This window comes from Tachysurus vachellii, chromosome 5 (assembly GCF_030014155.1).
Source record: "Tachysurus vachellii isolate PV-2020 chromosome 5, HZAU_Pvac_v1, whole genome shotgun sequence".
Classification (NCBI taxonomy): domain Eukaryota; kingdom Metazoa; phylum Chordata; class Actinopteri; order Siluriformes; family Bagridae; genus Tachysurus; species Tachysurus vachellii.
In genome coordinates this window covers 5,949,252-6,011,539 of record NC_083464.1, presented here as the reverse complement: position 1 = coordinate 6,011,539, position 62,288 = coordinate 5,949,252, and the positions used below count along the sequence as shown (strand labels likewise).

The following is a 62,288-nucleotide window of genomic DNA, read 5'->3' as shown; positions in this document are numbered from 1 at the left end:
TATATACCTCACTGATATCTGGACTTATCATTACATTCCAGAACTTTAACTGTAATTATAAATGGATCTATCTATCAATCTATCTATCTATCTATCTATCTATCTATCTATCTATCTATCTATCTATCTTACTACATCTGTTAAATATAATTTTATGGTTATTTAGATTTTATGTAAAATATAGTTAAAATATTAAAGAGTAGCTTATTAAATACACTATATAATTGTTTTTTTTTTTCTCAAAAAGTGACATCACAGAGATATTTTAACGTGGCAGAGACAATAAGCAATTTCATTGCTATGCCTCGGAGAGACGACGGAGCTCACGAGGAAGTTAGAGCGTCGAAATATAACGCATCAGCAGCAAGGGAGTAATCAAACTGTCGTTTGGCTCTCAGCAGGCCCTGCTGTTCAGCTGTGTTAGCTGTAGTGTGTGATGGAGAGCAGAGAATAGCTGCAGAGAATAGCTGCTAGACCATTTGTGTGTGTGTGTGTGTGTGTGTGTGTGTGTGTGTGTGTGTATGGACACCATGAGGCTTGCTAGAAAGCAACCCGTGATAAACCAGGACAGCACTCAGGTGGAAGTTGTACTGGTATGGTTTCTTTATGTGCCTTGACTAATGTCATTCACTGTGTGTGTGTGTGTGTATGTGTGTGTGTTTGATATATATATATATATATATATATATATATATATATATATATATATATATATATATATATATATGTACTGTATATATATATATTGCATGTTGCTTGAGTCCTTGTCCAGTTTCATGTCATTCAGGTTATTTCTTAATAAATCGTACCTGTTTTGTTATCCCTGCATCTGGGATTTTACTCCGCGAGTCGTCCGTCCCACCGACAATCATCTCTAATACAGTATTTTCATTATAAACTCTGGACACTTTTAAAGGTCAGGAAATGGTGAAAGGATTATGACTAGATTATGAATGCTAAAACCATCTATAAATGACAATCATCTACAGATTGTTCACAACCTGTCTGGTGGCTGTCAGTAACCAAGCTATTAAGTAATTTATTATTTACTTCTAATGTTGATACCGCAAGTAAGAGAATTCGAAGTAGCTATGTTGTATTTTGCTTCATATTACTTTTTATCTGAATAAACTGTACACTACTAAGACAGGGATCATTGATTTGAGTCCCATGTGGGGTCAGTGGTCAGCAGAATGGTGCAGCTGATGCATGCTGGGCCTATAACCTAGAGGTCAACGACTGAATTATTGAAACCATTTTATGTTAATTATGTCTAGTATTATACCCACATTTCCCCTCAGGAACAATAAAGTAATTCTCTCTATCTTACTGTATATCAGCTGAATGTGGCTGATTGGACAACAAACTAGCTGTAATCTGCTTTTTGATCATATAAGGAATAATTTTATTATTTATTATTTAATTTTTCTTAGTAATACTTAAACAAGTGGCCTGGTTTATTTTTTTAGTGTAAAGATTAGACTACTGGGTATCGCTAGCCGTAATAAAAAGACCACCCCTTTATACAGCAAAGTATTTCAGCTGACCAAACCGAGTACCTATAAAATAAAATACTTTAAGAGAGATGCTAAATATATGGAAATAAATTTTGTAGTCCTATTCAAGAGGAAGACTCAGCAAGCACCCCCAGAGCCCTTGTGACCTAATGGCTAAGGCGCTGGTTTTCTGAGCCAAGGTTTATGAATTTGAGTCACGTGAGTGGGGCAGTAGAAGTGTGCCCAAGGGACTGATGGTTTGAAACAATCCTTTTCTAATTCTGGCATTTTTAGCCACTCGCTAAATTCTTGCAGCAGTCAGTCATCTGTTCCTCAACATGTCACCTAATATTAGTCTGAGAAAGTGTGTAAAAATTCTTATATAATGGTTGTAGCTCTGTAGTCTGTATCTAATATTTTCTCCTAGCCTCCTTCAGCTAATAACTTCACGGTAAGATAAATAAATGCACTATATTATTCCTTAAGGAACATTTAGTGAGTGGGTAAGTAACTTGTTGTGTTACGAACCCAGCATGCTTCTGATGCACCACTCCAGGTGGAGGATAAATCACACAATCCCTGGCTTCGGAGGCCATTGCCTTGTTCATTAGACCACTATATATGATTCTTATATATTACTTGATAATTTAAGAATTATTTATTATAGAAACTTTAAATCACAACTTGTACTAGTAAAAAAATGTAATTTTTATTTATTTTTAATTTTTCAATTTTTTTTAACTATAAATATTTAACAAAACTATTTGGTTGGTCATACGCATTATTATATAGTCATTACACCAGTAATTATCAAGTTATCCAGAAACAGGTTTATGGACATCATTAATGTGTCTGTGTTAAAAAGGCAGAAAAAAACATTAAAATTTATTAATATTTAAAGTTAAAAGAATACATTCGCCGCATCCGGAAGCACATTGAAAGCCTTGAATTCCCACTGCAGGAGCCAAGATGTAATTTGTCCCCTTGTTCCTGCTTAGTAGTGAGCTGGTGGAGTGGCCTAGTGGGATAAGTGTCATAATCTTTTAGCAGTGTATGCTTCAGTACGTAGCCGCCCATGCATACGGAGACAGAAACGACAGTAAAGCTACCCAAGAGGGAATACAATTCCACCCAGACAAAATTCCTGTCCCAAATGGATTATTTCAGCCTCGCTGGTCACATATTTGCTAGTTTCCCAACGATTCATCTTACTATTAATAATGTCAGGGAATTTTTAGGTCTTCCGAATAAGATAATGATAAATCGGAGCGCAGGCTCGGGCAGCACTGCTTATATTGGGCCGAAAAGTTCTGTCAGGCCTGATAAATCGGATTCCTGAAATAGTTTGTAAAGTGCTGAATTGATGTGGCGGGGTCGGCAAAGGGGGCGAATTAATGTCATGAAATGGGCCTTGCTACCTGGGCGCTGATGAAAGCCAGGGGAAAGTCTTTCATATAAATCGTCTGTGTGGGGAGATGGAGTAAATGGGAAGAGGGGGAGACACGGGGAGAGATAATGGTCAGCGAGGCATGGATCAGCCTGAGAGAGAGAGAGAGAGAGAGAGAGAGAGAGAGAGAGAGACTTCAGTTGTGACCATGAGCTGATCATTCATAATAGCAGTGCTGAGACCAGCCTGTAAGGAAGAAAAATGAAAACTATTAAAGGGCCCTGTGTGCAGTGTTGGCTTTGTTGTGTCAGCAATTATTATCCAGGAACACTGCTCTGATCCCAAGGCAGAAAAAGAGAAGAGAAAACTGAAAAAGAGCAGATGAATAAATAGAAATAAATAGAGTACTGTAGGCAAAAGTGCAGTTTAGCATGACAAGATTGTAAAACTATATGATCCACTGTTAGCAATACGATATCTGTTAACATTCTAGACAATCTAAAAGCAAACCATGTTCAAACTGTTAAAAATGTGTCAGGTGACCGTTAATAACCAACATTAACCAGCTTACCAGCTAATTTACTATTCACTGTATTCCAGTATTAAGGTGTAATTTCTATGAGGCGTCTAAAACATTCCAGTTGGGGTTAAAGTTATCTTTATCTATATAATGCTGAGCCATTAGTGATAGATTCATGGCTATAAATAAAAAAGTTTGACAAGTGTGTAAAAATATTATCTGATCTAATGGCTGCAGCTTTGTACTTGGTCTCTTGTCTGATGAGATGCCTTCAGCTAATAGATTTAGAGTAAAATAAATTTTTGTACTTTATTGTCCCTGAGGGGAAATTTTGAAAGTAAAAATAATTAAAATTTAATAGGAATTGCGTCAAGAATGATTCCACTGGGCCACTTTGCTAAGGACTCGCTCCTGTCTTAAGAGACCAGTGCCTTAGACATTAAGTTCAAGTCAAGAAGCTTTTATTGTCTTTTCATCCATATATAGCTGACGCAGTACGTAGTGAAATGAGACAACGTTTCCCCAGGACCATGATGCTACACATTAGGCCACTGGGGCACTGCCATGTTGGACTACAAAACTATAATCACTACATAATTGCATTTTTTATACAGATATCTATTTAAATTTTATTAGTGTTTGGTTTGATCTACTGAAATACTTTGGGATGCACTTATTTCTAGGGATTTCAGAACAGCGTAACAGATATTGCGTCATCGGGTAGGCGTGACCTAATTGATAATCTAACCCTAACCCTAACCCTAACCGTAGTTTTTGGTTGTTTATTTGTTTTCTAAAATAGCTTAACTGTAAGATAATAAAACATAATAGATATAAATTATAAAATCTACCTGTATGACTGTTTTGTCCTTCATTATCCATCGTAGGTACACTCTTTTTTTTGAAAGAGGGCATTTATCCAAGAGCTCCAGAAACGTCCACTTTACATTGTGGTAACGAAACCCCTGTAATTTAGTGAATGCCAAAATACTTTACTGGGTCTGCAACAGCCATGAAATATCAGCTTGTCTCTTTTGAAATGCATTCTCTGCAAATTGTAGTCAGTTTTATCCTCTCTGTAAATTTCCCTTCAGGATAATAAAGCACATCTATCTATCCTACTGTTAATTTATTATCTGTAGGCAGCTTGTCGGACAACAGACAGATACAGAGCTACAGGCATTAAATCAGATAAGGGAGAATTTGCACACACTTTCATAGATATTTCAGAATAAGTACCATATAAAAATACATTTTTTCAGAAAGCTATAATTACATGAAAACATTTTCATATTAAAACCAGGATTTTGAAGTGTTGAACTTTGGCTAATGTCTATTTTGGAAGACCTTTTGGAGTCGCCATTCTCCTGTTTCACAGGAACAAAAATGAGTTAAAAGACTATAGATGATCTTGGGCTATAACCTAGATCATCTAAAAAACCTAAAAGAAAAAAAAAAGAGTATATTTAATTCAATGAGATTTGTTTTTAGCATTTTAACAATAGACATTGTCTCAAAGCAGCTTTACAGGACATAAGAATGCAATCCAAAAGTTTAATATTATACGAAGATTGACATTATATAAAATTAAGATTAATATTTGACATATGTAAATGTGTTTGTATTTATACCTGATGACTGAGGTGACTTTGGTGAGGAAAAACTCCCTTAGATGGAAGAAGAAGAAACCTTGAGAGGAACCAGACACAAAAGTGAACCTCATCCTCATTTGGGTGACACTGGAGGGTGTGATTATAAACTGTTATAAACACCAGAGAGTGTTATTATGAATAATGTCCTTTCTACAGTCAGATACAGTCTGACAATTGTGTATTGATGAGAATGTCAAAGACCACATGAAGTTGGCATCTTCTCTTTGAATGTGCAAATCCTCATGTACTGTAGCAGATTCTAACTGGAGCTGGAACATCTCTAGATGCCACAGGATCCTTATAGGGTTGAGGCTTATGGATAATATGTTGGATACTATAATGGATAGATAATAAATCATGGCTTATTATCTACCTGATGCAGACCCAGTAATGTATTTCAGTTGACCAAACCAAACACTTTGCAGAAATGCTCATTTTATGGGGTGAAAAAACAATCCATTATTCAGTAAACTTTTTTCAGTCATACATAGCAGAGCCCCAGTGGCCTAATGTCTATAAGGCACAAACCTCCAAAGCCAGAGGCTGTCGGTTTGAGTCCCATCTTGGGTATGTGGCTAGCAGAGTGGTGTAGAGGGAGTGTGCTGGACCCATAACGTAAAGGTCACCGGTTTGTATCTATCCAGTTTCAATATTTTCCTTCACAATCAATAAAGTTCATCTGTCAATCTTACTGTAAAGTTACACTCAAAAACTACGCTTAATGAATTATGGTTCATTTTTTCTCGTTGCATATTTTATCATCTCTGCTACAATATTTTTTCTTTACAGTGGTTCAAGGTTAATCACCTGTCAGTATTAACAGAGTTTTTTAGTCATTTGGTGACAGAAACATTTTTATTTAACTAGAGAAAATCTAAGTCTGGTACCTAAAACAAAACATTACAACTTTAAAAGTTGATAGGCAATGAGGCAATGGTTGATTTGATAGTATTTTGCAGAAATAATCTGAAAATCTTTAAGGCATGACCTCAGATAAATAAATAAATCTTTAAAAACCTGCTTAGAAAAGTGCTTTATAGTCCGGAGTGCTTGTTTGTGTTTGGAGGTTCCTCTTGTCAGTCATTTTATAGACACTCCCCAAACGCCTTAAAATCTCGGTCCGAAGTCAGTTAGAGCCCAGTACAGCTTGATAATATTCGTGTAAGTAAAAGAATCACTCTATGACGTTTCTTGTCATGAAAAGACAAAAAACACAGTAAAACTGGAATAAATGCTGGCAAAGCTTTTTATTGCCAACAGTGAGTGACACGTGATAAAATATGTATCGTGGTAGCTATTTCTTATAGGTCCCATATGAAATATCCTAATAGCTTGCACCTGTGCCTCATTTTCACCCTGATTAGCACCATTACATAAATTCCTGTGTTTCGGCATCGCATCGTCAATTGCCATGTGAACCATTGTCTTGTATCCTGGTTCTTGAGTTCACAGTTTTAGATGGTGTTTTGTACTTCGTACATTAAAAATCTGCAGTCACGTTAAACTCCTGACAAAAAGAAAACTACTCCAGGTATGTCGAAGCTTTTGACTAGCAGTGTGTGTGTGTGGATTTTTAAACCAATATTTATAGTATAAGGGGGGCACGGTATCTTAGTGGTTAGCACGTTCGCCTCACACCTCGAGGGTTGGGGGTTCGATTCCCACCTCCGCCTTGTGTGTGTGGAGTTTGCATGTTCTCCCCGTGCCTCAGGGGTTTCCTCCAGGTACTCCGGTTTCCTCCCCCGGTCCAAAGACATGCATGGTAGGTTGATTGGCATCTGTGGAAAATTGTCCCTAGTGTGTGAGTGAATGAGAGTGTGTGTGTGTGTGCCCTGCGATAGGTTGGCACTCCGTCCAGGGTGTATCCTGCCTTGATGCCCGATGACGCCTGAGATAGGCACAGGCTCCCCGTGACCTGAGGTAGTTCGGGTAAGCGGTAGAAGATGAATGAATGAATGAATTTATAGTATAACTATTTTTAGTATAACTAGCATAAATAATATATATGTCTGACATTTGGTCTAGAAACTCACATTTCTGACCAAAAAAAAAAAAAGGAAAAGATGTCTATTAATTATTCAGAATATAAATTTCCCCAAATCTTTTAGCTAATTATGGTGGATCTCCAGATACGTTGTACTGTAAGTACTGACTGCTACAGAACTAGTTGCTAGTTAAATCTCTGCAAAGTTTACTGTGTAAGTTTAAGATCTTTTTCAAAAAAAAAAAAAAAATAACGACAAAAAATGCATCTGCAGCATCAATCTTTCCAACGTAAGTAACTTCCCAGAACATTTCCCACTACAGAATATTGTGCTCCTTCATGCTACATTAATAGCGATGCTATTTATTCTTAGCCTCATGTGGCTGTCAGGACTCCAGTGGTGCCCCAATGCATTATTTGCTTGTGCTATTTTTGCGATCTTATGAATTATCAGGTGACACATTAGCAATTTGCCTACATGTCACTCAACGTAACTGTATAAACTTTCAGCATTTTAGTACAAAATCTAAAATATACTCTATTTACACTCAGGTCCCAGGCTACCCCAAAAGTCTATTTGAAATACATAGACAGTTCATATAAATAGCTTTCCCTCTGTGTGGTTATAGCATTTAATACACACACACACAGAGACACACACGCACACACACACACACACACACACACACACGCATTATATATACTGTATATATATCAGCATATATGCTGAAGATGGTCCCAAGGTGTACAGCATGACTGTATGAGTCATAAATTTGGAATAATAATGAGAATTCTGTCATGCAAGTCACATTGAATTAAACCCATATGGAAGGAATGGGTCTGAAACAATTATTACAGTATATGTTTTTAATATTTAATGAATCGTTTCCTTATTGCACCTTAATTTAAAAAAAATGCTCATATGTAAAGCACTTTTGGGAGGAATACTGTACTGTATGAAGACTTGGCAACCTTTTTACAAATCCCTTTCCTACTAATATTCAGTAATAATAGTTAATAAGATGATACAGATAAGATCATGTAGGGATTGTTTTTCTGACCATATATATTTATATGTATGTTCTGCCACTATTGCATTTAGAGATACGATAATATTTCCAAAACACCATAATTTGAATATTATATTATGTATAATTTATGCTCTGTGACGGAGATATTTACATTTACATTTATTACATTTAACATACAGATGTTAGAGCATCTTTAATATAATTGGTCATGAACGTAATCTCTACATGATACAGACTCAAATATCTTAACATAGAAACAAAGTGAAGGTTTATAACAGACCAAATTTAAAAGCTATTTTTTTTATTGGACAACCAATCAGCGTCTTCAAATAATGTGTCAAACCTAGTAACAGGTTAGGCCCCGCCTCCTATCTAAGATAAAAGTTGTTGTATTTTCTTTGCTCAGAGCTGCTCTGAGATCGGTCCTGAATCACTCTTAAGATAAGATTCATAGTTAAATATTTTAAGCTAAATTAGAAGCTTTCTGAGATCATTCTTAGAATCTTTATGAATACAGGCCGTGGTCTTGGTCGTCAGGAGTGGATCCTGGTGTGGCTTTCTGCTTATCTAGCCAATACATATCAAAGTTTGCTATACTTTTCAGTTAGTTAACCCTTGTGCTATTGTCACTCTTTAGACCCAATGATATTGTTCTGTTATACTATAATAAAGACCTTGGTGGGATAAATCTAGAAAAATTTGAAATGGAAAAAAAATACAGGTGATGAACAAAAACAGAAGCACGAGAAAAGTCTCTGGCTCAAAAATGCATTTGCAAATGTAGATGATTTACAACATATGCAAAACACTGGATCGAACAAAGGCTTATGTTACCATGTTCCTATCTCACCAATAGGGCATTTCCAACTACTGAACGTCTTCTCACTGGATGTCTGTTGTTGATGTTGTTCTTTAGATTTTGCTAAGTGTCTGAACCAGCTCACAATATCACATCAACCACTAGTGCATGGTAAAAGTCCCTTAAATCACTTAATTCCCTCAATCTTTTGACTCATGTGCATATTAACCGAAGCTCTTCACCCGTATAACGATGTCATGCCTTGTCCTGCTGCCACATGATTGGCTGACTGAATAACTGGATAAATAAACAGCTGTTTGTTCCTACATACCTTACACCACGTTCAAGCCTTCTTTAGACGTTTTCCTCAACCGCTAAACAGGGAAACGTCACAGAACTCAACAAAACCATTCTGACATAAAATTACTGGACATTAGTCAGCCATTAGTCTAATTGTGGAGCTGGGTGCTGAAGTTGGTAATAGCCTACACTTTAAAGTATTGACTTATAAAACTCAGAGGTTAAAACAGCAGGTCATCAACCGTCACTAAGCAACAGTATGAGTAAATCTTGGCCTGTGCTTAGTTTTTTCTCACAGTGTGACACACTCTCAGTGTGATTTCTACGACACTCTAGTTACCACCTTGTGAAGTCCAGCTGATGATCCTGTTCCATGAGAATCATTAATCTCAGTGTATAACCTAATCATTCCTGCTGAAACGTCGTAATAGAGGGAGGCTGCTACTGAAGTTCGACTTGTCTTTTAATTTGTCACAATTTCCTCCTGCTCATGTTGCCTTATGACTCCCTAGGCAGCAAATGCTATGTTTTTTTTGTGGGGTTTTTTGGATCAGATCACATAAGAAACATCACCAGAACAAATAAGAAAGATCAGAACTGAACTGGATTTTTTTATTTATTAATATTCTTTGTAAAGTTCTAGAATATATTCTAAAAAAATTCTAAATATAATTTAAAAATAAATCCTAGCAAATACATATTATATATGCATAATTCATTCAAGACTGGTACTGTATTGAACTTTTTTGAATTGTAAATGTTTTATCTAAAAAAGGGAAAAAGAGGTATGTATGCATATAATTTGGTAGGATTTATTTTTAAATTATATTTATAGTTCATTCTTTATTAAATTTGCTATTTGTTATATATTATGTGTGATTTTTTTTTGTAAATTCCATTTTCTTTTCAAAACTGTTATTTTAAACAAGATCACTCAGGTATTAATATCAGAAAAAGAAAAGCACTATCAGCCATGCAAGATATATGCAAATGCAAAGTTTATTTAAAAAACAGTTAACAGAAAGTCAGGTCATAACCAGGAAATGGGATGAGTTCACACATTTACACATTTTGACAGAACAAAAAACAGGGTCGCACACAAACAATCAACAGGGAGTGAGGAATACAGGCTGAAATTACAGAAGGTCAAGTAAAAAACACAAAGAAGCAAACAAATCTCAGCCTACTTATACCTCCTTGATTGCTTGTGAACCTGAAACAGGTGATGAGGGTGGAACCAGTGATCAGAGAACCAGAGAAAATTGAATGCTGAGGAATCATGAGGCTGTAGTGATCTTTTGGTGTGTCTAAAATTCCCTTAAAGGTATTTTAAAATTCCTTAAAACTATTTTCAACGCAGGCATTTCGTGTATTATGGGAGAACTCGTAGAAATATAATCAAGAAATCCACTAAATAACTGAAACATGTCTCGGGTGTTAATAACAGTTTATAATCAAACCCTCCGGTGTCAGCCAAATGAGGATGAGGTTCACTTTTGTGTCTGGTTCCTCTCAAGGTTTCTTCCTCTTCCATCTAAGGGAGTTTTTCCTTGTCACAGTCACCTCAGTCACCTCAGGCTTGTTCATTAGGGATAAATACAAACACATTTAAATAGAAGTCTAACGTTAATATTGATCTTTTGTATTATATTAAACTTTGTCTAATAAACTTTTTGTACTATATGTCATGTTCTGTTATGCTGCTTTGAGACAATGTCTATTGTGCTATACAAATGAATAAATAAATTGAATTGAATTTTATTTTCATACATATGCAGAAACAAAAGCTTGAATTCCACAATGATTAAACAGCACCAAGGATGGTGTAATTCACTCTTTAGGCATTACTGAGTGTAAATTTCACTTCAGTGTCAAGACACTCAAAAAAATCCAGATTTCACAAATAGCAAAAACACATAGATCACAGATTGTACATTAAAGGCAGTACGCTGACTTTGAGCATTAAATGTAATGAAAACTAATCTATACAGAAACAGACATATTTATTAGGTGAACGATTCAGTTTTCTGTGAAGAAGTTGGGCATATTTACTTGACTTCTTTTTTTTCTTGCAGGAACTAAAGGACCACAGAGATGTAATCACGGCATCTCAGCATCAGACATGCTCCTGGAAGAGAATCAGCAAGACGGAAAAGAGTGATAAAGAAAGAAACAAAGAAAAAAAAATAGTTCGGTTGCTCAAGGCAAGACTAAAAATGAGTAATTTACAGTTGTAATCAGTGCCATACTTCTGCAGAGAGAGAACAAGAGAGAATGAGAGAGAGAATGAGAGAGAGAACGAGAGAGAGAACGAGAGAGAGAGAAAAACAGAGAGAGCAAGAAAAAGGGAGAGAGAGATGAAGCAGCAGAAAATAGAATTAAGCAAAAAAACCCGACAGTTTCAAGTTAAATGCCTTGAAGCTTCAGCAACAGGCAGAGGAAAGGAGTTAAAAATGAAGGATTGTGGAAAAGTTTTTTTGGAAACTGATAAGATAGAAGGAACAGGGTCTTTTTTCATAGTTTTCCTTAATGTCAAACCACTCTGGTGTTCCTGTTAAGTTAAAAATGAGCTTCAATAGCAGAAACATCAAAAATCCAGTCAGTGCTGTTTCAGGAAACATCACAGCTTTAATAATCTGAGAATTCTGCAAAGAGAAAAAGAAAAAATATATATTTATATATCGAGTTTTACAATGAAGTAAAAAGACAAGATTTTATATATATATTATTCTATATATTATTATAGAATTTATTTTTAAAAACTAAATACAATTAGAAATTTTTAAATAATTGATAAAGCTTGAAATTAGAACAAATGTCTATATATTATTTGGTTATTAAATAACTAAACATATATTTGGTTTGATAGAAATTAAACATTTATTTTTATATAATAAATGTCAGGATCTAGCCCAGACTTTGGCTATGTGCTTTTTGTTTGCCTTTCGTGTTCACGTGTCTTACCTGCCCTTGTCTCTTTCTTACCTTCAGACACCTGTCATGTTGGGCTTCCCTTGGCTTTGCCAACATAATCCTCATCTGGACTGGAGCAGTGGGTGTGTCCTCGAGTGGGGTACCCATTGTCAATCTTACTGTCTCTGGCCTCCTGCACCCAGTCCCTCCTCTGACCTCACTGATTCTCCTGACCTCAGCTCAGTGGCCTCAGTTTACCATGACATCAAGATGGTTTTCAATAAAGCACAGGCCTCCTCCTTACTTCCTCACCGACCATTCGATTGTGCAATCGATCCACTTCCCAGAACTTCTCCTCCTTGTGGTCGTCTATTCAGCCTCACTGGGCCGGAAAGGGAAGCCATCACTACATACATTCAGGAATCGCTGTCTGCCGGTCTTATTCACCCGTCCTCCTCCATGGCTGGAGCTGGTTGCTTTTTTGTGGGTAAAAAGGATGGTTCGCTGGGACCCTGCATTGACTATTTGGCACTTAATGCCATAACTAGCAAGAACCGTTACCCGCTGCATCTTATGTCTTGAGCCTTTGAACTGCTTCAGGGGGCCACTATCTTCCCCAAACTCGATCTCCGGAACCCCTATCATCTGGTGCGCATCAGGGAGGGCGATGAGTGAAAGACTGCTTTTAACACTCCCACTGGCCACTATGAATACCTGGTCATTCCGTTCGGCCTCACTAACACCAGTACGTCTTTGTTTATCTTGATGATATACTCATCTTTTCCCGCTCTCAGGAGTAACATCAAGTGCCATGCTGCAATGCTTGCTGGAGAATCATTTGTTTGTGAAGGCTGAGTAGTGCGAGGGGTTAGGGTTAGTGCCTTCTTGTGCCTTCTCTTGCCGTCTAACCCGGCAGAATGGAACTATTCAATTGGGGACCCGGAACTTCTGGCTGTAAAGCTTTCCCTTGAGGAGTGGCGTCAATGTCTGGAGGGGGCAAATCAACCTTTCATTGTTCGGACCGACAAATGCAACTTGGAATATCTCAGAACAGCCAAATACCTGTACGCACGCCAAACTCGCTGGGGCCTCTTCTTCGGTCGTTTTAACTTCATCTTGTCTTATCGCCCAGGTTCCAAGAATGGTAAAACCGATGCCCTCTCTTGCTTACACTCCCCAGACGAAGAAAACGTCCTTCCCACATTTGTGACTGTTCGGATCCTTCAACTGGACATTTGGAGGAGGGTCTGTCAGGCCACATCTGGGCAAGCCATTCCCAGCAATTGCCCTGAGAACAGACTTTTCGTCCCTAACAATCTATGCTCCAAGGTTCTCCAGGCGTGTCATTGCTCTCCTTTTGTTACCCCAATGTGTTCTGCACCTTGGCAACCATTCAACACCATTTCTGGTGGCCCACCCTCTGCCAGGACATCAGCCAGTTTGTGGGGGCATTGTTTCTGCCCAACACAAAAATTATCATACTCCACCTGCTGGGTTCCCCCATCCTCTTATTGTCCCTCGACGACCGTGGTCTCACATTGCCATGGTTTTTATTACTGGATTACCCCTCTTGGCTGGCCAGACCACCATCCTCTCTGTGATGGATTGTGTTTCTAATATGGTGCACATTATATCTTTGCCCAAGCTCCCTACAGAAAAGGAGACTGCTCTGCTTCTCCTCCAGCACGTCTTTTGACTGTATGGCTTGCCTAGGGACATTGTCTCTGATCAAGGGCCTCGGTTCACATCTGGATTTTGGCGAGAGTTTTGTCATCTACTGGGAGCCTCATTCAACCTGTCATCTGGATTCCACCCCCAGGCCAATGGTCAGGTTGAGCACTGTAATCAAGATTTGGAGGCAGGTCTTCGCATCTTATGTGCTGAGCAACCTGAGTCCTGGTCCGCCAAGTTGGTATGGGTGGAGTACGCCCACAACTCCTTGCCCTCCTCAGCCACAGGCATGTCTCCGTTCCAAGCCGCTTATGGCTACCAACCACCCCTTTTTACATCCCAAGAATTTGAGGTTTCTGTCTCCTCTGCTCTCGCCTTAGTCAAGTGTTGTCATCACACCTGGAGAAGAGCCCATGAGGTGTTTCTTAGGTCCTCTCAGAACTATGAGCCTGGCACCTAATTACCATGTCAGCCAAAAGGTTTGGCTATGCACCAAGGACCTTCCTTTCAAAGGGTCTTGCCAAGTAGCCGTCTGTCTCAAACCCATTCAGGCCTGTTCTTTGGTTCCCTCTGTCATGAGATGCTCGTAGGAGGGAGGGTACTGTCATAGTCTGCCCGCTCACTCAAGTTAGGAGCAGCCACTTCCAGGGCGGCAGCCATCTTGGCTGCGGCACTTCCGGATGGATACCATTTTATACTTCGCCACACTATTTAAGCATGCTGACTGCAGACACTCTTTGCCAGATTATCTGCTCATGTTATTATTGCTACCGCTCATGCATGCCTTTTTCCCCTTTAAGTTTCATTTTCATTTTTATGGATTACCCTACCGTGTTTGATTTTGGCAGGACGTGACGTCGGTTTGTGGATATCTTTTTGTTCTCTTTGGGTTTTTTTTCTGAAGTCTTTTTTTGGGATTTTTTTGTCAGCCACAGACTTTTTTTGAATTACCACTCAGATAACATCCGGATATCTCTGTTGGATTAAATCCCTCAGCATTTGGAGGACATCGCTCCACTTCCTGTTTTCCCGTGGAGGATGCTGCCTCACTACTTGTCCATGGGGGGGTGCGACATCACCCCACACCTGTTCCTGTGGAGGACGTCACTTCACTTCCTGTTTTCCCGTGGAGGATGCCGCCTCACTACTTTTCCGTGGGGGGTGTTGCAGACCCGTATGTTTGCCCTATTGATTTTTTTTAATTTATTTTGGGTTTTTTTTGCTCCAGGCAGAGGACCCCCCCCCCCCCCCCCCAACACCCAACCCCCACCCCCCTTTCTGGTTTTCTGGAATTGTGTCTGGCTTCGTCATGTCGGGGGTTGTCCCTTCTCCTCGGCTGTGGACATTGCTCGGCTCTTCTGTTCAGCTGTGGACGCCGCTCGGCCCTCTCTGTCTAATTGTCTTTAGTATTTAATACTTGTCTTTTGTTGACTTTTGTTTTGTCTTTGTTGTGTCTGTTTTTGGTTTTGTTTAATAAATCTGTTTTTTTGGCTATCCTGCATTTGGGTCTGTTTTTAATCCCGGTTTTCTGACAATAAATTAAGATAATAATTAAGATAATAAGATAAAAGATAATAATTATCTCCACTTGCTAAGATGCTTTTTAAAAAGCATTTTTTTCAGTTTAGGATTTTATAACAAATAAATGAATGAATAAATAAATATCTTAGCATGTATTAAAACATTTGGAAATATATATATATATATATATATATATATATATATATATATATATATATATATATGATACCCAAGATCAAATGGAAGAGTTTGGAATTTTAATGTTTTTTTAACTGTTAACTATGAAAATTGTTAAAAAGAAGATTTATTTGTTTAAATTATATCTATAGTTTATATTTTATTATATTTGCAGTATGAGTGATCTTAGGGTGAGTTATTTTACAACTTGTACAAAATTACTAGACAAATGTTAGACACCTTAGAAATCTTTACTTGATAAATTATTGCCTAAGTTGTAGTGCTGTATCATTTAATCCCAGACAACAAATAGAAAGTAAATTTAAATAATTTGCACGTTCTAAATGCATTGAAAAGCATAGTACATATTACAGCAGTACAGTCACAGAAAAATTGAGGTTTTGTTACCCAGAGTTCAGGATTCAGAGCCATCTGATGGAAACTAATGACTTTAAAATGTTAGTATTATAAATAATTGCTCAAATCACGTGGCTCTGTTGCAGATGCATCAGCTTTGATCTATAACAGTTTACATGCTAATGTAGCAAACACAAAGCGAAAAAAAAATAATGATAGATGATAGCTCTTTTTCTTGAAGGTGTTTGCAAAGTACAAAGGTGCAGTCAGGATTACGTCAGCGAGATCATGATCGCAGAGATTCGAGCTTTTCATTACCTGTCAAAATCCTTACAGTTTTATCGCTGCTAAACACACTTTTAAGGTTGCAGTGAAACCTTTAAAGAGTGCAATGTGCAATTTGAAATGCCTCATAAGATACTGGGATGAATTAAGCTTTGAAATGCTAAATGGGATGGAAAAAAAAAATAAAAAATTAGCCTGCAAAGCTAAGCATCTATTAATAATGACCAGAGTGAGTTCCACAAGGCAGGAAAAGAGCCGGACATCTTTAAGTGTTTAGCAGAAACGGTCACATGGGCAAACGGTGAAGCTTGTCTGTTTTTATCTGCTTTGCATCTCTCAAATGACTGATGGGTCTTATCTTCACAAAAACAGAAGTGTATACACATGTGAACACACACACACACACACACACACACGCCATTTGTCAAGCTATATGTCATGTTCAGCTCTCAGTTATCATCGTCACACAGCCAGGCCTCCTATCGCATCAGGTAGACTGGGTTAAATAAAGCAAGATGGCTTTCACTCCTTTTTCCCTCTCACCGTGAAGCCAACAGGTACGTGAGAACAGACGGGATTCAGATCAAAGTCTCAGACACAAACCGACTTTATGGTGCAGCCCCTTTAACACGATCTTCTTTATATGCAAATTTCTACACCTCCTGTTTCGGTAGTAACCAACGACAACAGTGTCCAGAGGGAATAATAATCATAGACAAAATAGTGACGGCACAGAAACTGAAAGCTGATTTATTCTTCCGCATTAACATCTATTTCTGTGCATGTCTGCGTCTTTGTGTTGCGGTGCCGAGAGGGGGATTGTGGGTAAACGTGGCATGTGTTAGTGTGCTTTTTGAAAGCTGACCAGTTTGTTACAAGGTGTACCTGAAAATAGTTTCATCAGATGATATAACATTTATTCTGTGTTTCTTGCTATTGTTTGACTGGTTCCACAATTTCTTATAGAACATGTTATGTTACCTATCTATCTATCTATCTATCTATCTATCTATCTATCTATCTATCTATCTATCTATCTATCTATCTATACATCTAGACATCTAGACATCATTGATATAATGAACACATTAATGTATGATAAATGTATTTACAGTAAACTCCAAGCATCATGTTAAAATGAATCTGTTGTGTACAGTATATGAAAGTAGTTCAGTATAAAGCCAGTTTAATCCTGCACAGTTCACCGATCTCACACATTTCATTTCTTCTGTCTGACTACAGCAACTCAATAAAAGTCCAAACTCGAGCATACGTCAATCCGAGCTTGATGGAAATGTGGATGTAAACAGTAATTAAAGTGAAGTGCTTTGATAGCAGAGTAGCTCAGACTCCCGAACACACACTCTTTGGAAATGCTTTCAGTGACATTCACTTGGTTGATGATTAGTCATGTGAGGTTTCTTTGCACGGCCCTTTGTGTGTATTTTCTTCTATTTATTAGCCCTCAGTGAAACACAACTTTTTGCAGCTGTGGTTCATGCAACAGCACCTCCTAGAGGACATGAACGAGTATGAATAGTTCACTCATAAATACAATAATATACTGGTGATGATGCTACTGATTATTTATTTATTTGTTTCTTTGTTTCTTTGTTTGTTTCACAAAAAGTATGATAAAGGTGGAGGGGTGTTTAAAAGTAGTTTAAAAGAAGTAAAAGAAGTTTAAAATTAATTTTATATTTTTGCACAATGAGGAGACCTGAGGAAATGGTGGCAAGAAAAACGTCCCTGATAAAATATGATGAAGAAACCTTAAGAGGAACCAGGCTCAGAAGACAACCTCTTCCTCATCATGGTGTGACACTGGAGAGCGGGATTAAAAATATTCATTTTCAATTCAATTCAATTCAATTCAAGTTTACTTGTATAGCGCTTTTTTACAATTGACATTGTCTCAAAGCAGCTTTTCAGAACATAAACATAGAACAAAAGGTTATTATAAAGAATAATATAAAGATTAATTTAAGATAAATTAAATAATATATAATGATCTTTCTACAACTATATGAAGTCAAGTGGAATTTTTGTAACAAAGAGCTTATGAGCAACTTATTAATCATTGTCTTTTCTAAGTTCACTATACATTTAATACTCCAACCTGATCCACAAAGAATAAGCAGTTAGAAACTTTGGGAGTTCAGGAGTAGCATATATTATAATTAGCTTCTTTAATTTCTGATAAAGGGGGGCACGGTGGCTTAGTGGTTAGCACGTTCGCCTCACACCTCCAGGGTCGGGGTTCGATTCCCGCCTCCACCTTGTGTGTGTGGAGTTTGCATGTTCTCCCCGAGCCTCGGGGGTTTCCTCCGGGTACTCCGGTTTCCTCCCCCGGTCCAAAGAAATGCATGGTAGGTTGATTGGCATCTCTGGAAAATTGTCCCGCGTGTGTGAATGAGAGTGTGTGTGTGTGTGTGTGTGTGCCCTGCGATGGGTTGGCACTCCGTCCAGGGTGTATCCTGCCTTGATGCCCCGATGACGCCTGAGATAGGCACAGGCTCCCCGTGACCCGAGGTAGTTCGGATAAGCGGTAGAAGATGAATGAATGAATGAATGAATGAATGAATTTCTGATAAATCCTGAAAAGATAAATTTGAATCTGTTCTACTAACTTCTTCCAGAGAGCATCAATTGAAATCACTTAAATCCAAGGACTTGAGTGATATTTCACATATATTAGTGTATGTCAATCTAATAGTGAAACCTAGACTCATTAAAACTTTTGTACCCATGGCTTCAGAAACACTGGAGAAAAAAGTTCAATATAGAATCCTTTCACGTTCAGGAAAAATCTGGAAATACACTGCATACTTTCAGTTAATAAAAATAAGATAAAATGAATCAAGGACTGTGAATAATTTTTTTCACATATGTTCATTGAAAAAGTTAAAGTTAGAACCCTAACCTTACCTTTCAAGTCTAGAAGTCTAGAAACCTTACAATTTCAGAACAGAAGATCACAACACACTTCTGAAAAATACTTTCTGAGAAACTTCAGAAAAGAATTATATTAGAACCTCAGATTTTCTGAGACACTTTTAGAAAAACCAACAAACAAACAACTACTTCTGGGGCTTTAAACCTTTAAACGACCATATAATAATAATAATAATAATAATAATAATAATAATAATAATAATAATAATAAGAAGAAGAAGAAGAAGAAGAAGAAGAATTGGCAGGAGAAGAAAAAGAAGGAGAAGAATGTCTTTCCTGTCTGAAAGAGATCTGAATAGATTCCCTTGAAGAACAAACAGTGACTAGAGCATGGAAAGGTTTTGGCCATCAGTCTGGTGTGTGTGTGTGTGTGTGTGTGTGTGTGTGTGTGTGTGTGTGTCTGAGAGAGAGAGTGAGAGAGAGAGAGAGAGAGAGAGAGAACCCCTTATTCAGGAGGATGTTTAAAACAAGGCTCAGGCTGTAATGGTTTGATGAATCCCAATGTGCTTATTGATTAATAAACACTCACAGGAGCCCATTTCACAGATGTACTGCCGCCGCCGCTGCCGCTCTCCACCGAAGCACTTTTCTTGGACAAATGTCTTTCGGCTTCAGCGCTCCAATCTCGAACCTGGTTGTTTTTATGTGCCAGTGTTTTGCGCCCCCTGCTTTTGTGTCTCTGCTTGATTACCTGTCCCTCTGCCGATGAATAATCATAAATCACTCTCTTAAAGGGCTTCTCTATAAATTTCATTACCAAAGACTGCCAAATGGAGGAGAATGTATATTCTGCAGGAGAACGCATTTTAGATGGTCGTTTTCATCTGTAGGCTATCAGCACAAGTGATCACGGCAGTAAAGAACTCTATATATCACCCAAGTGTATCATATATCTACTGTTATACGGTCCTTATGCAGACCCTGCTTATGGGGCTTTGGGATTAACCCTTTCCTCAGAATGTGGTGTGGAATAGCAGCTGAGAGGAAAAACACAACAAAATGATAGTTTAAATGATCGTTGTAGACCTGCTAACCTTTAGCAGAACATTTTAATATGTAAATGCAAAAATGAGTATGCTTCTCGTTTTCCCTGATAAACACTACAGATGAGATAATCAGCATGATTGACAGCTGTACAGGTGTCTTGAGTTCTCCGCTTGAAAGGCACTCAGATGCTCGCTTTCTGTCACAGATCTCTAGTGTATAATAAATTCTACCAACTGATTTCCAACTTAAATATCATGAATATCTGTGTGTGTGTGTGTGTGTGTGTGTGTGTGTGTGTGTGTGTGTGTGAAATTAGGAAAAAATAACTAAATACTATATAAGTATATATACTTGTCAGCGCAGACCAGTTTTCTTAATTTACATTGAGCTCTTTCAGCAATCATCATAGCAGTGTTTTAGCAGAACTTAAAGCCTGAAGAAAAAGCTGTATTATACGTATTTGACAGTTGTCACAGTTACACGGAATAATCCTCTGAAGTACATTACCCATCAGCCCCTGATGTTTCCTTGTCACACTCCCCAATCACCCTCAACCCGTGGTTATTTTTGCCAAATAAAAGTCTGCATTTGCATCGGAGAATCCATGACGTTCCCCAATTTTGCCAAATGACTGTACAAATTATGCTTGACTACAATATTTAGATGATGAATAAAGAGATCAATGCGATTGAATTTAGTAACTTTTTCTTTTTTAGTAACGATTTCTTTTTGTTTATCCGGAATGATTTGAGAAAGCATTGAATCAAACTCAGGGCTTAGAATTACGTTATATCTAAGTTTTAATCACTTAAATGTAACACTCAATATATTATATATGATGACATGCTTTCTATGGCTGGTCTGTTAAAGCTTACAGCTGCTAACGGGCTTGACATACAGTACCCTACCTCGGATACATAGAGCTGGAGGTGGAGGCAATGGGTATTACAGTTTTTTTCAGTCGCTAACAAGCGTTTGTCCAAACAGTTGTCACATTTTCAAAACTCTAAACACAATTAGCACAGCATCAGTCTTTTGTGGCCATACCATTCACACATTTCATGTCGTTTTCACACAATATGCAATCAGTAAACACATTTCCACAATGCTTACATTTCCTTAACAGACAAGTTATACCTCTCAACAAAATTATGGATTGTTTTTGTAGTATTCAAGAATGTTAACACACAACATCCCACAATAGCAACAACAATATTCCAAACCTTAGATACAGTATAAAAACCTCTGCTTCTGCAATGATATCAGTTCAAAAACAATATATCTCAGCTGATAATAAACAAACAATTGAATAATTGACACACAGCTGATTTATGTTGGGTGAATTGGGCCAACCACAGCTGATTCCAGTCTGGCTTAGACTCAGTGGCAGGGGTTATTTTTTTCTATTACTATAAAAAGAGGACTTTGAGGAGTGATGTTTTTGGAAACAGAAACAGAAAAAGACAAACACTGTAATGTTTGGACGTGGAAGAGGAAGAGCAAGGGGCCCAGGGAGAAGACCAGCTCCAGTGAGAGATGCAGGGCCAGGATGAGGTGCAGTAAGAGATGCAGTAGGAGGTGCAGTGAGAGGTGCAGTGAGAGGTGCAGTGAGAGGTGCAGGAACAGGAGCAGGCCCAAGGAGAGGGCAAGGTAGAGGTGTAAGAATGCGTGGTGGTGGCATTCCAAGGGCTGCAAGAACAGTAGTCAGTGATGAAATTCGTGCCACTATCATTGACCATGTAATCAACCACGGTCTCTCACTAAGAGAGGCTGGTGAAAGAGTGCAACCCAATTTGAGGCGGTCAATGGTTGCCGCCATTATTCACATCTTTCAACAAACCAACAGGTAAGTATTGCATTTTACATGGATTGTTTCTATTCTCACTTGACATGTCAATAAGGTCATACAGTAATGCATATGTTGATTTTTTTTCCCATCTAAAGAATGCAACGTCTTCCACCCTCTGGGGGAAGAGGAAAGCTCCTCAATAATGATCAAGAGCTTGCCATTGTAGAAATGGTTGTTGCAAAAATGCAATAAAACTGCATGAAATTAAAACTAGAATTGTGGAGGACCATGAGATATTTGGCAATATAGAAAGCATCAGCCTCACAACCATTACACGTACATTGTCCAAACACAGAGTGCGGATGAAGCAGCTCTACACTGTTCCCTTTGAGAGGAACAGTGAGAGAGTCAAGGAGCTACGACGACAATATGTCCAGGTATAGTGTATATTCAATTCAATGTCCAGTTCTATAAGCTTTGCACTTTGCAAGTAGGTAACCTACACAGTAATAGGTTACAATACAGTATGGTATACAGTAATGACATGATATACATAAACTTTGTTTCAGAGAGTTATGGAATTGAAGGCCAACCAGGCCCCTCATGAATTCATTTACATAGATGAGGCAGGATTCAATTTATCCAAAAGGCGTCGACGTGGACGAAATATAATTGGAAAAAGGGCCAGAGTTGATGTGCCAGGACAGAGAGGGGCAAACATTACCATGTGTGCAGCAATGGCAAATGCAGGATTACTCCTTCACAGATGTCAGGTTGGACCCTATAACACCGAGCGCCTCCTTGCCTTTCTCAATGATCTCCACAAGCGCCTGGTACCAGAGCAGGATCAGGAGGGTGAAAACATGAGGACCTTTGTAATTACCTGGGACAATGTTGCTTTCCATCATTCGCAAGCAATAACAGCATGGTTTGAAGTCCACCCAAGACTGGTAAGTCTCTTCCTTCCACCCTATTCACCTTTCCTCAACCAGTTCTTTTCTGCATGGAGGTGGAAGGTTTATGACCATCAGCCACATGACCAGATGTCCCTCCTTGAAGCCATGGATGCTGGCTGCAGGGACATCACAGTTCAAGATTGGCAAGGGTGGATCCGACATACCAAGCGGTTTTATCCCAGCTGCATCGCCTTGGATGATATCAGATGTGATGTTGACGAAAACATGTGGCCGAACCATGAAGATCGCAGGGATTAGATACATTAATTTTGTGCTATTTTTAGTTCCCCCCTTCTTATCTGGGCTTTTTGCTGTTTTGTTTTTTGTTTTTCAGAATGCTCTTATATATGATATTTTGTTCACTGTAAGCAATACTGTAAAACTTTTTCTGTTCTATTATATTGTGTTTCTACTGTACCTCCTTTAGTAAACAGTAAAGAAAAAAATAACTGTGGACATACAGTTCCCAACTAAGAAGTTTTGTGTAAAAGGTGGATTGCATGTTACCTGAAACATAAAAGTCTATGCAGTTTTTCTAATGTCAACAATAGCCAGTATTTTGAAACCTGGTGTACTTTGATTGACTGCATATACCTTGTGAAGTGAAAACAAGTGTTATTCTTTGACAGAATAATTTCATTTTGAGTCAGATTTCCAGTGTTTCGGTAAAGTTAGTGTGTGCAGAGAAAGATGTGTTCTGTTTTGAAATGGAGAGTTAGTATATATTTAACAAAATGTGTTTTTGAGAGGAAAATTATCAATTTGGCCAATTGTGTTCTGTAGGTGTAAGTCTGTGTTAAGAGTTTAGAAAAATTATCTTAAGTATAGGTAAGCGCTTGTTAGCGATTGAAAAAAACTGTAAGATGCCTGACTGTGGCTTTTTAGTGGTGAAAAACATTTCCAGCCCAGGGAATACAATCACCATCTGGTTACATATATATTCTACTGTATTTACCCTTTTACTGTGCTAAAGTCCTTGAGAGATTTCACACTGTACCTGGTTTACGTTAATACCTCCTGAATAGATCATGCTCGCTCTACAGAAATCAATCTGGTCATTAGAAACACATTTAAATTTTGTATTTTATTTAAAAAACTCAATATTATTATTAAGTATATGCTTTATTTCAACCAGAGGGCTGTTCACTTCACTTCTAGTTTCCGTTTTTTTTCCTTTTGCCATCCCAGGATTTTCTTTTTCCCCACTACCTTTAGTTTGCTCATTAGTGACCTACACCAGGACTTTAAATACTAATGTTTACTTTTTTTATAGCATTTTACAGGTAACACTGGTAGATTTGGTGTGTATTAATTCTTATTTAGATGGTACATATTTAATTTTAAAATATTATGTGAAATCTACCATAGTGTAAATATAAAATAAATTTAATTTCCTATACAGTGAATTCTTAATCATCCAATCTCACCTGGAGGACAGTGAAGTTTCCTTTTATATCTGGTTTTTATTCTCTTTTGATTTTCCTTTCTTATACCATCTCAGTGAGTTACCTTCTCATACCATCTCATCTCATTATCTCAATGGATTTTTCCTTCTTACCGATCTTGCCTTTGGCTTGCTCACCCAGATTTATTTAAAGCTGCTACTTTAAATAGTATTTGATAGGTAATTGGTATACATAGTGGACATATGTATTAAAAACGGTATGAAAACTATTTGAAAGCTTTTACTACATGCTGAATAAAATTAAATAAATAAATAAATAAATAATAATGCAGTATTTGCATGAATTCAATTATATATACAGTATACACACACACACACACACACACACACACACACATATATATATATATATATATATATATATATATATATATATATATATATATTATAATGTGTGTGTGCGCGTGTGTGTTTAAATCATCCATTGATCACAACACTTGTATATAATAAAACCAGCATGCAGTAAGACCAAGCTTTTACTACTTGCTAAATAAAAACAATTAACTAACAAACAAACAATCAAACAAACAAACAAACAAACAAAAAAAATAAATAAATAAATAAAAACACGCGCACACACACGTGTCATATATATAATATGTGTGTGTGCGTGTGTGTGTTAAAATATCCATTGAACACAATATATAAAATATATGTTTCACTTATATTTAAAATGACAAAATTTCTAGTCTATAACATCGGTTATCTATATTAACGTTTATATTCCATTACTGACTAACACCAATAAATGTGTCATATTTGCAGTATTACAGTTACGCTTATTAGACTTAACCAGTCATACAAAATGACAAATATAATCAGCTTGATATTCATATGTGTTCTGTTGCATTAAACTCACTCCCACTCATATGTAGGTGACTAAGTGGAAAAAGCAGTACCGCCTGATGCGAACCCTCCATGAAATATCACTGACAGAGACATTAATCACCATTTTTTGTGCCGCAGTCCGATATCTTCCTAATGCGGTTAGTTTATATTCATAATTCACTGTCTTATCCTCTGCTATTAGCTGCAGTTTGACCTTTGCGGTCCACACAAAGAATCTATGTTGCAGTCGGTCATCCTATTTGTCCCTTCACCACACTCCAGTGGGAAAGATAATTAGATTTCAAGCAAGGTGTGTGTGTGTGTGTGAGATAGTGTGTGTGTGTGAGAGAGAGAGAAAGAGTGTGTGAGAGATTGAAAGAGAGAGAGAGAAAGTGTGTGTGTGTATGTGTGTGTGTGTATGTTCATAAGGAACCATGCTTTTAACAATGAACCGGTCATTGCACTTTCACCTCCTATTTTCATCACTCGTCTTTATCTAATGCAAAATCAATACCCTGCTATCGGAGGAAGTTAAAGCCTCGTTAATGGTGATGAGGAGCTACTTAACAGGCCTCTAGCATGCTTTAGTGCTCTGTGAACAACTGCAGGTGTCTGATCATTATTTCTCCTCCCACGATGCTAAAGAGTGTCTTTTCTTACAGGCTCATGCTAAATCTTTAACACTGAAACGACTCGTGTTAGAAGAAAACAGAAAATTCTAATGTGTTTTTCAATTTCTTGTACAGGATTTGTAAAGTACAATTAAATTCAATTAACCTTTAGAGTCGTACATTGAGGCATATCATACAGGAAGTACTGAGAATTATTCATTAATTCTAGTTAAAGTAATAGAAAAGGCATATAGTGTGTATTTGTGTATAGTTTAGGATATTGTAAGCAGTGTTGGGCAATAACATGTTACTGTAACACAGTTACTTTTTACAGTAACTAATACTCTAACGTGGGGGCATGGTGGCTTAGTGGTTAGCACGTTTGCCTCACACCTCCAGGGATGGGGGTTCAATTCCCGCCTCTGCCTTGTGTGTGTGGAGTTTGCATGTTCTCCCCGTGCCTCGGGGGTTTCCTCCGGGTACTCCGGTTTAGTCCCCTGGTCCAAAGACATGCATGGTAGGTTGATTGGCATCTCTGGAATATTGTCCGTAGTGTGTGATTGCGTGTGTGAATGAGAGTGTGTGTGTGTGCCCTGTGATGGGTTGGCACTCCGTCCAGGGTGTATCCTGCCTTGATGCCCGATGACGCCTGAGATAGGCACAGGCTCCCCGTGACCCAAGGTAGTTCGGATAAACGGTAGAAAATGAGTGAGTGAGTGAGTGAGTGAGTGAGTGAGTGAGTGAGTAATACTCTAACACATTACTTTTTAAATTACCATATGGTGCGTTTGTCCGTTACTTTTTTAAATAAATTCATATGAATTCATTCATAGAAACTACACGCCTCGACGAAGCTAGAAGCTAACCCAATGTCGGTGGACACACTCGAAGTGAGTCAAGCCCCGCCAGCCAAACAACAGCGACTAGATTTTAACCGGACTGTTAGCCAGGGACAGATCAACAGACAGTTTTGTGTTTGTATAGACCATAACGCATAAAATCGCATTAATGGGAACATTAAAGAACGTTCTTTAAAAAAGTAACTAAAAAGTTACTTTTAACAGCAACGCGTTACTTTTTGGTGTAAGTAATCAACAAAGTAATTGAGTTACTTATTGAATGAAGTAACTAGTAACTGTAACTAGTTACTATTTCTTAGTAACTAGCACAACACTGCTTGTAAGTAACGTATCTTGTAGGGATGTGGTAGCTCCGTGGTTAAGGTGTTCGACTACTGATCGGAAGGTCATTGGTTCGAATCCCAGGTCCACAAAGTTGCCACTGCAGGGCCCCTGAGCAAGGCCCTTAACCCACAATTGCTCATGTGTATAAACTGAACTAAGACAATGTAAGTCACTCTGGATAAGAGTGTCTGCTAAATGCTGTAAATGTAATGTAAATGTATATACACAAATTTAGTAAAGTGCATTTACATAAAGTGCATCTTGAGCAACCTAGTGCAAAGAAGGCGAGATAAAACACAATACAAAACACTACAGGACAAATACACAAAATAGTGCTGGCTAGTGTGTGTACTGTATATTATACAGTAGAATATGCAAAAATATAGGGTTGTAAACACTGTGCGAAAATAGCGGCATTCTGAACAAAGAGGTTTCTTGTATACATATAAACATATATACACAAATTTAGTAAAATTGAAGAAGCCACATTATAAAAAAAATAAGTTATTCAATTGCTTTTCTTTAATTATTAAAGAAACAAGTTTAGTACATACTGGATATTTTCACTTACATGCAGGGGCGGTTCTAGGCCTTTTTTAGGGTGGCTCCAGCCCCCTGTCTGTGATCTCAGCCACCCTAAAACTATAAGTATAATTGTTTCTTTAAAAAAGAAAAAGATAAGTTAAAATGCAGGACATGGGAAAGAAAATTATTTATCAGTTTGATCCAAGAGCGATTTTTTTTACTTTGCTTTTACGCGCGTGCGTTGTAAGTCTTTTAAAAGTGTGTCTTCAGCTGTCTGCTTTATTAGAACGGAGAAGCACAGGGACGCACAGCATGCACACGCAGTCAGAGCTGGAGGCGTTTATCTATAACGTTAATCGGCGGAAAGCCGCAAAGACGCAACCAAAAAGCAGTGAAATGTCACTATTCTTATTACCAGAGTTTATAGCACAAACAAAATATTAATGCAAACAATCCATTCAATACTAAATAAAAATAACATTTATTGATTTGGTCTTTGTCTTGTGAATATTTTTTTTTTTATTAATGACTGCATTCATTGGACATTCATTTCGTAGAAAATGCACAAATACATGAACTGATCTGATTCAAGACTGACATCATTACATCATGCATAAAATTTTGGTGTCCACTTTTGGCATTTTAAATAATACCATAACTTTTGGCTTACTATGTAGTCATATAATATATAATATAAAACTCTTCTTGTTTTAAATTCTCACTGAGGGCTAAAACCCCTAAAGATGAAATCCTAGAACCGCCCCTGCTTACATGCCAGTTCACCAAAACCACAGAAGAATAAGAGGAGCGGTGTTGTATTTAAACCCTGGACATGAGTTTCTTCTGTCACATTGTTGAAGCTGACTCGAACATTTCCCTGTTTTTTTTGGTTTTTTTTTCCAGGCCGAACCTGGAGACAGAACATGATTTATACAGATGTCTGGTTAGAAATTCATCTCAAAGCCTTGCACTGTGCAGTTTTATCACTGTAACGTATAATTTATATACTGTATCACCGCTACGGCTCAGAGTTTGAGTGACAGAAGCAAACTCAACGCCTCTGTTCCAGCGTCTGCTGAGCGAGAGAGTGCAGATGGTTTTCCTCCTCCTCGGTGTGTGAGTGAGGTTCATGTTAATGTGTGTCTTTGTGTATGTAAGTGAGATTTATATTGACATCCCTCACGTGTGTGTATGTGTGTGTGCGTGTGCCTGTGTGTGTGAGGATGTTCTACTACCTACAAAGGATAATTTAATAATGTTAGATACTGATCAGAAATGGAAAGAAAACCGTGATAGAATTAGCATTAAAGAATTTTGGCCACTTTCTTTCTTTCTTTCTTTCTTTCTTTCTTTCTTTCTTTCTTTCTTTCTTTCTTTCTTTCTTTCTTTCTTTTTTTGCATATTTTAAAATATTTTTTGTGAGACCTGCATAACCCATCTGAGAAAAAAACAGACTCTTTTAACTTACTTTACAAATTTCTACCAATGATTCAATTGAATGATTTATTCAATTCAATTTTATTTGTATAGAATTTTTAACAATTCAGTACAATTTAATTTAATTTAATTTAATTTTATTTGTGAAGCGCTTTAAACATTTCACATTGTCTCAAAGCAGCTTAACTATACATAAGTGATACAATACAGTTTTTATGAACTAGCTGTTTATAAAAAAAAAAAAACGTCATTTGAAAGCAGCTTAAAATAAATTAACATTTTATTTATTTGTTTATTTATTTAACTGCTAGAGTTGAAATCGGGTCATTAAAGCCGATTTGAGGAAATCAAATCCTCGAAAATTGTTTCTATGATGTTAATTCCCAAATCCTATAAGCAGAAATTTCCCAAATTCAAAATTGTGAACTTTTAAAATAACATTAAATTTCAAATGTTAGTGTAACTTTTATATGTTATAGACCAAATTTTATGGTAGCTATGAATAACTTTCATTTCATTTTCTACCGCTTATCAGAACTACCTCGGGTCACGGGGAGCCTGTGCCTATCTCAGGCGTCATCGGGCATCAAGGCAGGATACACACTGGACGGAGTGCCAACCCATCACAGGGCACACACACACACACTCTCATTCACTAACACAATCACACGCTACGGACAATTTTCCAGAGATGCCAATCAACCTACCATGCATGTCTTTGGACCGGGGGAGGAAACCGGAGTACCCAGAGGAAACCCCCGAGGCACGGGGAGAACATGCAAACTCCACACACACAAGGCGGAGGCGGGAATCGAACCCCCAACCCTGGAGGTGTGAGGCGAACGTGCTAACCACTAAGCCACCGTGCCCCTATGAATAATTTTGAAATTAAAAATTCCAAATGATTATAACCTTTTATTTAGAGTGAGACTGATTTTATTACCTGATAAGGGATGTAAAATGATCTGAATATAATTCCTGTCTAATTCAATTCTTAACTGTGTTTTGAATTGACACAAATAAGATTGTGAGGCTTCTAGCAGAACAAAAAATTCTCCAGAATTCTCTTTTCACCAAAATGTTACCGTGCGTTTTTTCTGCTTATCTTCTCTTTGACTACATCTGTGATTTAACGTGTCTCTTGTCTGCACTCTGGCCTGAACCACATTCGACCAAATTTCACTTTTCATCTTGAGTAAGCGTTTTCCATCCAGCAGCGCACCTCTTTTAACCCAAACAAAGCCCTTGCCATCTGTCAGTGTCACTTTGACGACAAAGTGGCTATGATTAATTGAAAAACAATGAGGGGGCAAATGGGAGGGTCGGAGTAATCTTCGGTGCCGGTGTCCAGGGTCAGCCCCTCATTCCCTCAGCGTTTAGAATTAGCCTCGGAGATGTCAGATCACGGAGTGCATGTTCAGACCGTCTGTGTGCAGTTCCAAGCTTTCCTTATCCTCACCGTGTGCTGGGAATCAGTGGTAAAGAGAAGATGCTGCTGTGATGGGATTGGGCTAGACATCTCTCTCTCTCTCTCTCTCTCTCTCTCTCTCTCTCTCTCTCTCTCTCTGTGTGTGGGCTGAAGGCATTGTGACTGCCTGAGGCATTTATTTGCAATAATCAGAACTGGCATTCTTCCTAGTCTGACTCATTAAACCGGCTACTCACAGTCTTCAGAAATGTTTCTACATTTAAAATCGAATCGTTTTCTTAAAATATTAATAGACATAAAGGGCAGTTTGTAATGTTTAAAGTCTCTGTTGTTGATGTGAAATTAAAACATTAACAGACGTTCTTTTACATCATGACCTGTTTGAAACTCTTGGAAATCATCTTTATGTTCCAAGAAAAGGTGCGGTGCAAATAACCTACGTCTCAGCTGTAGGCAGAGATACCTTTCTGGTACCGGTTCCATGAATTAGCAACATCAAGTGCATGATAATATTTAAGATGGCATTTTATTTTTCTACAACTTTAATTACAATTTTTTTTCAGATATATTTTGTACAAATAAAAAAAGGCCTCAACCTTCTATTAACCTATAATATCTATATTATATAAAACCTATAATAATTATATATATATATATATATATATATATATATATATATATATATATATATATATATATATATATATATAAAGGTTTAACTGCATTTGCTAAATAAATAAATAAATAAATAAATAAATAAATAAATAAATAAATAAATACATAAAGCAGGGAATCCTTACTTTAAATTAGGGTTGCAAAATCCCTGGAATTTTCAAGGCTGGAAACTTTCCATGGGAATTAACGGGAATATATAGGAATTAACTGTTAATTTAAAAAAAAATGCAGAGTTGCCTATAACAAGGAACTTAAATGTAGTTAAAAAAAATGTTACAGCATAATTTTGTATAAAACAACAAGATTTAATGCAATTTAGGTTGACTTTGTACCCTGTATTCCTCGGTCACTCGCACACAGCACACTGCTTACTGGAGGGCCATTGAGGCCAAACCCCCTGCATGTACTTATATTCTTCCATAACATGCACAGTAACACTTTATTTTAGGGTCATTTAACTAGTTGCTTATTAGCATGATTATTAATAGAATTTTGGCTATTTATTAAGCACTTTGGCTATCTATTAATGTCTTATTCTGCATGACCTTATTCTACAATCTTAAGTGTACCCAATACCTAAACTTAATAACTACCTTACTAACTCTTAATAAGCAGTAAATTAGGAGCGTTACCACATGAGCGTTACCCCCCCCCCCACACACACACACACACACTCACTCCCCCCTGAAATAAAAAAAAAATCCATATATCACTTAAGGGGGGATTCACCTCCATTTTCCAGGCCTTGACTACCACAGAAGCAGAGACCTAATAAGCTTGAGAAAAAAATGCTTCATTTTACATTTTGATTGGGACTTTTTTAGAAGGGCAAAAGGGTGAGGGATGCTTTCATTTCACAGCAATCATAGGTTTCAATCATGTTTATTACAATTATTAAGTTTATTATGTTTATTACCAACATAATGTTTATTATGCTTTTGTGTTACTCAATGAAAGAATCAATTAAAGTTCTACTTACAATTAAATCAGTCATTTTTTAAATTTGTATTACCTTGCATGCATGTCTTTTTAAACAAAATGTTTATTTATCTTTGTATATGTTCTTCCCTATATTTCCAAATAATTCCCATAAATTCCCATAAATTTCCATAAATTCCTGTAAAGTTTCCAATTTGGAATATTTCCAAAATTCCCCAAATTAAGTTCCCGTGGAAAGTTTCTGGAAATTTACCGGAAATTTACCGGAAACTTTCTGCCCCTTTGCAACCTTACTTAAAATACAGACCAATAATGGTTTAACTATTAATCAAAGCTAGCTCTTGTGGAAAATATTGTGGAAAACAAACAAACAAACAACAATAAAAAAAACACAAAGCTATAATATTGGACAGTGAGTTCTAGGGTAACTGTACGCTAAAATCATCCCACCTATAGATGTAATGTAGCTTTTTGTCCTTGTGTAGTATTTTGACAGTTACTCTGCAGTACATTAGGATCATGTTGTGCTTGATGTGAGGTAACACACGAGGTCACGTAACAAAGGGTCAGTCACGGCTGTTAGGCATGATGCACAGCGTCAGCTTCCCTGCCCTCTCACGCAGGAGGAGGCTGTAACCTTGCAGTGCTATTACATCAGTCACCCCTTACTAAGTGTGTGTGTGTGTGTGTGTGTGTGTGTTTGTAAAACGGCTCTTGTTCCATGAGCTCAACAAAACAGGACATCCTACTTACCTGACCGAGCACTGAGTACCACGTATGTACGAGCTCATGTATAAAATCAAGCATTACAGCAAGTGAGGATCTGAGTAAACACTTCATCTAGAGTTTCAGCAGGATGAAGAACACAAGTGGTGTAGAAGCACACAACCTGCACATCTCTAGTCCCAGCTGTATGACAGTACCATATGTCAGAATGTTCAGTTGGTGAAGAGACGCCACATCAGGAAATGAATAAATAGAACAGTTCAAGAGGAAACGTTACTGCGGGAAATTATTGTGTATAAATTTCAGTTATGTAAGGAATAAAACATGTGTGTGTGTGTGTGGGTGAGTGTGGGTGTGTGTGTTGAGGAAAATAATCAACAACAGGATGCTGTGATTAGCTGATGCCAAGCAGATTTAACATTATTGATTATTCCAAATGTATCTTATTCCTCTTAAACTACGTTATTATTATTATAACCATTATCATTTTTATTAGTTATTTACTTATTACTGAATGTTATAGTGTTATTCAGTCCCTCAAGAAATTAGCACAAAATCAAACAAACTTTGTGATTTTTACATTTATGGTAATTTATTAAGAACCACCTATATTTCTATGCAACAACTGAGCAATTATGGGTTAAGGGCCTTGCTCAGTGGCCAAGCAGTAGCAGCTTGGTGGACTTAGGATTCGAACTCACAACCTTCTGATTGGTCCAACACCTTAAACACTAGACTACTACATAGCCGACAGGGTTCAGAATGACCGCAGATTTTCAGCTGATCATGTGACATCATCACAGCACATTTTCATATTCATAATCACACCCTCCGGTGTCACCCAAATGAGGATGAGGTTCACTTTTGAGTCTGGTTCCTCTCAAGGTTTCTTCCTCTTCCTTATAAGGGAGTTTTTCCCTCATTACAGTCACCTCAGACTTGTTCATTAGGGATGAATACAAACACATTTAAATATTCTTGAATTTGTATAATATTAATCTATGTATAATAAACTTTTTTGCATTATATTTCGTATGTTCTGTAAAGCTGATTTGACAAATAAAATAAAATTGAATTGAATTCAGCCAAAGCTCACTTCAATTCACATTGTGGACCATGTGTACAGCTCTCACAGAAAGTCATTACATACAGTATGTCTTCACTGGTAAGAGTTTAACGAACGAATCCCGTGCTTTTGATTTTTTACTAATTCAAGTAGTTTTCCACAAAAAAAACCAAAAAAACAAATACTTTTCAATTTATTACATTTTGGGGAAAAAAGCTGCAAAATCAAGCATTTTTTTGTAGCAAATAATTGAAGTTTAAATATAATTAAACTTGTAGTAAAAATAAAATGTTATCTTAAATATTATCATGCACTTGATGTTGCTAATTCACAGAACCAGTACCAGAAATGTAGCTCTGCCTACAGCTGGAATAAAGGTGATTGGCTCCGCCCCTTTCTGGGAACGTAAAGGAGATTACCACAAGTTTCTTATTATTTGAATTGAGGCATAGAAGCCTTTTTATCGCCACATATACATTACAGCACAGTGGAATACATTTTTTCACATATCCCAACTGAGGAGGTTGGGGTCAGAGCACAGGGGCAGCTTTGATATAGTGAGTTAAGGGCCTTGCTCAAGGGCCCAACAGTGGCAGATTGGCAGTGCTGGAGTTTGAACCCCGATCCACCCCGATCCACCACTGCCCCAGCAGTTATTATTTCACTAATTCAAGTAGTTTTCTACAAAAAAAAACAAACAAAAAAAAAAACAAACAAAAAAAAACACAAAATGCTTATCAGGTTACTCAGTAGCATGGGAATTTTTGAAAGAAGCATCAAAATGACACATTATTGGTTGCAATCATGAGAAAAAAACACTCTTAGTCATGCCAGAGGCACTGAAATTTAACCGTTCGTAGTTGCACTTAACATAAGAACAAGTTATTGCTTATGCTACAGCGATTTACAAAACATACGCTGCTTCCTGTGCCAATTGTTCTTCCCACAAGAGATCATGTCTCATACTCGTCAAAGCAAGCAGTGCTGATTGAAGGCGAACTCTCCCAGCTTTCCATTAGGGTAATATAAAGCAAACACGGATCCCGGCATCGGCATCCGCACTGTGAAACAATTTACGAGGCCGTGAAGAGGATAAGAAATGAAAAGCTTAATGATTAATACTAAAACCTCATCATCAACTGTAATGAACCTTTTATTTCATCGAGAGGGCTGCAAATAAGTGTGACTCCTCACAGAAATCCATCATAAAGTCCCGGTATGGGACTCGAAGTGGGGAGATCATATTTAATAAGCAAATCAATAACGTTCATTCTGGAAATTAAGGACGGATCAGCACCGTGAACAACAATATAACAAGATCAGGTTTGCAGCTTCTGAGCCACACATTACAGATAATATAATTTACAGCAAGCGCACAGGGAGCGCTGATGCGGATCTAAACATGTTTTTTTTGAATGAATGAATGAATGAATGAAGCGGATTGTTTTATGACTTATGCCTGTGATCTGTTGTGATCTAGCATTATTTATTTATTTATTTATTTATTTATTTGTATTTATTTATTATAATCTTTTTAATCAAAGCATCAACGTGCGTTCTCTAGGGGGCGCCATATTGCTGGACAAGTTAAATATACAAATCTGATTAACACTGACATTTATTTATTATAAAGCTCTTTCTAAAACTGATTTATTATTATCGTAATGCTGCTGTCATGGTTACGGCAGATGACTACGATTCCCATCAGACTCTACACCTCACCGGACCTCATCTGGTTAACGAGCAGCAGTATTTAATCCCTTTCGTTTTTTTTTTTTTTTTTTTTAATGCTTTTATGATATGAATAATGCCTTGTCACTGATTGGTCCATGATCAACCAATCACAATGACGGGGCTTTAGGTGTCACATTAAACTAAAAGACGTAAGTACCTTTTATACCTGTTATATACTGATTTATGTTCATGGTAGCCTCCTCAAACGTGCACTTATAATCATCTTAAAGGTATCTGTTCATAATAGTCAAGCATGCAGAGTTATAGAGCACAGGAAGTTCAAAATGGACACCTTTCATTTCATTTAATTTTCTACCGCTTATCCGAACTTCCTCGGGTCACGGGGAGCCTGTGCCTATCTCAGGCGTCATCGGGCATTAAGGCAGGATACACCCTGGACGGAGTGCCAACCCATCACAGGGCACACACACACTCTCTCATTCACTCACGCAATCACACACTACGGACAATTTTCCAAAGATGCCAATCAACCTACCATGCATGTCTTTGGACCGGGGGAGGAAACCGGAGTACCCGGAGGAAACCCCCGAGGCACGGGGAGAACATGCAAACTCCACACACACAAGACGGAGGCGGGAATCGAACCCCAAACCCTGGAGGTGTGAGGCGAACGTGCTAACCACTAAGCCACCGTGCCCCCCCAAAATGGACACCTGGTCATGAAAAATATCAGGAGGAAACTGATGATTTAGTATATCAGTGTGGCAGGTTCTGGATTTTATACAAGCATTTCAGAGCTTAAATTTCTAATGTTCATTTTTTATGAGCATAAAAATATAAAAGTTTATATTTATTTATCTTATGATATGTGAGAGTATAAAGTAATTTTCAGATCGTTGTTACTACAGGAAACAATGACCGGCCATAACATTCATTCATTTTACCAGTGCTCTGATGCTCCATTTCAACTAATCAGACATTATCAATTAGTATAAACCAATTAATTATTTTCACTCTGTGAGACTGAAATAAAATGGGTCAGGACTCCTAACCCTAACCCTAATCCTAACCCTAGTGTGAGACGTGTTAGAATAACCTTACACAGAAGTTTAGTGGTTGAAAATCATACCTTCACATTTTAGAAGATTATGAACAAGCACTTGAAGCATCTCGACGAGCAGAAATGGGTTTGATCACCATTTATTTTGAAGATTTTTTTAAACATTGTGTGGGAAAAAAATACTAGTTTTTTAAAGTTTTTTTTTTTTTTTTTTATGAATATATCGCTCCTAGTATTCTAGAGAAAAACAGAAATACTACTGAAACACTACAAATTCTTACAATCCTAAGGGTCTACTTTAATATGAACTTCATATTACCCAGCACTGTAGAGTGAGACATGATAAAAATACATTTATTAATAAACATGGACGCAACAAACTAAAAGCAAATTCCATTTTTTTGGGCTCTGGGAAAAAAAGATTTTTTTAAAGCCACTAACAAGTGAAGAGAATAACAATATTAATACTGATATTCTCATTACAGTGACGCCTGTCAAAAGGTGAGCAAATGAACAGTCAGTTCTCAAAGGTGTTGTAAAACAGAAAAAAAAATGTGATAAAAAAGATAAAAGTGACTTTAACTTCAAGGGCCAAATTATGATGATAAGGCATTTTATAGCATCAGAGAATCTCCAAAACAGGAGGTCTTCTGGGGTTTTCCCAGTGTGCAGGAGTTAGTACCTGCCAAAAGCTCTCCAAGAAAGGATGAACATCTTACACCTTAATCGTTGTTCAGCTTGTGTCTCACGTTGTCATGTTCTCTATGTCTTTCTGCCTGGAGATTTTAGTTCATGTTCCTTTTCATGGCTTCTGTACTGTTCATGCTTTCATTAAAATCCAGCATCCGCACTCACATCCGTTTGCTCTACCATTACTCTGACAGTTGGTAAAAGATAAATAGCTTAATAAAAAAAACTTAGGAACTCGCACATACCGAAAGAGTAAGTTCGGCTTGAGAGTTTGCTTTACAGAGTGTATTCGAGTCCACACCTAAGAATAGACCAGGAGATGCTCATAAAGCGTGCGTCCTTTTGATGGATGAATATTAAAACCATCACCAGTTTATTTAATGGCACATTAAGCGTCCCTCATCAGCCACAATGAAAGGATTTCCACATATACTCCTCTAGCTTATAATTAACATTAGAATTATTCATCTACCCCTCATCAGGTTGCAGACAACCTGTGGTTAGTCTGTACACTGCTCCGATGGGGGAACAGTGAAGGGTTCAATTACTCTTGAATGAAGCCAGCACGATCTCTTCAGTCTGCCTAGTGATGCGCTCTGAAAGCACCATGATCTGATTATTCTGCCTAGATAAATTCAGAACGCAGATGCCGCCGCTGGCTTTTTTTTTTCTTTCAAGTGCTTAATGGCATGCTTAAGTGTGAGGACGTGTCACATACCTGATAGACACAGACATAAATTTGTGTCATTGTACAGTACATATGTGTGTCTGTTAGATAGAGAGAGAGAGAGAGAGAGAGAGAGAGAGAGAGACTCAAAGTTTCAAGATGAGTTTCTTAAAAGGAAAACTCCACCCTGAAACTAAATTAAATATATTTCTATTCAAATGTTTCTGATGTGTTTAGCGATGTGTTTGTGTCATGGACAAACACTATGATTCCCAAAGCAGATAAAATAGCAACTTCTATGCTTTTTTGCACCATTTTGAAGTACTGTATAAATAGTGTGAGTCTTTTGTTCACACTGAAAGTTCCAATAAGAACGACAATTGACAATGACAATTTATTTATATAGCACAGTTACTTACAACTTCTGTCGACCAATGTGCTTTCCATTAGGTAATTAAAGAAGAAGAGCATTTTGTTCACTCAACACTCACAACTTTGCTTACATAGTGGAAGAGTGGTGGGGCTACCAGGGGGCACAATTGTCAAGAACAATTTTTAACCCTTCTACAATTCATACGCTAGACGCCAGAGTTCATAGTACGTAGTGGAAGTGCGTAGAGTGTAGAACATCGTTTGGGATGCAGCTAATATCTCAAATCATCGTAATGCAGCACTGCGATATTCATTAAGTCTTAACCCCTTAAACTTCCAGAATCCATCAGATCTAAATGTATACTCTGTAAATTCATTTCCTTTAACCTTTAACCTTTAAGTGACTTAATAACATGGTTAAAACAAACAGTATTCACTAAATTCCAGGGGTTTCGTTGCCACGATGTACGTAAAGTGGGCGTTTCTGGAGGTTTTGGAAAAACGTCCTCTTTCAAAAAAAAAAAGAGCATACCTATGATGGATAATGAAGGACAAAAAAGTCATACAGGTAGATTTTATATTTTATATCTATTAAGCTTAATTATCTTACAGTTAAGCTATTTTTGAAAACAAATAAACAACCAAAAACTACGGTTATGGTTAGTGTTAGTGTTAGGGTTAGATTATCAAATAGGCCACGCTTGCCCGATGACGCAATATCTGTTACGCTGTTCTGAAATCCCTGGAAATAAGTGCATCCCTAAGACAAACAGCTAAATAATAAGCCGGGGGTTTAAGAGGTTAAGAGATTATGTTGAGTTTGATATTTCTAAAGGCTATGGAGTGTTAGGAGCGTTAGCAAAGTATAAGTATGCATGAAAATAAATGGACAGTTATGTACACTTATCCAGAGCGACTTACATTTTTATTTATTACATTTATACATCTGAGCAATTGAGGGTTAAGGACCTTAATAAGAGGCCCAGCAGTGTCACATTGGTGGACTTGGGATTGGAACTCGTGACCTTCTGATCAGTAGCCTGGGTCTACAACATCCCCAAATGTTACAAACCATAACGTAACTGCCTGCCCTTTGATATAGTTTGTGGATTGCTTTACCTTTGTGTTTTTACCATTAGTTTTTTTTAGCATGCCTTGCGTTTTTGATTGGTTGCTACGTTTGCTACGTTAAACTGAACGCTGACCTGCTCCTGCATCCTCCTCAGCACGTATGTTCTGACACCTACGTATACAAAACATAACAAATACAAAGACGTGTGCTATGTCTAATCAGATATCTGTAGAGGATTTAAAAAAAACACCTTTTAATTCTCTCTGTAGTGTCTAAAAATGTCCAAAGTGATTAATAAGTATTACAAGCACTGTCATGACAAACATTATAATAGGGAATAAAGATGATACTCTCATATAACTGGTCATAAACTGTCAAAACGTTTAAGAGGTTAATAAGACAGGGCTTATTATGCGCTAGTATTGTTTATGATATTGTACAGTCCTTCTTATGACTCTTATGAATTAAAATCACAGAGGATTTATGGATGTAGGCAATACATATACACATTTCAATTCAATTCGGCTCAAATTATTTGTTTAGCACTTTTAACAATGGATATTGTCTCAAAGCAGCTTTACAGAACATAAGAAACATAATACAAAAAGTTTATTATACAAAGATTAATATTATACAAAAGACTTCTATTTAAATGTGTTTGCATTTATCCCTAATGAACAAGTCTGATGTGACTGAGGTGACTGTGGTGAGGAAAAACTCCCTTAGATGGAAGAAGAAGAAACCTTGAGAGGAACCAGACACAAAAGTGAACCTCATCCTCATTTGGGTGACACTGGAGGGTGTGATTATAAACTGTTATAAACGCCAGAGAGTGTTATTATGAATAATGTCCTTTCTACAGTCAGATACAGTCTGACAGTTGTGTATTGATGAGGAGGTTGTTGTCCTCAAAGACCACTTTTAACAATTCACATTGTCTCAAAGCATCTTTACAAGACTATAGAAACAGAATAAAAATTTTAAATTAAGTTTTTATTTATCTCTAACATTTATCCCTAATGATAAATGCCTGACGTGATGGTGGTGAGGAAAAACTCCCTGAGATGATATGAGGAAGAAACCTTGAGAGGAACCAGACTCAGAAGTGAACCTCATCCTCATTGTGTGACACTGGTTCAAGTTTCGCGGTTCAAGTTTCACGGCCTTAGTGCATTGCTGATTTTTCAAAAATATTCATCAATAAATAAAAATAAAAACGGTTTCCCAGGATGCCAGACAAAGAGAGAAACTCTCTCAGAGGTTTTGTACATACCCACGGGCACTCAGACAAGGCACATGATTGGTTCCCGGCGTGAGATCTGAGCTGATTGGCTGCGCATCATCGCATCCTCTCTCAGCTTCATCCCTTGTTGTATCACGCCACTCTCGTTCACGCTATCAACTGTGTCTCGCGTATTGTGTTCGAAATTAACTTTTCGTTAAGCCCTTACAATGCCTCCTAAGCGCCGTGCCCCTGTGAAAGATTCCTCTAGTGAGCACAAGAGGAAGAGGAAGATGATGACCATCAGTGAAAAGGTCAAACTTAGGGCCAATCCTACTTCACGGATTTTCACCTATCGCGAGGGGTTCCCCCCCCATTAACCGCGATAAACGAGGGATCACTGTAATGTCATTTCTACAACAGTTTGTAGTCGAGTGGAATTAAGCAACCGAGAGCTCCCGAGGAACTAACAGGTCAGCATCATTTATAGGTTCATTACAGAATTGATACCATTTCCTTCCTGACAAAGTCTTTAAAAATCGTGATGAAGAAAGAACAGAAATAAATGGTAAAGACAGAAATAGAAAATAAATAAATAAATAAAAATAATCCTAATAAATGGTTGGGGTTGTACAACATAACAGGACTATGATTAGACTAGTATTTAGACTAATGTTATATTGAGAATAAATAGAATGATCTGTTTAGCTGATTTTCAGTGACCTGGTTGCTTACTCTCCAATGCCAGGCTTTCAGGGACTGTACCATCTGTCAGTTTAAACTAATCTCAAAGCGCTGGAGAGTCTGTTCCAATCCAGTGAGCTCTCTGTGAAGCAAAATTTCACGTTATTACAAAAAAAAAGAGTCTCCTCCTGGGCTTTAATGTACAAGAGTGACCCAGTGGGTGCAGCATGAGAGAGATCGAGCTCTGCAACCTCCTTATCTTCCTCATCCTCCTCATCATCCTTATTCACTAAAGAACTGTTTTAGGCAGGAGGTGGATTCTATGATATGCTTTCAATTAGAGATTTAAAGGGTGAATAGTCAAACTTTTATTATTTTATTTATTCCTTTTTTCTTTACTTGTTCAAATCACAGTCTATCTGGAAGATACAGTATGCAGAGCATGATAAAAATTATTTAAAAAAACGTATTTCCTAAGTTTAAGTCATAGCCTTAGCAAAAGTGTATGAAGCCGATGAGAAAACCCGTTTGGAAAACTGATTTCTAGTCCAAAATATCATGTTAACATCATGTCAGTCATTTTATAGACACTCTACAGGACACTGTAGATCCTAATGACAGAGCTTTGTGAACGTGGGTGGGAACGGGCTCAAGTAAAAAAAAAAAAAAAAAAAAAAAAAAAAACATATATCATGACAACAATAGTCAAACTTTACCTTGAAACAAACCATCCATTTTCTGTAGTGTTTATCTTACACACGGTCACAGAGAACCTGGAGTCTTTCCCCAGGAGACTCGAGACAGGAGCCTACAGCTCGTGTCTCTGAAATGGTGGAGGAAACTTAGAGGTACTTAGAGGAAACCCCTGAAGAACAAGGAAGGAAAGCCCAGGAATCAAAGCCCAACACTGAGCTGTAAAGCAAAATTACTAACCATTAAGTCAAATATCGAAATATTTATCAAAGCATGACGTTGTCATTGTTGGCACAATTACAATGGATGATGACGAGTTACTATTTACAATGTATGACCTCAATCAGACAGAATAATCATCTTTATTTTCCATTTTCCAGTGAATTACAATGTCATATGGATGATAAGTAAAAGAATAAAATATGTAGACTGCTGAAAATTTACTGAAAATTTAATGCAGTTCTATGCTGTAGTTGTGCTAGTTAGTCTATGGGCTAGCAAGCTTAATGGCTTTGACTGAGAATTAGCATAGAAGATTTACATTTACAGCATTTAGCAGACTCTCTTATCCAGAGTGACTTACATTTTTTTTTTCCAGTTTATACACCTGAGCAATTGAGGGTTAAGGGCCTTGCTCAGGTGGTTAAGGGTGGATATTGTCTCTCTGTTTTTTTTATTTTTTTTTATCTTAATTTAATTTGTTTGGATTTTTTGCCACATCATGCCAAGTTTGCATACAATGTGAAATAAAGGAAGCTGTAAAAACTGAATTATTGGTCATGTGTTATTTCCAGTTTGGGATTGCAGTTTGAACTAAAGGTGTGTGTGTGTGTGTGTGTGTGTGTGTGTGTGTGTGTGTGTGTGTGTGTGTGTGTGTCAGAGAGAATGAGCAATGAAGTGGAGGTATATATAAGCGCTCAAAGCAGCTCATCCGTATCCGTTTCTGACTGAAACTAATGATGGGCACTAACAGGAGATTAATCGGATAATGAGGCTCGTTATGCACACAATTCATTTGAGCACATTTCATTTGCGGTGTCGCGTTGCTTGTTCAAGATGCTGGATGAAAAACGCCGTCTGTCTGAACCATTAACATGTGAGTGAGCGAAGATCTGAGGCGTTTATTACGTTCATAGAAAGACAACTGCAAGATGATCAGGTATTGTGTCTGGTCTGTTTTAAAAAATACATTTAAAATTTACATTTAAAAGGACATTGCTACTTAAAATTAGGTTTGTGCTGTGCTGAATGTGCAGTTTCTCCTGCAACGACGATTTTTCTGATCTGTGTCTGAGTACGACGCTACTCGGACTGTAGCACAAGAATTTCACCACATGTAGACGCTTAAAGCAGTCTGGATGCACATGACAATAAAGTTGAAACATAAAATATACCTTTATACCTTTTAGCTCACTTTTTTTCCGAGTGGGAGATCAACATCCAAAGGTGCTCTATTTCAGACTGAACGATTCCTGTAGTTTTCAGACAGGAAGAGTTGCTCGAGTTCAATTCAACTTAATTTATTTGTGTAGCACTTTTAACAATTCACATTGTCTCAAAGCAGCTTTACAGAAGTATAAAAACAGAATAAAAAAAATCCCCAATGAACAAGCCGGAGGCAACGGTGGCAAGGAAAAACTCCCTGAGATGATATGAAGGAGAAACCTTAAGAAGTACCAGACTCAGAAGGGAACCTCATCCTCATTTGGGTGATGAGTTAAGTTTAGTCTATTTTCTTGTCTATACCTGAATATCACTGAACATCTGTGGGGTGATTTGAAGCGGTCTGTCCGTGCTCACCGACCATCAAACCTAACTGAACTGGAGATGTTTTGTAAGGAGGAATGGTCCAAAATACATTCATGCAGAATCCAGACACTCATTACAGGCTATAGGAAGCGTCTAGAGGCTGTTATTTCTGCTAAAGGAGGCTCTACTAAATATTGATGTGATTTTTCTGTTGGGGTGCCCAAATTTATGCAGCTGTCTAATTCCGTTTTGATGCATATTGCACATTTTCTGTTAATCCAATAAACCACATTTCACTACTGAAATATTACAGTATAATCTCAGTAATGCCTCCTAAACTTCCTAAACTTTTGCATATGACTGTAAGTACATCAAATGCAGTCCAATGTTATCTTCATGGTTTCTAATCGGTACCATCCAGAGTATTCTTCTGTATCTCCAGGATTGAGTGTATTCTAATCAAAATACAGCAGACAGCAGAAGTTGTCAGGGCCATTAAGGCAGCAAAAGGACAAAAATTATGAAATTCTGCTTATACAGTGTGGGCATGGTGGCTTAGTGGTTAGCACATTCGCCTCACACCTCCAGGGTCGGGGTTCGATTCCCGCCTCCACCTTGTGTGTGTGGAGTTTGCATGTTCTCCCCGTGCCTCTGGGGTTTCCTCCGGGTACTCCGGTTTCCTCCCCCGGTCCAAAGACATGCATGGTAGGTTGATTGGCATCTCTGGAAAATTGTCCGTAGTGTGTGAATGAGTGTGTGTGTGCCCTGCGATGGGTTGGCACTCCATCCAGGGTGTATCCTGCCTTGATGCCCGATGACGCCTGAGATAGGCACAGGCTCCCCGTGACCCGAGGTAGTTCGGATAAGCGGCAGAAGATAAATGAATGAATGAATGCTTATACAGTATACCATTAAAAATCATGTTAATTAAAGAACCATATGTCATGTTATGTTCTATCTATTTATGCTAACAATTAACTCTTAGTGGTTTGATGGCTTTTTTAAGAACCTAGAGATGTTTTGTCATGCCATGAATATAATGTCAGGACAATAGTATGCCAGGGTTTTCTTGGACGTTTCCCTGCTGGAACACTAGGGGACATTCCGGCAGTGTGTGTTATGTTCTGTGCCATGTAATTTTGTTTGTTTTGTGTCTTCAGGTGTGTTTGCGTCGCCCGATCCTTAGTCCCTTCTCACTTCTGCACACCTGTTACTTAATGTATTATTAGTTATATTTCCTCTGATGTTACAAAGCTCAGGATCAAGTATCATCTTTAAATGATGGCATACTGTATAAGTGTATTCGTATATAAAACTGGATATTTTAGATGTTTTTTGTTGAAGCTGCTGCCGGGTTCCTGCCTCCACCTTGTGTGTATGGAGTTTGCATGTTTTCCCCGTGCCTCGGGGGTTTCCTCCAGGTACTCCGGTTTCCTCCCCCGGTCCAAAGACATGCATGGTAGGTTGATTGGCATCTCTGGAAAATTGTCTGTAGTGTGTGATTGTGTGAGTGAATGAGTGTGTGTGTGTGTGCCCTGTGATGGGTTGGCACTCCGTCCAGGGTTTATCCTGCCTTGATGCCCGATGACGCCTGAGATAGGCACAGGCTCCCCGTGACCCAAGGTAGTTCGGATAAGCGTTAGAAAATGAATGAATGAATGAATGAATGAATGAATGAATGAATGAATGAATGGATGCTGCTGGGTTCTTTCTGACAAATCAGTAACATCTTTGTAATGCACATAGTGAGGAATCTTCAGGTTTTGCCACAGCAGCAGTAGACGAGTGAAAAAGAGAAAACAAGAGAAAGAAAGAGACAGACTGCGAGCGAGAATGACTGTTACTGCGTGAGTTTCGGCTCGGTGAGTGGGCCACAGAGTCGTCCTCCCAAAAGTAGTCCTCATTAAGAAATCTCAGCCTACACAGTGAGGACTGGGAAAACACACGGACGATGAATCACTGGAGAACTCGGGAATATGAAGCATTGATTTTGAGCCGTCATCTAAAATACCACCCCACGTACCCAGCATCTGTTTTTCTTCGCTGACATTTAGCTATGGCTATTAGTCAGGCTTAGCAGTGTAAATGTCTGGAGAAACACCGGATTGCTTCTTTATTTATTTATTTATTTATTTATTTATTTATTTACTCCAAAAATCAATTAGCATAGTGTATTGCGGCCAGAGATTTCAGTTTAACTCCATTTTTTATTTATTTATTTATTTATTTAATTTAAAGTATGCACAAATAATTAGATATTTATAACTATAAATAAAAATAAAGAAATAAAGAAATGAATTAAATCGTATATAAATTCATTTATATACGATTTAATTCAATTTTATTTGTTTTTTTTTATTTAAAGTATGCACAAATAATTTGATATAAATATAACTATAAATAAAAAATAAAGAAATAAAGAAATGAATTAAATTGTATATAAATGAATTTAAATAAAATTTTTATTAGTAATTTATTTTTAATATAGGGTGCAGTGGGATGAAAGTGGACTATATCTTGCCGATCTTTTCAATATCATCTGGAATGATTTGGAGGGGAAAAAAAATATATAAAATTGTATTCTGCTTGGTTTGGCAACTGCATGAAATTGTGCCATCCTCCTTCATGGAGCACAGAGCAAATAGTGGGTCTATCATATTTCACATATTTCATGCCGTTCCACACCGCACACCCATGTTCCACACCACATCACTCTTTAAACAGGCTGCTGAGGGGCTGACGGAGGGACTCCACCGACAGGCTAAAAAACCATCACCATGTACGGGGCATTTTATAATATCAAAACTGCACTATATCTAACTAGATCTAAAGAAAATTGACAAGACTAAAGTTATAAGACAAGATATATTACAAAATATAAAAAAACTCACGGATAGTAACCGTAATACAAACACCTGTAAGTTGATTGTATTATTCACATTTTTTTGGAATTTGGAATTTGCTGATTTTCATACTAAAATCATATTTACCGCATGACCACTAACCCTACATGCTAAACTAACTTTAAACATTTCTGACTTCCCATGTGATTCTGCTTATGTCTATTATTTTAGTTATTATCATAGATACCACTTTGTTTGAAAGTACTATTATCATAAAAATCTATTATCATAGATACCACTGTGCTTTATAAGACTGATATAACTGCATAATAAGTGTGTTAGGGCAGTGTTATGCTATATGTTCTGTTCTATAGCAGTGTCATATTTTGTGCCATTATTGATAATCATGGTAACGTGTTATCTGATGCCTCTTTGATAAATCATTGAGCTATAAGATAGATAATAGATAAAAGATAATAGATTGTCAAAAAAAAAATTTTAAGTTTAATTTTTACATATTAACTCAATTTTTATGTAGACTTTTTCTAAAATATACACATTTTTAGCAGTTAGGACACAGAGCTTTAAACGTGCTAGCAAGCAGACGTTTTTTAGTTGTACGTCTGTAATAAACAGAAATGACGCTGACCTGTTAGTTCCTCAGGAGCTTTTGATTGCTTAATTCCACTCCACTACAAACTGTTATAGAAATGATATTATTTATATTTGCATTATTCCCTGTCCAGTGTCACCCAAATGAGGATGAGGTTCCCTTCTGAGTCTGGTTCCTCTTAATGTTTCTTCCTCAGATCATCTCAGGGAGATTTTCCTCACCACCGTCACCTCAGGCTTGCTTATTAGGATAAACATTAGATATAAATAGTAACTTAATTTTAAAGTGTACATTTTTTAATTCTATTTCTATACTTCTGTATAGTTGCTTTGTACTATAAAAATACATTGAATTTAACTGAATTGAACAATAAAGGTAGCTGTAAATGGATAATAACTATGGTATTTTGTATGTTTTTTGCTTTAACAAATAATTATTTGTGATTAGTAACAAATTGCTGTGGTAAAAAAAAACATTTCAGAATGTGTTGTAATTGGAAAGTAATCAATTTTTGGTAGGTGGTAAGCGTAACTGTTAGTGATTATTTCCCCAAACACTGTAAAACTTTCCAGGATGTTTAGATGTGTAGAAATGAAAGTTCACCTGCTGGATGAATAATGTGAATAAACTCATCTTGAAGATAAGCTTTGGCTCAACTCATAAGTAGTCAAGACTATGGATTACATGTGGTCTCTGAGGACAACAACCTCCTCACCAATACACCATTGTCAGACTGTATCTGACTGTAGAAAGGACATTATTCATAATAACACTCTCTGGTGTTTATAATCACACCCTCCAGTGTCACCAGAATGAGGATGAGGTTCACGTTTGTGTCTGGTTCCTCTCAAGGTTTCTTCCTCTTAAACCTAAGGGAGTTTTTCCTCACCACAGTCACCTCAGTCACCTCAGATTTGTTCATTAGGGATAAATACAAACACATTTAAATATATTAATCTTTGTATAATAAACATTTTGTACTATATTTCTTATGTTCTGTAAAGCTGCTTTGAGACAATGTCCATTGTTTTTTCATTTTTGAAAACTTTTAAACTTGAGGTCATTATCCAAACCTAGTCATGATAATTAGAGTTAAAGAGAAATCTCAAAAGTCTGAACTTAGGTTACGTAATTGCTCCGATCACATTTTACAGTGTACCAGCATGGCTCCAGATGTTTAATTTTATTTTCATATAGACAGTTATATACAGTATTCAACTTGGAGTGAAATGAAAACATGATCTTTTCCTCCTTAGAGGGTGCATATGAATAACAAAATGGACAAAACTAAGTTACAAATTGAACGAATAGAAATAAGAAGAAGCAATAGAATATGACGTTCAGTATGTTACATAGAGTAGCAATACAGAATGTGAAAGATTACTGAAAGGAAAGTTGTTTACTAAACCTGCAGTGATGGTAACAGTGCAGTATGCAGAATGTCAATGAAGTAAACAAGTCTTTAGGGACTCATAAGTGATCTGTAAGATGGTCAAGTCCATGTTGACCATTGAGCTCATGGCCTAAGGGAAGAAGCTTCTCCTGACCTTCTCCGTTTTAGTCATCGGACACTCGAAGATTTGTATATATCAATATCATTTCATGAAACACTCGTAAAACATCATGTGTAATAAAACATAAGGCTTAATGCGGTTCACATAATGTATGAGCTGTCATGAATTAGAAACCTTTATTTTGTCATGCATACATTACAGCACAGGGAAATCCTTTTTTTTTAAATACATATCACAACTTTGGAGTTTGGGGTCAATGCATAGGGTCAGCAATGATACAGTAAAACTGGAGTCGAGAGGGTTAAGGGTCTTGCTCAAGGGCCCAACAGTGGCAACTTGGCAGCTTAACCACTTTATACACCCTAATAATATGATTTCTTTTAGGACACACACATACATACTGTAAAGCATATGTAACATAATGTAATCTGTCATAGAAAGCCAAATTTACATTTACATCATTGGGCAGATGCCCTTATCCAAAGTGACTTACATTTATATACAACTGAAGGTAAAGGGCCTTACTTGGGGGCCCAGCACTGGCATCTTGGTAGACCTGGGATTCGAACACACAGCCTTCAAAGCAGTTGTACAACACCTTAACCACTAGGTTACCACATCCCACATGACGTCTTCCATAACATAACCTCTGTTGACATTAAAATGTACATTTTAATGGAATGTAGCAGACACCCTTGTCCAGAGTGACTTACGTTTTTATCTCATTTTTTACAACTGAGCAATTGAGGGTTAAGGGCCTTGTTCAAGGGCCCCAGCAGAGGCAGATTAATAGAGCAGCTCCTTAACCACAAGGCTACCACAACCCTCCTCTCTTATACACCTCTGTTATAACACGTACAGTATAACGACGTCCTTCTCGAAACCTTTTCAAATTTAGAGGAGTGTCACATTTAAAAATGACATTCCCATGAAAAGATTTTCAACTACAGCTCTGAAACTTTTCACTTTCATCTCAACCAGATGTTAAGTTCTAGCATTTAAGTCTGATTACAGGCAAAAGCGAAAGGGGACAAAATGTATACAGATTCAGAAACATTTTTACAGCCAAATTTCAAAGTAACTACAAACTTAGTTGAATAGGTTTATGTCCATGTCACTGTCGTATGCAGAAATCTAACCTTCAGTGCGTTCAAATTCACCGTGTGAAGAAATCAGACATCACATCTGGCTACAGTAGAAAGGTTTTAGAAATTTTAAATGAGACTGTTTTTCACGATGGGTTTGTTCAAGTAGACGTTCTTTGGTAGTGTAACAATAGAATGGTGACATTTACAAAATCAATGAGAAATAAATCAAGGCAATGTTCATAAATCAGTTATCAGTTAGACATGGAAACGATCTGATTGGAACACATCGGATATCGGATAATGTACCAAATGACAAAGATTTCAAAAAGAAAGATGTTTTTCGAACCAAAAATGTTTAGATATAAAGGAAATTGTGTTTATTTTATTTGTAAAGATTGCATTTTAATCTATTTATATAGTACATTATATAATACATACTATATAACCATTTACTGTGTAGATACAATATATAGTTTGTGGTGAAAAAAAATTAAAACTTAAAAGCTTAACTCATGTGTGAATTTATGATCAGTTAGAACATTATTATAAAGAAATAAAATAATAAAAAAAAAGTTTTTTTTTTTTAAACTAGTGTGTAAAAATAAATTAATATTTTTTAACTGATATTTAAAATAGATGGCAGGGTGATTGGCCAAAATGAATTAAAATAAAAAATAAGGTAAAGTTTACGCCTTGTACTGCATAATTATTACACAGGAAGATGACAAGGTTAAAATGTAATAAATAAATAAATAAATAAATAAATAAATAAATAAATAAATAAATAAATAAATATACATTTTTGCTGGAAAAAACCCCAAAGCAACATACAAAAAAAAAAAAACTCCTGTATATTTATGGTTTCTTAAATTAGACCTGTTAATGTATATAAGGAAAAAAATACAACTTTGGCGCTAACAGTAAAAAAAATTTATGTTGTAAAATCTGTTTATTTTTTTCATTTTTCTAGTTGAAATTATTTTACATATTTTTTTTTTCTAATTATATATTATTCTCTTCTATATTCTGTCAATGCACAGCATGTAATCTAAAGCACAAATGAAGGATGGCTTTGCTTTCACCGAGTCTGAATCAGCTGATGATATCGTTTGTCAAGTCCAATCTTCCCCCAAGGTCAATGCGTGGAATTCAGCTATATTTCAAGTATCAACTAATTAAGACTCCAGTGATCATCAGGAGGAAGTAATGGAGTATAGAAAATGCTTTCGTCAGAACTGATGAAGGCCACGAGGACACTTTGCTAACTGATGAGCCGTTGGGGAAAAAGGGAAGGAAAGGTACTTTAATGACCGACCAATTAGCAGGCCAGAAGAATGTTAAAGACTGCATTAAACATTGTATTTATCATATTTTTAATGATGTGAGTATCAGCCAGATAAACATTACATTTCTAATGACAAAATACATTGTTAAGGAGTAATAAAGTGGTTATGTACCGGACATCTTTGTTATGAATGCCTTAAAATATTCTGATAGTCTTGTAACCTTCTCATGCCAATGCTTTTTAAAAACGAACAATACCCAACTCTATTAGGATTGTAATTTATTCTGCAGAATTCATTCTGCAGCCAATTCTGACAGTGTTATTGTTTTTCAGCCTTGTCAAATTGCCAGCCTTTACTGGCATTTATTTCCATGGCAATGTAATTATGTTGCTATGGCACATTCACTTCTCGCACAGACCAAACATTAGTTCCTTGGGTTTTATTTTATTTATTTATTTTTTAATCTAATTTATGCATCTAGCCGACACAGAAGTCTAAATTTATTCCCGTTAGACTAATAGTGTTCATTAACTCATGGAACAGTAAATGTTTGATTGGGATATGGTATTTCTCCCCATCAAAGGGATGTTTCATTTTCCATTTCTGCAAATCGCACACTTCAAATAAACCATTAAACGCTGGTTCACTTCAAAACTTCGTTTAGCATATGCTAATAGGGAATTTACATGGGGGTTGGGTGGGGTTGGAATCCTGCTGGTTTGATTGGCGGGAGATATTGAGCAGCTTGTGAAGAACCTGTGAGCTTGAATGTGGGCCTTCTGTGATACACATACAAACAGAAGACACACACAAACACACACACACACACAGGCAAAACAGCAGGCGAATGATGTGTTACATGTCACTGGAACACAATGGGGAAAAAGCCAGAGTGAGCTACAGGCCAGCTGGAGGTGCTGTGGATGTTCAGGATGTGGAGTCTTTACCTTACAGCATTGAAGACGGAGGGAGCTGAGGACATGATCCCGTCCTCGTGAAAAGTGTGGAACAATGTGTGTTTACGCTGCATGAGCAAAACTCTAAAAGATAATTACAGCTAGATAAATGCAAAAAAAAATAACAGGAAGCTGGACGAAGAATTATAATGAACTATATTTATAATAATAATAATAATAATAATAATAATAATAATAGGGGGGCACGGTGGCTTAGTGGTTAGCACGTTCGCCTCACACCTCCAGGGTTGGGGGTTCGATTCCCGCCTCCGCCTTGTGTGTGTGGAGTTTGCATGTTCTCCCCGTGCCTCCGGGTACTCCGGTTTCCTCCCCCGGTCCAAAGACATACATGGTAGGTTGATTGGCATCTCTGAAAAATTGTCCGTAGTGTGTGATTGCGTGAGTGAATGAGAGTATGTGTGTGTGCCCTGCGATGGGTTGGCACTCCGTCCAGGGTGTATCCTGCCTTGATGCCTGATGACGCCTGAGATAGGCACAGGCTCCCCGTGACCCGAGGTAGTTCGGATAAGCGGTAGAAGATGAATGAATGAATGAATGAATAATAATAATAATAATAATAATAATAATAATAATAATAATAATAATAATAATAATAATAATAATAATAATAATAATAATTCATTAGAATAACTGAGATACACTGACCAACAGTTTTCTTCATTATGCATATGTAAAAATTATAAAGATTTCTTCAGTTTATGGTCTAAAAACAGTGCAGGATAAGCTACTACCAGTGTTGTGCTAGTTACTAAGAAATAGTAAAAAGTAACTCAATTACTTTGTTGATTACTTACACCAAAAAGTAGTGCGTTACTGTTAAAAGTAACGTTTTAGTTACTTTTTTAAAGAAATAATGAGCATATTTCCACTTTGAGAAACTCGTCTTGCTCTCGCCTTGACTCGCCATTACTGACACACGTACATGAACAAATGGAAACACGCCCGCAGTGCGACGTCTTCATGTTTACAGGTTGGCATCCACCAGTCCTACAATGCGTCACTGCTGTAAACAGGTCAGTCTGTAGGCTACACTTCAGCCTAAATGAATTCATTTAAAAAAGTAACAGACAAACGCACCATATGGTAACGGTAACGTAGTAATGTAATTATGCGTTATATAAAGTAATGCGTTAAAGTATTAGTTACTGTCAAAAGTAACTGCATTACAGTAACGCGTTATTGCCCAACACTTGTTACTACTGGCTTCAATTAAGAATTAAGCTCATATCCAACATTAAATTTTTTTCTGAATTACATTAACGAATACTAATCAGGTGAACTTCAGTTATCTGATCAGCTTCATATGGCTCATTTGTTCCAATTATGCTCAAAAGTATTGCATTTTTCTGATACTGTGGTGTTTTTATTTACGTCTTTAAAAAGCAAATCTATAAATTAAGTTGAATAAAGAGAAACAATGTAAATAGTATTCGATAAAGTTATGAACATTTTGGTAGACAACCTTATCCAGGGCGACTTACAATTATCTCATTTATACAACTGAGCAATTGAGCGTTAAGGGCCTTGCTAAAGAGCCCAGCTGTATATAGGATTTCAATTTAATTCGATTCAGTATATTTGTATAGCACTTTTAACTGTTTACATTGTCTCAAAGCAGTTTTACAGTAGTATAGAAAGAGAATAAATCATTTGAAAGTGTAAAGTTTAAAATTAAACTATTATTAATCACTAACATTTATCTCTTATGAACAAGCCTGAGGTGACGGTGGTGAAGAAAAACTCCCTGAGATGATATGAGGAAGAAACCTTGAGAGGAACCAGACTCAGAAGTGAACCTCATCTTCATTTGTGTGACACTGGACGGGAAATAATGTCGATGTTAATAATGTCATTTCTACAACAGTTTGTAGTCGAGTGGAATTAAGCAACCAAGAGCTCCTGAGAAACTAACAGGTAATAGTAATTTCCGAGTTAATTACAAACCCAACACTAATTCCTTCCTGTCGACGTCTTCAAATGATCGTCGATTAAGACCCGAACACAAAGCTGACCGACACGACAGTAGCTCAAAGATGGCGTGACAGTCTCCAGGTGTCCCCATCCACAGCAGTCCCATAAGTCACGGGCTGTCTATGCAGATTTATCCCTGGCAGAGTGCACACCAGTCAACAGGACTGCAAACGGGGTAAATTCAGGGATTTAAACTAAGAAACTTTAGATCAGTAGCTCAACCCCTTAACCACTGAGCTGCCACATGCCAGTGCTTTGGCTGAGCTTCATTACTGCACACTTCATGCAGGAGGTGCACTCATTTACCTGATGGTCATGATTTTGTGTTATTTAAAATACTCTGTGCTATCTTTCATTTTGTGAACCTTTGTGAGTGTCACTAAAATCATCTGGTCTGTAATGTTTATTCAAGATTAAAGAGTTAAGATACTTTTATTGTCGCTATACTGAGTACAGCCAGGTTAAAGCCGTCTGTACGGTGCAATTCATTAATAATTTGGTTCAAGCTACAATTTTAAGAATCGTAATAAAAAAATAAACAAAATTCTATAATTATATTTTGAAATATAAAGCAACAAACAAACAAAAGAGGCACACAGTTATAATCAAATGATTATTATTATTATTATTATTATTATTATTATTATTATTATAAACATACAGCTATAAAACACATTTTAATAATATATTTAATATTTTTTTTTTATTTATGAGAGTTTATTGATTATATTTATTTAATCCTTTATTTATTATGTGATTTATTTGTCACTTACATAACAGTACGACGTTTAGTGAAATGTTTTTCAAACGTGTGTGTCAAAAAAAGCGATTAAAAAATTAATAAAAAAGAATTACAACAAAAATAGAAATTAAATTACCTGTACAAACAAAGGAAAAATATGTATATAGAAAATATAAATATAATTCTCTCTCTCTCTCTTTTTCTCTATGTACAGCATCAAAAGTTGCTTTTGATAGGGATTGCAGGGATTGCTTTTAAATTTCTTTGTTTTTAATTTAAAAAAATATCCATTTTCATTCATTCCATTTTCTACCGCTTATCCGAACTACCTCGGGTCACGGGGAGCCTGTGCCTATCTCAGGTGTCATCGGGCATCAAGGCAGGATACACCCTGGTAGGAGTGCCAACCCATCACAGGGCACACACACACACTCTCATTCACTCACGCAATCACACACTACGGACAATTTTCCAGAGATGCCAATCAACCTACCATGCATGTCTTTGGACCGGGGGAGGAAACCGGAGTACCCGGAGGAAACCCCCGAGGCACGGGGAGAACATGCAAACTCCACACACACACAAGGTGGAGGCGGGAATCGAACCCCCAGCCCTGGAGGTGTGAGGCGAACGTGCTAACCACTAAGCCACCGTGCCCCACTGTATCCATTTTAAAAACATTCAATTAAATTAACATTGTCACACAGAGCCAAATTATCAACAACCGTCAGTCCTCTGTTTCAGTCTCATGTTATAAGAGAGAGAGAGAGAGAGAGAGAGAGAGAGAGAGAGAGAGAGAGAGAGAGAGAGAGAAGAATTTTATTTGTATAGAACTTTTAACAATGGACATTGTCTCAAAGCAGCTTTACAAAACATAAGAAATATAGTACAAGTTTATTATTATACAAAGATTAATATAAATACAAAAATTCTAAATTAATAGTCTGAGGTGACTGAGGCGACTGTGACAAGGAAAAACTCCTTTAGATGGAAGAAGAAGAAACCTTGAGAGGAACCAGACTCAAAAGTGAACCTCATCCTCATTTGGGTGACACTGGAGGGTGTGCTTATGAACTGTTATAAACACCAGAGAGTGTTATTATGAATAATGTCCTTTCTATTAGTCAGATACAGTCTGACAATTGTGTATTGATGAGAAGGTTGTTGTCCTCAAAGACCACATGGAGTTGGAATCTTCACTCAGAATGTACGAATACTTTATGAAGCAGAATCCAAATGGAGCTGGTACTGTACATCTCTAGATGCCTCAGGATCCTCACAGGGTTGGTCTCATCTCAATGAAGGTCCGAAATCTTCATGACAAGGAACACAACCACCTCATCTCTCTGTGTTGGCTTTCAGGGAATGGAAGCACTTCTTATATTATGAAACACTATTGTAAAGTGTAAAATAAATTCATTTTTTATGAGCCATCAGAGCTAGTTTTGACAACAGCGTTTGTTTAAGAAGTCTAAACAGTAAGTACTTTTGGATTTTGAATAAAAAGTTGGATAAAAATTGCACTTTAATGACTCAGATTTCAGATCGCACATAGATGACACAGTGGGTGTCTGGCCACCGTTACGCATCTCGTTGGGTTTTATTTTTCACTGACAAACGAAGAAAATTCCTGCGCATCGTGTTGTCGGCTGAAGCGGCGCTAACCTCTCTGAGTGAGGTGGAATTTAACACTCGGTTCATGTAGGCGGTGACGAGGTTTTGTGTATTTCTCCAACCACATGCTGTATGTAGATTCATCCTGCCACTGTTTTCACATCAGTCACTCGATGCTGTTAGCACTGGCTGTGAGTGTTACATGACACCAGCGTTTGAACCCATCACAAAAATGACAGGCCTGTTAGTGGATGATTGAAAATCTCAGACAACAGCAGGCATTTTCTAATGACTTCATTTTGATACACTTATCACGTACAATCACCTAATTACTTATTAATATAAGGTCTTGATTAGGATAGCGGTGACTGAAATATAGGAGTCGTTTTGCCTTATCATTAGTGAGATTTCCGTCTAATTACGATTCATAATTAATGCAAGGACAATTTGATTTGCTCTGATTACGTGAGTGATTACAGATTTCAGATCTGCATAATCGGAGAGCAGCTTTAAATACGGCAAATGCCAGCACTAATAACGGCGACTGCGCAGTAAGAGCTTATCACAGGGTATAAATAACCGAAACGAGAAGGAAACAAAATATGGCATCTTGTCGAAGGAAATAAAGTATCTTGCACAATTTGACCTGAAAGTCAGATTCCATTGTGATCTAATGGCTGTAATTACATTTTAACTATCTTGAACGTGCCTCTGAAGGAGGTAGTGCAGAGGAAGCCATAAAACACACTGAGTTTATTTTAAAAGCTAAAATAAAATGCAACAAATTTTAATTTTGCATGCAATGTGATAAACAGTGCATACAGATACTGGGTGTGTTATGGATGATTTACAAAGAATAATTGTGTGTGCAAAGGAGTGGGAATATTTATATTTTGTGTTTAAGTAAAACCGAAATAACTCAAGAAACTACTGTATAACTCAAGGCACCGAGACTGGTCTTACAATCTGTTTAGAAATCTATCACGAGTATATGAATGAGTGTAGACATTACTGTGGCGTATGTAAACCAGGTAGGTGTGAATAAAAATATTTTTAAAATTTCTAGCTTTTTTTTAATAATTAGCTTCTACTTTTTACTTTTATTTATTTCATGCAGACACAATTTAGATAAACATTAATTAACCCATTAATTAGACTTGTTAAATGGTATATTTATGTCTTTAGTTGGTGGGAATTGGGCTTTCTGCTACTTTAATACCTGCCCTTCATTCATATAAATTTATCAGCTGTCATTCCTAATCTGACTCTCGGGCTGCAGTAAATCAGACTCTCAGTGCAGAATTCATCCACTTGCGTTTACTCCACTCTGTGTTGTGTTTTGCACTGTAAGTAAAAGCACAAAATGTTTTCATGTACTTGAAAGACACGATTGTCTGATTGTGCATATTTTTGTGCACACAAAGATCTTTGATAAATAACTGCTCAGGTTTACAGTTAAAGAACAATCTTAATTATTCATGTTTGTTAAAACTACAAATTAGTTCTTCATTCATTGTTGAAATGTATCTGTGAAATATCCATTAACATGTACAACTGAGCTGATTTCTTTCTCTGTTTCATCTCAATTCCATCAATGGTTTTGCATGCTTTTACTAGTAATATATTTGCTTTTTTTACTAGTAGTATTTATAATACTGTAATTACTACTACTACTACTACTACTAACAATAATAATAATAATAATAATAATAGTATTTGCTTCTTCTATTACTGCTATCATTGCTTTTATTATTATTATTATTATTATTATTATTATTATTATTATTATTATTGGTGTTGCTATACATTCATAAGATACTATAAACTAAATTAGTACCTTATTTACTTTGCTACTCTTACTACTGCTACATAAACAAACAAACAAGCACACAAATGAGTAAGTAACTTTTAATTATTACTGCTACTGCTATATAAACAAACAAACAAAAAACAAATAAGTAACCTTTAATTATTACTGGTACATAAACAAACAAACACGCACACAAACAAATAAGTAACTTTTAATTATTACTGCTACTGCTAAATAAACAAACAGACAAACAAACAAATAAGTAACTTTTAATTATTACTGCTACATAAACAAAGAAACAAACATGCACACAAACAAATAAGTAACTTTTAATTATTACTGCTACTGCTATATAAACAAACAAACAAACAAACAAACAAGTAACTTTTTATGATTACTGCTACTGCTACATAAACAAACAAACGATCAAACACACAAATGAGTAAGTAACTTTAATTATTACTGCTACTGCTATATAAACAAACAAACAAACAAACAAGTAACTTTTTATGATTACTGCTACATAAACAAACAAACAAACAAACAAAACATACTCACAAGCAAACAAATATTCTGCTTGTTGTCTGTTTGCAGTAATTGTAATTGCTTTTGAACATCTTCAGTAAGCACACATGACCCTATTATTAAGATATTATCATATGCTCTCACTTCTGATTTAGGGTTATTTCAGTAGATGTATAAACCTAATTCTCTCATCAAGGTGCCATATGAGGAACAAGGCAAAAAATATATAAAACAGCAGCCTCATTTTGATCCGAAAGAACCAATTGACTGCTATTATTTAATTACACACAAGTTTTTTCTTTATACGGTTATCTGAAGAGTTTATTTACATTTCATCTCATTTTTATACAACTGAGTAATTGAGGGGTAAGAGACTTTCTTAAGGACCCAGCTGTGGAGGTTTTGTGGACTTGGGATTTGAACTTATGACCTTATCTACCATGTAACAAATGACAAAAATAATTCTATGTGTCTATTTTTCACAGGGAGTTTTTAAGACATTACAGAGGCACTTTTAATAACAGCATATACTGTAATGTACTGTATGTTACAGTACATGCTGTATAACAGCATGTACTGTAACATATCGATCAAGTAAATTTTCATTTATTTTTTAAATGAAACGTTTTAAACATGCTGTAGTTGATTCGAATGATTCATATTTGTTTATGTTTTTTTTCTGTTACAACATAAAATATAATCAAATACAGTATTTTGGAGTAAAAAAAGTTTCAGAAGATATTTCATTCTGTCGTGATATTTTCTTATTTTATTTACAGTGTTCTAAAGTAGGTCTAAAGGTTTTAATTTATTTTCTACCAGCTTTCTGGCCACGTTGTCGGCTGTGACGTAGTGGGTCTGTGGTGGTCAGCGGAGCAGAGGAGAGGAAATAGCTCAGAGCTAATGAAACTGCAAAAGTGCATGACCACAGCGCCCTGATTAATAAGAGATCTCAAACAAAGAGCTCTGATTGCACGCTATTACTTACTAAGAGACAGAAAAGCTGCAAAATATTAAGGTTAAATTCACAGGCAAGGTTGTTATTCTTTTTGAACAAACACATCTACAGACACGAGACACACATCGGTATCTGTATTTCTTTGATAATTTTATATAGTCAGTAAAAAACGGAGATATAACGATTGAAGGATTAAATTATCGCTAGTGCTTTTGTACGTTTTTTAAGCTCTTAATAGTTGACATCTCTAAATACCTGGCACACTGTGCTCTACTTTAAGTCTTCATCTCGTGATGTGCCGTAGTACAGAGCCTCCTAAATATAAAACACTGAAAATTGCTTGGAAAATAGTTTCTTTATTTACTGCTTTGAAGATCTGGAACTTGGATAATGTGATATTCACAAAGCATCCTCTATTAGCCACAAACAGGATGAGAGAACTGCTTTCCTTTTTAAAAGTAATTACTTATTCTGTTTTACTTGTTTCAAATATCTCTTTGTTTCTAATATTCTGTTTCTTCTACAAATTGTATCTACCAATTTGTTCTTTTTTAACCTCCGGATTGTGACAATTATCTAAATTATGTTTAATGAATACTCTCTGCTTTCTAATCCTCTAAATGTTTCTCATTTATTCTTCTAGCTTCTTAGTTCTGTGTATACTACCGAGCACGTTGAGATACATTCGGTGTTAAAAAAATACATACACTTTAACTCGATTCGCTCCTAACAACAGACACGTATCTGACATCTGTCACAAAGCTGCTGTTACAGAAATATAACAATCCAAATGTATAAAATGATCCCTAATGAGCAAGCCAGAAAGGATGGTTGAGACGTGATGAAGAAGAACTGGAAATCAAAAGGGAACCGTGTTATAAATCCTTCCCCTCTTTTAAATGTGCACTATATGGATAAATAGAATAATTATTTGAATAGAAATAGTTTACTATAGTTTTAATATGATGTCTATTTTGTTAAAATGATCAACTGTTCACTGATTGAGACTTGAGTACAAAACTGTTCATATCAATTGCAGTCCTAAACTATCAAAGTAAAACTGTAGTAATCTCATGTATGTTTAAGCCGTCCGTGTGGAAACATCTTCTGCAGCAGAGAGCATAATTCTGCAGCATAATTTTCCATGTTATGAGAATAACTAGAGGGCATCAGGAGGTATCAAGTGCGGTCGGAGAGCAAAAAGGATCAGGATCGCTAGTATCTCGGGAGTTGGTGGTGTAGCTTGACAGAGATAGATAGATAGATAGATAGATAGATAGATAGAGAGAGAGAGAGAGAGAGAGAGAGAGAGAGAGAGAGAGAGGGGGGGAGAGAGAGAGAGAGAGAGGGGGAGAGAGAGAGAGAGAGAGAGAGAGAGAGAGAGAGAGAGAGAGTGAGACTATTAGGTTTGCTTATTGATATCTAATCGTTAAAAGTAATGTACATTCTGTGTAGAGTACTAACAGGGACTGTGGTAGGAACAGCTATGACAGCATGTGTGTGTGTGTGTGTGGTCTTAGATCAAAAGCATCCTAAACTCCTAGTCTACCAAAAATACTCAAGAACCTCTATAGCTGTGAATCTACTACATCTTCCTCCTTTACCTAAGAAAACAATAATTATGAAAGGCTTCAAAGGCTTCCGGGTATTAAGGAAAAAAATAATTACCAATAATTTGTCATTTATTACAAACACAAATTTTGATCATACTGTACCTACAAGAGTCCTTAAGATAATTAAAGGGCTCAGCATCCAAAAAAAAGGAAAGGGGATCAACTTGGCCTATCTCTGTGTTTTTATTTTGAATTAAATGTGTGCAGGTGGGGGGCACGGTGGCTTAGTAGTTAGCACGTTCGCCTCACACCTCCAGGGTTGGGGGTTCGATTCCCACCTCCGCCTTGTGTGTGTGGAGTTTGCATGTTCTCCCCGTGCCTCGGGGGTTTCCTCCGGGTACTCCGGTTTCCTCCCCCGGTCCAAAGACATGCATGGTAGGTTGATTGATATCTCTGGAAAATTGTCCGTAGTGTGTGATATTGTGAGTGAATGAGAGTGTGTGTGTGTGTGCCCTGCGATGGGTTGGCACTCCGTCCAGGGTGTATACTGCCTTGATGCCCGATGACGCCTGAGATCCCTGTGACCTGAGAATAGTTCGGATAAGCGGTAGAAAATGAATGAATGAATGAATGAATGAATGAATGAATGTGTGCTGGTGGTTGAGAAGAAAAAAGTAAATACCATTTGTATCCATGCAAATATATTTCAGACAGATTTCAGACGTTGCAGTGTTCAGAAATGTGTCACGGCATAAATTCCAACATAACGCAATCTGAAACTGCATTCTGAGCGCTGGAGCAAAGGTTAAGGGTTGAAAAGAGTTTCTTCCTTTATAGCAAACCAGTAGTTTTCAGATCTGGTTCATTCCAATAAACATGTTGTATATGTGCTACATTAGGCTCTGCATACTGTACTTAAGCCTACGAGGGGTTGGAGACAACACATGAGGAGTCAGAACACATCAAGTCTTTGTTCAATTTACGAACAATGCTCTTTAAGTCAAGCAAAAGTTTCAAAGAAGTGGCTCATGTCAGTGAGAGTTGCGAGCAGTGTGTTGCTCCTCGGTGGCCGACTAACAGGGGAGCTGTGCGGAGGTTTGGTTTCCGAGAAGGCTGACCCAGTGTCCGGGCAGCTGAAGAATTAAGGCGCATCGTTCTCGGTGTTCAGGGGTCATTCTGCAATGCATAAGAGGAAGAAACGCATGTTAGCCCTACTATCTCTCTC

The 62,288-nt window shown here is 37.0% G+C and overlaps 1 long non-coding RNA gene across 1 annotated transcript; it reads left to right on the top strand.

Moving 5' to 3' along the window:
- The first annotated feature begins 20,983 nt into the window (after positions 1–20,983).
- Positions 20,984–22,511, top strand: LOC132845544 (uncharacterized). Its single transcript, XR_009648436.1, has 3 exons — positions 20,984–21,881; positions 21,980–22,261; positions 22,394–22,511. It is a non-coding gene; the product is annotated as an uncharacterized LOC132845544 (long non-coding RNA).
- The last annotated feature ends 39,777 nt before the right edge of the window (positions 22,512–62,288 follow it).